Here is a 60,948-nt window from a genome sequence, read left to right on the forward strand (position 1 = left end):
TATAAACTTCTAGTAAGAGTGGAGCCAGTTCTGTAGCATAAAATCTAAAAAAAACTCAGTGGCAAAGCCATCTGGCATCCTCCAATTTCTCCCAGACGTGCTCCAAATCCACCTTGGTCACTAGCGGAGTAGCAGCTAGTTCCCTCTCTGATGACTCCAGATAATCAATCCGTTTCTCGACATCCCCCACTCTTGTGACCACCTCAGTGAATTTCGTCTCCATGGCAGTGATTGATCGACGTATTACAGCAAGATCCTCCAAGTCAGCAACGACCTTCATCTGCATTGCCGACATGTTCAACAATTCTCACCGAATTTTCCTCACTTCTCTGGCCAAAACGCTCGGGGCCTCAGGGCACGTAAGTGTCTTTTAATGTCTCCAGAGCCCGAGGATTTTGAATTCTTTGACATATTGTCTTCCTAGAACAGTTATGAAATGGTGTATCGAATCTCATCGGTTTATGACATAAAAAGTATTAAAACTAGCAAAGTGCGCAGAGCTCGCCGTTCACACGTCCAAACCTCGCATGGCGACTCGTGACTCCCCGGGCGATACTCTTTGGATAATTTGTTAGTTTTATGTTATTTTTGTTAAGGGAGTTGTAAAATTAGTGCAATCCTCCGAGTAGCAAGCTAGCAGCTAAAATATTGTTTACAAATGGCGGCAGCTGACTCTTTGCATTTCTCAATGCTTTGTGCGTCATAAGTTTTTGACCAATCACAGGTTGCAGAACCTCCCATAGTCCCTCAACACCTCAAAAAGTGCCTACCCTGGAGTAGGAGCTAAAAATGTCCCTGGGGGCCTGGGTAGCTCAGTGGTAAAATACACTGGCTACCACCCCTGGAGTTCGCTAGTTCGCTAGTTCGAATCCCAGGGCATGCTGAGTGATTCCAGCCAGGTCTCCTAAGCAACCAAATTGGCCCGGTTGCTAGGGAGGGTAGAGTCACATGGGGTAACCTCCTTGTGTTTGCTATAACGTGGTTCTTCTCGGTGGGGTGCGTGGTGAGTTGAGCGTGGTTGCTGCGGTGGATGGCGTGAAGCCTCCACATGTGCTTTGTCTCTGTGGTAACCCAGACTGAGGCGAATCACTATACGACCACGAGGACTTAGAGCACACTGGGAATTGGGCATCCAAATTGGGAGAAAATAAAATGTCCCTTAAAATGGCTCAGAGGAACTATAGTTTCTCAGGTGTGAAAACAATGAAAAGTACTAGTCCTGGGGAAAAGTACCTAAAACGGGCTTTATTCCCTGCAGTGGGACAGGGCCTTTTGTTTGTAGATGCCAATTAGTTTGATATTTTATGTAATGCAATGAAGTTCATATATTTGTAATTGTTGTTTAAATGTTTAAATACTTTTTGATTATTTAAGTTTTGATTGTTTAGTTTCTTGGCAAGTTTTTCGGTTGTTTTTGAGATTCTTATCTCCGTTATAATGGAAGTGCACTTTTTATTCATAAATTGGACAGTTTTTTATGTGTGTTGTTTCTCTGGTGTGGTCTCTGCATGAGAACAGCAGTCACGGGATACAATGCTCATTTATAAAGTCTGTCGTTCTCATGACGGGCTGTCATGGCGATGCCAGCGGCTCTTGTTATGTCAGACAAACTGGGTACAAATGGGGTATTATTTGCCACACAGAGGTCCGTTCGGGTTTCATCTGGATCCGGGTCTATGCATGGCACCCCTGGCCCGCTCCAGTCCACTGAAAGCTGGTTTCCAGGGTGATAGGGAGGAGGAAGGGGTCATCAGCGGCCCCTCCCCAGGACTGCGTCCCGCCGCGTGTCGACCCCTGCTTCTGCCCACTGACCCGTTCAAAATGCAGCCACACAAAAACACACCCAACAAATTTTATACCCCAAGCACAGGCCTTCTCTGAAGCACTCCCTGATCTCATAACTCAAACACACACATACACAAAAAAGAGCCAATGCAGAGTGAGAGAGAGTGAGTGTTTGTGTCGCTCTCTCTCTCTCTCTCTCTGTGTGTGTGTGTGTGTGTGTGTGACAGAGAGAGTGAATTAGAAAGAGAGCGGTTGCCCTGGTCATTAGTAAAGGGGGAAAGTCAGATGCAGGAATGAAAGAAACCAGAGAGAAAAAAATCAAAGGAGAAATTAAACAAAAGGTTGCTCTAAAACACAAAACACTCCATGGAGATTTGGGAAGAAAAGGGGATATTGGGTTATGAAAATGAATCAGGGGGCTTTTTTGCACATGCAAATGGGGCTTTTTAGATTTCTCATTTATTACCCTGAGAGTGATGCTTTCAGCCTTTTGTCTGCAACACTATATAGTCTCTAATATATACAATGCCTGTATAGCATCACTAAATGCTCAGTTCCCATGTTTTAGTATTTATTAATTAGTCTTTAATTTACAAAAAAAAATTTTTTTTGTCTTGACTTCATGACTAATTATAACTTAGAATTGATTTAACATTTTGTCAAACAAATTCAAAGATACAAATATATTTCTCTGTTATAGGTAGCTCCTGTGTATAAATGCCATATGACTTTGATATGTAAAGAAGCCTTTGTATTATTCCTGCTTTAAATATAATGTAATAATTTTCAAACATTAGTATGCAAAAATGTGTCTAAAATTCTGAATAACATAAAAATAAAAAAGATCTGGCATAAAAGGGAGTTTGCTTTGAGAGCTTAAAAGGTGAAGTGTGTCATTTTTGCGACACCAAACACAACTACAAAAATAATAACAAACAGGTTTTCCCAAACACTCCCCCATCTGCTATTGGTCAGCCAAACAGATAATCCCACCCCAAACTCAAGCCATTGGTTGAGCCAGCATTGCTGTTTTGGGCTGATTGGGATGCTCAAACAGAGCAACATATACTTTTCGGGGGAATCAATCTACAAATGGTTTATTACAGTTTTCTTTGCATATTAATCGAATAGTTCACCTAAAAATTTTAAATTCTGTCAATTCTTTACTCACTCTCATTCCACATCTTTAAGACTTTCTTTCTTTTGAGGAACACAGAAAAAGATGTTTTAATGGTCAGTCTTTTCAATAAATGGCAGCTGATAGGGACTTTAAAGCTTAAAGGATAGTTCATTTACTTACCCTCATGAAATCTAAGATGTGCATGACTTTCTTTCTTCTGCTGAACACAAACAAAGATTTTTGAAGAATATCTCATCTCTGTAGGTCCATTCAATGCAAGTGAATGGTAATCAGGCCTTTGAAGCTCCGAAAAGCAGATATAATCAGCATAAACATAATCCATCAGACTCCAGTTGTTTAATCAATGTCTTCTGAAGCGATCCAGTTGTTTATGGGTGAGAACAGACCAAAATATTACTCCTTTTTCACTGTACATATTGACAGCAGTCTCCTTAGCGATCATGATTATATGCTCGATTAGACTTCCTTTAACACCATCTAATGTTCTGCGCATGCGTCAAGCATTAGGAAGTGTAATTGAGCTTGAAATCATGATCGTGCCTAGAGACTGCAATGGCAAGATGTACATTGAAAAAGGAGTTATATTTTGGTCTGTGGATCACTTTTAGAAGACTGGAGTGGTATGGATTACTTTTATGCTGACTTTGGGCTCTATTTTCGTGAGTGCGAAAAGCACAGCGCTATGACCATGAGCAACATCTTATCCAATTTTCATGAGAGCGCTAATTCTAAGTGCAATTTTCATGCCAGTGCAAAATGCAAGTTGCCATGGGAGGGAGTGTTTGCACTACTGTGGAATATTGTATGTTAATGAAGTGCCGTAAAACGCAATTTGCTATTTTCCTGAGAAATATGTCATTGCGGTAAGATGTTTCAATACCATCTCTTAACTCAGTCCAAATTCAGTTCCTGCATTTGATGGGAGGGGATAGAGTCTGCTATATATCTTAACAAATGCTGAGTCCAGCCCACAAATTAGCAACTCAAAGAGCAAGTCAAAAAGTGTCAAATGCCTGAAACTTCAGCAGGATTGCCCTAAAATACTTACTAATAGTCAAAGATTTACAGTACCTTAATTGTCACTGAATAGCAGTGCAATCTCCTGGCTAACAACAGTTACAAAGTCCAGTATCACAGTAAAAGCCCAGCAAACAAACTAAATAGTAGCTGTTTTCCTCTGACAGACCAAGTGCTTGTCCTAATTCATTGCATTCAGTCCATTTACACTACCAACTTCTTATGAATGTGCTGTCTTTGTTTATATCATTGGTGCTTGAGGGAATGGACTATATAATGGGACGTAGATGGTGGAATAACTGGGGGAGAACCTCAGAAAGAATTCAATTGCACTTGACCCAGTCCATTTGCACACTGCACGGGCGATTTCCCACTTGCGCCTAGACTTAGCCCATGCTTGCACAAAAATACCAAAACTTCATGGCCATGCCCATTGACTTTGTGCTTATGACTCAATTCATTGCGCTGCGCTTAATGCCAGCACTCCTAAAATAGGGCCCTTTATCTCCTTTTTGGAGCTTCAAAGGCCTGATCACCATTCACTTGCATTGTATGGACCTACACAACTAAAAATATTTATTTGTGTTTAGAAGAAGAATGTCAAACACATCTGGGATAGGCATGAGGGTAAGTTAATGAGAGAATTTTTATTTTTGGGTAAACTATCGCTTTAAAAAAATTACCTAAAAGTATCATTAAAGTTGTCCATGCGACTCGTACATCATATCCTTCTTCTAAAGACATATAGTATTGGTAAGAAACAACCTGAAATTTAAAGGAACAGCATTGCTCCAAACCTGTATGACTTTATTTTTTTCTGTAAAATATAAAAGGAAACATTTTTATAATCTTCATACGTCTTTTTACCATATGATGAAAGTGAATGGTGACTCCAGGCTGTCAAGCTCCATAAAGGGCAAAAACTCATCAAACCACAGTAAAAGTGGTAAATGCAACTCGATGCACTAGTTATCAAGTCTAAAGCCTTACGATCACTTTGTGTGATGATCAGACTGAAATTGAAGTTGTTACACTGTAAAATCTAATTAAATCTTTCATCAACTTCCATAAACAGTGCCCAAATCAAATATGACACATTTACATTTATATAAGTAATGCATTTACAAAACACAAGTTGAGCCACTTTGAACAATCTTCTCTCATAGCACTCACAAATGCATAACGCACGTCAAGATTTTCACACAAAAAATTTGTTTTTGCGTTTTTTTGTCTCACCAAAACCTATCAAGTGAGTCCCATTAACTACTTTCATGATACTTTTGGGCCTTTTTTAATCTTTACAGTGAGGATCTATCAGCTAATTGTATTGAAAAGATGGATCAAAATATTCATTAAAAAATCTGCCGAAGAAAATGTCATGCAGGTTTGAAACAGCATAAGGGTAAATGAGTAAATGAAGACAAAATTTTCAGTTTTGGGTGAACAATACCTTTTATGCTGGAATTTAAAAAGTAATTTAACTAGGGCTGTTGATATAACAGGTTAATTTAATGTGATTAATTATATAAAAAAAATAATGAATTAAAAAATTAAAGCAAGTAATCATGCTCCCTGACCCTTACATAAAATTCTGTAATTAAAGTATGTATTTTCCTACTATCGGAGCAATACAAGCTTGAAGTACATGTAACCTCATGTTTTTACTAGACGCATCAGCATGGGACAGTTGGCGCGCCGCAACAAACCTCACAAGCAGCGCTGCCACAGAATGAGAACCAGTCAAAAAGAATGCGTTCTTGATAGCTGGATGAAGAACAACAGTATGAATCTCGAGTTTTAACTACTCTTAACTTGAGAAATTGTCCTAAAAATTAGCCATTTATGATGCTGAAAACCAGTGAGATGCTCCAAAAACATCTGTGTGACACACATAGACCAACAATTAAAAAATAGCGCAGACTATCTGTGAAAACAGGACGGAATGATGAACTCAATTGCAAAATGGATTGCTGTTGACTGCTGGGTTGCTCAAGGATATGTGAGTAAAAAACAAAACAAAAACAATACTGACTTCTAAAGCCACTTTTTATATCGTCAAATTAATGCTTTCCCAGAATAATGCAGCATATTTCAATCTGAATATCTGCATTATTATTTATAATAGGCCCTACATATTATATTTTTACTTAATAGAATTTTTATGTCTTGTTTATTTTAAATAACATTTATTTGGGGGCCTTTCTCAGCAATTATTGATATATGCGATTAGTTTAAGTGGTGTCATTTAATACTGTCCCCAACGAACACCCCTGTGGTCCCACATAATAACACACACACACAACCAAAAAATAAATATATATATATATATATATATATATATATAATAAACATAAATAATTAAACTAAACTTCATTCTCCACATCCCCTTCCTGAGAGTCCCCCCCAAAAAACTAAATAATTGCCCCATTTTTTAACAAATATGTCCCAAAATCCCAGCCTTCAATTTACCACTTCCTCGAAAGCAGCCACCCTCCCCATTTCCACACACCACTCCGAAAAATAGGGCACTCCATCAGATTTCCATCCCCTTAGAATTATTTGCCTGCCAAACATGAGACTGGTGAGAACCCAATTTTTTATGTGATTATCCCCCAAATTTATGACCGACCATCACCCAAAATACAGAGTTTGGGATAAAGTAAAATTTGAGTGCTCAAAACATCACACATACAACTCTGAACTTTCAACCAAAATTCTTGAATCTTAGCACACCCCCAAAAAACATGGATTGTGTCTCCATCTTCTGGTTGGCATCACCAGCTGGTGGGTGTGTCTTTAAAACCAAGCCTATATAATCTAGAGGGGGTCCAATAGAATTGCACAAGGTGAACCCTTGCATCTCTAGATGCAGACTTGACATTTTTTAGTATCCTAGCCCACACTTCCTCCTCCAATACCAAGTTTAAATCTTTCTCCCATAATCTCTTGATAGAAGTTAAAACTCTGTCCCCCAGACTCTGAATAAACAGGGAGTAATACACTGATGCCTCATGACCTTTTCCAAATGCAGTAATCACCTCTCCCAGATTATCTGCTGTTTAAGGGGGGTATGAGCTACTCCCAAAAATATAACAGAGCAGGTGGTGCAGCTGTAAATACCTATAGAACTGTATAGGGCTCTCTCAGGTGGAAGCAACCAATGAGCCAAATGTCTGAGACTGAATACATAATAATAATACAAAATCTTGGGTAGGCCTAGCCCACCTTTGTCAATCGGCCTGTGTAACTTATTAAAATGTAATTTGGGACGTTTACCATTCCAAATGAAAGACTTCGCTATACTATCAAATTGCTTGAAATAAGAGAGGGGAACATCTACAGGGAGAGACTGTAACAAGTAGTTCAATTTTGGAATGCAATTTATTTTAAAAACATTAACCTTCCCAATCATAGATAAATGTAATGCCCACCTGCCCACATCGCTTGAAAACCTTTTAAATAAGAGGTCAAAATTAACTCTAACTAAATCAGACAAATTTGCTGGGAATAAAATGCCCAAATACTTAATGCCCTGTTTGGGCCACTGGAAGCGCCTGGCTGGAAAGCCGTTACTGGGTAGTACGGTGTCAGAGACAAAGCTTCGGATTTTGACCAATTGACTCTGTATCCTGAGAATTTAGAAAAGGAATTAATAATTCTGTGTAGGCAAGGCATAGATCTAGTAGGGTCGGAGACAAATAACAAAATGTCATCTGCGTAAAGCAAAAGCTTATGCGCCATACCTCCCGCCACCACCCCTGGAAAATCATCTTCCCTTCTTATCGCATCTGTTAATTGCAAGACAGAACAATAATGGGGAAAGGGGGCAACCCTGCCGGGGTAAAATAATCTGAAATTAATCCATTCGCTTATACCGCTGCTACCGGGTGTCTATAAAGTAACTTAATCCAACCAATAAAAATTTTCCCGAACCCATATATTCCCAAACTCTTAAAAAGATAATCCCATTCTACCATATGAAATGCCTTTTCGGCATCAACTGAGATGGCAGCAACCAGAGACTGATCATTCGCCACTGACCACATGATATTGATGAAACGCCTAATATTATCAGAAGAGCTACGACCCCGAATAAACCCCACCTGATCTATATGTATAAGAGATGTCATAACTTTACTTATTCGGTTAGCCAGAACTTTTGACAATATTTTGCCTGGATCAGGGAAATTGGACGGTAACTCTTACACTCGCTTGGATCTTGTCATTTAATTAATTGTTACAGTTACAATCGAAATTATTCAACCCCCCCCAAGACAGTAAGGATTTACAAAGGTAAGCTTTTCTGATGACCCAGAATGTTTAAACTTTACATCTATATCAGTTGAGTGACACATTCAAAGTCATAGTGTGAATGATTCAGACGTTTTGCTAGACATTTTAGTTGGAGGCACAGCTCTGCTGTTCAAGAGACGAAGGCAAGGGAGACGAGCCAGTACGCTGGTCAAACTCCATCGGCACGGATTTCGAACAGCACTGCTGTGTATTCACTTAGCGAATCTCCGCTCTCTTCCTAACAAAACGGATGAACTACATCTCCTCACCCACAAAACAAGGACTTTTCAACCTCTGCTGCCTTGTGCTTCACAGAAACCTGGCTGAGTGAAGCCATTCCGGACAGCGTGTTACATCTCCTGGGCTTCCAATTGTCCAGAGCGGATCGCATTGTGGAGCTAATGGGGAAAACGAGAGGCGGTGGAACATGCTTTTATATCAATGAAAGTTGATGTACAGATGTAACAACGTTAAAGAGGATGTGCTTTCCTAATTTGGAAGCACTCTTTATTAACTGTAAATTTTCCTTGTTTATTCTGGTGAGTGTGTATATCACACCAAACGTGTGTTTGAACACAGCGCTGCAACAGCTGGCTGATCAAATCACAGACATGGAACAACAATACCCGGACTCAGTTATTATTATTCTTGGGGATTTTAACAAAGCAAATCTCACACGTGAACTGCCCAAATACAAACAGCACATCACATGCCCCACCAGAGACAGGAACATACTGGATCATTGTTACACAACAATAAAAGATGCATATCGCTCGGTCCCTAGAGCAGCTTTGGGACTCTCTGATCACTGTCTGGTTCATCTTCTTCCAACCTACAGGCAGAAATTAAAATCAACCAAGCCAGTAGTAAGGACTGTAAAGAGATGGACCAATGAAGCAGAGCGGGAACTACAAGCCTGCTTCGATTGCACGGATTGGAGTGTTTTTGAGGCTGCAGCCACAGACCTGGACGAGCTCACAGATACTGTTACATCATATATCAGTTTCCGTGAGGATATGTGCATTCCTACTAGGACTTATTTAAAGTTCAACAATGACAAACCGTGGTTTACAGCAGAGCTCAGGCAGCTTCGTCAGACCAAAGAGGATGCTTACAGGGGTGGGTATAATGTCTTGTACAATCAGGCCAGGAACACACTGAACAAGGAAATCAGAGTGGCTAAAAGAAGATACTCTGAGAAGCTGAAAAACAGGTTTTCAGCTAATGACCCTGCATCAGTGTGGATTGGCATGAAACAGCTCACAAATTACAGGACTCCTACCCCCAACCCTGTAGGGAACCAACAACTGGCTGACAACCTGAATGTGTTCTACTGCAGATTTGAAAGGCCCAATCTCACACCCCACACCCACTCTGACCTTCACTTCACACAAACACCAACACCTCCTGCAACCTCCCTCCTCCCCCCTCCTGCTACTCAACCTGCACTTAAGATCTGTGAAGATGACGTGAGCCGCGTCTTTAGGAAACAAAAGACGAGGAAGGCTTCAGGCCCAGATGGCGTCTCACCAGCGTGTCTTCGATCCTGTGCTAACCAGCTGGCCCCCATCTTCACATAGATCTACAATAGATCACTGGAGCAGTGTGAAGTCCCATGCTGCTTCAAACGCTCAATCATTATTCCTGTCCCAAAGAAACCAAAAATCACAGGACTTAATGACTACAGACCCGTCGCCCTGAGGTCTGTGGTCATGAAATCATTTGAGAGACTGGTGTTGACCCACCTGAAGAACATCACTGGACCCTTTCTAGATCCCCTTCAATTTGCTTGTCGAGCAAACAGGTCTATGGATGATGCAGTCAACATAGGATTGCATCATATCCTGCAACATCTGGACAGACCAGGGACATATGCAAGGATCCTTTTTGTGGACTTCAGTTCAGCTTTCAACACCATCATCCCAGCTATACTCCAGAATAAATTACACCAACTCTCTGTTCCCATGTCTATCTGTCAGTAGATTACCAGCTTTCTGAAGGACAGGCAGCAGCTTGTGAGACAGGGAAAACTCACTTCTAGCACCTGTACAATCAGCACTGGTGCCCCCCAGGGATGTGTGCTCTCCCCACTACTCTTCTCCCTGTACACCAATGACTGCATCGCCAAGGTCCCCTCTGTCAAGCTTCTGAAGGACACCACTGTCATTGGCCTCATCTGAGATGACGATGAGTCTGCATACAGAAGGGAGGTTGAACAGCTGGCTGTCTGGTGCAGCCAGAACAACCTTGAGCTGAACATGCTCAAAACAGTAGAGATCATTGTGGACTTTAGGAGAAACACCCCAACACTGACCCCCCTCACCATTCTAAACAGCACTGTGGCAGCAGTGGAGTCATTCAGGTTCCTGGGCACTACCATCTCACTGGACCTGAAGTGGGAGACCCACATTGACTCCACTGTGAAAAAGGCCCAGCAGAGGTTGTACTTCCTTCGCCAGCTGAGGAAATTCAACCTGCCACAGGCGCTGCTGATACAATTTTACTCAGCAGTCATTGAGTCTGTCTTCTGCACTTCAGTAACTGTCTGCTTTGGTTCAGCTATGAAATCAGACATCAGAAGACTACAACAGACAGTTCTGCTGAGAGGATTATTGGTTGCCCCCAGCCCACCCTTCAAGAACTATACATTTCCAGAGTGAGGAAAAGGGCTTGAAAAATCACTATGGACCCCACTCACCCTGCCCACTACCTTTTTGAACTGTTGCCTTCTGGCCGACGCTTCAGAGCTCTGAGCACCAGAACCGTCAGGCACAGGAACAGTTTTTTCCCTCAGACTATCCATCTCATGAACAGTAAAATTGCCCCATTGAGCAATAACTATGTGTAATACACAGTTTAGTCTTTCTTATATTTATCCAACACATCCAACCTCTTCTGCCATTTCATTCCTCTAAAAAAAAAAACAACAAAAAAAACATTTGCACTGTACATAACAGATTTGTATTTGCACTGTACATAACAGATTGTATTATATTTGCACTACCCATGTGTATGTGTGTATGTATGTGTGTGTGTGTCTGTACGTATGTGTATAATTAGTTTTATTTTTTATTATTATCTATGTCTTGCTACTGTTTTTGTATTGTTTTTGTATTGTTGTACACTGGAAGCTCCTGTCACCAAGACAAATTCCTTGTATGTGTAAGCATACTTGGCAATAAAGCTGATTCTGATTCTGATTCTGAATATATAACCTAATATTTCTAAATAGCAGGATTTTTTAAAAATACAGCCATGTCATAATTATTCAACCCCTATTGCATGTAGCTGTTTCTTAAATATGTAAGGCTACACAAGTAATTGTTTTAAAACAAAATTAAGTCATCAATCTGCAATGGCACTTATTTAATTTTTAAAATTTAAGTTTAGCATTGTAAGCAAAAATATATTTCTATGCAAAAAATGCAATTAAAAATAAGCTGTCTCCAAAGCTAATAGAGGAGATTTTTCATTACACAAGAAAGATCATGGCTAAAAGTACATTTCCAAGGCACTTAAATTTCCAGTAGACAAAGTTGGCAGCACCATTTATACATTTTTTAAATATGGTACAACAGCAACCTTCTTGGAGTGTGGAAGAAAGCAAAACTTCACCAAGGGAAATGTTGACTCCAGTTGACTGAATATTCAAGAAGTAATTAGGAAAGACCTGTGGAGTCCTGGAAGAAGGTTTTATAGACATATGACACTAAACTGAAAATGAGTTTTAGACCCATGGGTCAGCAGTATGTCTGGAGTAAGATGACAAGGTGATGACAAGAACGACACCATCCCCACAGTCAAGCATGGAGGTGGGTCAGTCCTGTTATGGGGGTGTTTTGCGGCTGCAGGAAACTGCTATCCTGACTATGTGACTGACACCATAGATTCTTTCAGGTATCAGGCCATTTTGGCATGAATAATGTGATGCCTTCAGTGTGTAAATTGAAGCTCGGTGATCACTGGAATTTCCAGCAAGACAATAAAACCAAGGATATATCCAAGTTGTCCAAAATCTGGTTCAGGGATAGGTCATGGAATGTCCTTAAATGGCCCTTTCAGTCCATCATTAAAATCCCATTGCAAACCTTTGTTGGGATTTCAAGGAAGCAGTGGCAGCACAGAAACCAAAGAATGTCAATGAGCTGGAAGCTTTTGCTCATGAGAAATGTGTAAAAATTCTAATAGAGAGGTATCTGAAGCCTGAGAACACTTACCTGAAACATTTATTTGCTGTTATTAAGGATAAAGGATGCTCCACAAATGATTGACTTTGGGGGTTGAATATTTTTGGCATGACATTTGTGGAGACATTTTTTTATTTTAAAATTTGGGTAAACTGAACTCTTTGTTCTCAAAATCACTCAATTGTGTATTAAAACTTACTTTTGACTGTTTACTGAGGTTTTAGTTGATGTGTTTTAATTCACATCATCAGAATGTATTGCTGGTCAGGGGGGTTTAATAATTTCGATTGCAACTGTATGTCAATTAATTAATTCGATTTACATTATTAATCAAATTTTAATCAAATTTTGAAAAATATTTCAGCTTTAAGTGAGCCTTGTAAGAAAAAGTTTAACATTGTTTTGAATCAAATATTACTCTGAACATTCAGTCTCAGTGTTGGTACAAAAGTAAAATTGAATAGTAATATGCTCTACAATTTTCCTTGCAAATGAGGTGAAATTTAAATGACTTAAGTGCTAGTCTTTAAGATTTTAAGAAAAATTCAATGAATGCCAAAACCCATAAAGTGTCCTAAATTTTCTCTAAAGTGTGAAATCGATTGATTTAAGCATGGACATCAGACAGCAGGTGATTCGCATCAAACTCCCTCTCATCCGTCATCCTTTCTTATCTTCTTTTCTACCTCTTTTTTGATCCGTCTCTCTACTCCTCCTTCTATCTCATCCCAAAAGAGTGTAGAATAAATGTGAGGAAGATGCTCATTACAGTGAAGGGACGATTAAGGGGAAGAATAAAGAGGAGGGGGGATAAAAAGATGGCCAACACAGCTTTCTGTATGCTACAACCATCCGAAGATCTTCTCAAACTGGTTTTGTTTGGCCAGTTGCTCTGAGAGGTGGAAAATGTGGTTTGCATTCCTTGACTTTTGTTGTGTGGGAGTGTTTTGGGCAGTGAAAAAGGAACTGACTCAAATTGGGAGAACAATGATGAAAACTCGGATGACAGGACCATCACTGTCGTTCTCAACACGTTGAACAATCTTGTCAATGGGGACACTCAAGAGGTCTGCATTCTAAACATTGTCACATTTGTGTACAAAACTCTTGAAAGAACTTTGCTGACCTGCCTATCCGCCTTTATGGGAGTTCAAATGGCAAAACACTTTCTTTGTGTCAGAGAGTTCATTAAATTCATTGGTTTGACCCACCATTTTTTAAAGACCAAATGTCCACTGAATTGGAAACTAACTTCCATGGATAAAGACAAACCCCTTTTGAAGCTATGTCAGAGCTTTTAACGCAAAACGGGGGGAAAAAAGATGACTTCTCAATCATTGCTGTACCATAACCAATGGATTCACATCAAAAGGCAATTCAGATTCACAATGAGATATTAAAAATCCTGAACTTTTTCAGTCAGTCAGTTGTATACAAAGTAACGAGATCTCTCTGGTTAATTTAAAGTTGTTTATACGCCAACATTGGTTTGGTTTCCACCACAAGCTTAGGGTCCCATTTGCAAATTTCCTTTCATCTTCATGTGTGACTTGATTCATTTATTGTGAAAGCATTTAAGTGAAAACATTAAGCTTTTACCTGCCTTTAAGAGCCATTTCTACCTGACATCACCATTAAACATGACCTTTGCTGATGTAACCTAACATCATATATACAGTGTGAGATTCCATCATTTTAAATAATATATATGACTTGAACAAACAATTTAATTTAGATGCTACTAGACATAACATTACTTGTATTTTAACTCTCATTTGCATTACAACAATATGTTCATGCTGCTTTTGCCAAATTCACACAAATAACCTCCCCTGTAAACAACCTAATATGCAGTATGTGTATTTGGGAAAATATAAGTTACATATATGCCATATAGCCATTTTTATAATATTTTTAAATATATTTTACATATATGTACAAGTAAGGGAATTTTTATATCAGTAAACAAACATATATGAATAAATATTTAATATATATGTGTTTTACATATATTACCATATATTAGATTTCAGTGTGGGACTTTTGTCTGACCTGAATACTGTAAATTTGGAATATAAATATTCCAAAAGTGTTTTCAGAAATCACAAGCTGAACTGAAGCAAGGATTGTGTGACTGGTATTTTCATGGATTGTGGGATGTTGTTAAGGGAAATTCTCTTCTGTGTAATAAGTGTTGATATACTGTATATAAATAATATGTAAATAAGCTATTTTACCTTGTGATACATTACTAATGTGTAGTATGAGTTATCACACCTCTCACAAATAAGAATGAATGGATTTGAATGGATGGTCCACAAGATCTACTGGTTGATCTAGCCTATTATCTCAGCAATATAAAATGCAATTTGGTGTTACATAAAAAGGGTTTGAAAATATTGTATTTCTCTGTCTTCTTACTCACAATATTAATAGATACATTCATCAAGCTCAATCATAGTTAATTGTAACCTTTTGTCTTACTGGCAGCATTTGTTGTCATGGCATTATCAAGATGACACTGTATATATATATATATATATATATATATATATATATATATATATATATATATATATATATACATTTTTAGTGCAAACCATCGTCATCAATTTACCTTATATGATGTAATAAGATAAAAATTCAAGTTACATATTTGATCACCAATAGCTGAAATCATCAGTTATGACACTTGAAGTATACCAGAAAAAACAAAACATGAGAAATATTTGTAAATATTTATTTTAAAAAATTTGATTCACAAAATTTTGATTCCCTGTACAATTCTTCCAAACTGTTGTATTATGATTTTACATGTCTGCCTGCTTTCTTAATGTCGGGTGCCAGGTTGTGATGTCTCCTTAGCGCCCGCACACACACACACACACTGAACTATTAATGTAACACTAGTCTCTCAGTCGGGTATAAACAACTGCAACAAGGGCTGGTGGCTGAGCAGAATATGAAAGATACTACGACCTTTTCAGCATCCAAAAGCAGGGAAACCTGCAGTTTGTGTCATATAGCCTAGGGGTAGATCTAGGAGGGGGGACCCACAGACAGCCACAGCGCCTTCCAGCTCAGGCAAATCCCAGAGGGACCCTAAATCCTGTTTCACTGTTAGCTCACAACAGATCCCTCCATACAGACAAGTGGGGGCAACAGCACCAGCACGCACTTCAACCTGTCTCTAGCCAATACAGTCTCTGACCATGAATAATTCACACCATACGGAAGCCATTGACCCCCAAACCCAATGAACTTAATGCTCACTTAATTTTATTTTATTACTCACAATTGAGAAGAGAGAAAACAAATGGTGTGGAAAAAGGAGCCGGGTGAATCTGGCAGCTGCAGGCCTGCAGAACAAAACAACATCCCAAAATAGCCTCAGGCATGACTTGAGTAGCAAAATGGGTTTGATTATTGATATTTTGAACTTTTGTAATGGAGAAGGTATAAATTCATGAGTACAGAGATTATTAATGCTCTGTTTTTATTTTGTTTGATAATATTTTAAGCTTGTAGCATGAATGATTTAACAAAGAGCTATAGGCCTATTTATCTTTGGGATGGGGGGGGGGGGGGGGCGGTGGTTGTAGTCTGAATGTTGATATGTTGAGCTCAAATAAGTTTTTTTGCTGGCCTACCATATTATGAACTATGTTACTCTTTGTGTAGATGTTTTATTTGTGTGGCATTGTGCAAATTATATTAAATTATATTTAAAATATTTATAAATTATATATAACAACAAAATATAAATTAGATATGATACAATTAAACATAATTATGAAAATCTATAGAAATACCAAATATATATATATATATATATATATATTTTTTTTTTACAAATGTTGGTTAGCTTGCATTTTAATAATAAACTATAATTTTTATTTGTTCACTTGGTCAGTTGACAAACTAGATCAACCAATTCCATGTAAAAAAAAATCAAATTTTGATAAATATAATGTATTATGTTCATTCTGTATCCATATTTAATAAATGGTTAATTGACAAATAAGGTTGTTTCGAGGTGATACAAATGAGAAATGTTAAAAATCTAGTTTAAAACATGCGTCAAGTTCAAAGAAATTAAATTTTTGTGTCCATGCTAGTTTCACAAAGTTTTGAAAAGCCTTTATAGCATTTTTACCAAAAATTACAATTAAATAAATATATAATTACTTAAAAATATCTTATGGCGTAACCATCAAGTAAAAGGTATTAAAGTACTTTCCTTGTACCTTGAATTCATAAGATTATACACAACTTAATCATTAATTTCAAACAGTTTTCAAATATATTTTTCAAGTTAAAAATAATTTTTCACAGATATCATGAATTTTTGAGTCAAGATTATCAAGTATTTTTAAGGTTACCCATTAATGACTTAATGTACCTTTAAAAATGTCAGATTGTTGAAATGTAATTAATATATATATATATATATATATATATATATATATATATATATATATATATATATATATATATATTTATATATTTATATATACCGAACAGCCATAACATTAACAGCTCTGAGCCGTCGAAGCATCATACTGCCTCCACCGGCCTGCCTTCTTCCCATAGTGCATCCTGCTGCCATCTCTTCTTCAGGTAAACGATGCACACGCACCCGGCCGTCCACATGATCTAAAAGAAAACGTGATTCATCAGACCAGGCCACCTACTTCCATTGCTCCATGGTCCAGTTCTGATGCTCACGTGCCCATTGTAGGTGCTTTTGGTGGTGGACAGGAGTCAGCATGGCACTCTGACTGGTCTGCGGCTATGCAGCCCCATACACAGCAAGCTACAATACACTGTGTGTTCTGACACCTTTCTATCATGGCCAGCATTAAGTTTTTCAGCAATCTGTGCTACAGTAGCTCTTCTGTGGGATCAGACTAGACGGGCTAGCCTTCACTCCCCACACGCATCAATGAGCCTTGGGCGCCCATGACCCTGTCTCTAGTTCACCGGTTGTCTGTCCTTGGACCACTTTTGGTAGGTATTAACCACAGCATACCAGGAACACACCACAAGACCTGCCATTTTGGAGATGCTCTGGCTCAGTCGTCTAACCATCACAATTTGGCCCTTGTCAAAGTCGCTCAGATCCTTACGCTTGCCCATTTTTCCTGCTTCCAACACATGAAATTCAAGAACTGACTGTTCACTTGCTGCCTAATATAGCCCACCCCTTGACAGGTGCCATTGTAACAAGATAATCAATGTTATTCACTTCATCTGTCAGTGGTTTTAACATTGTGGCTGATCGGTGTATATACAGTGTACAGTTGGTGCCAGATAGGCTGGTTTGAGTATTTCTGTAACTGCTGATCTCCTTGGATCTTCCCACACAACAGTCTATAGAGTTTACTCAGAATGGTGCCAAAAACTAAAAACATCCGGTGAACGGCAGTACTGTGGACAGAAATGCCTTGTTGATGAGAGAGGTCAACAGAGACTGGCCAGACTGGTTCGAACTAACAAAGTCTACGGTAACTCAGATAACTGCACTGTACATTTGTGGTGAGAAGGGTTGGTGCTGTTTTGGCGGCACGAGGGGGACCTACACAATATTAGGCAGGTTGTTTTAATGTTGTGGCTGATCGATGTGTATATATATATATATATATATATATATATATATATATATATATATATATATATATATATATATATATATATATATATATATATATACACACACACTACCGGTCAAAAGTTTTGAAACACTTGACTGAAATGTTTCTCATGATCTTAAAAATCTTTTGATCTGAAGGCGTATGCTTAAATGTTTTAAATTAGTTTTGTAGACAAAAATATAATTGTGCCACAATATTAATTTATTTCATTATAAAACTAAAATTTAATAAAAAAAAGTAATACAGTTTTTGAAATTGATGACTTGGACCAAATAATAAAGAAAAGCAGCCAATAAGTGCCCAACATAGATGGGAACTCCTCCAATACTGTTTAAAAAGCATCCCAGGTTGATACCTCAAGAAGTTGGTTGAGAAAATGTCAAGAGTACATGTCTGCAAATTCTAGGCAAAGGGTGACTACTTTGAAGATGCTAAAATATAACACAGTTTTGATTTATTTTGGATTTTGTTTAGTCACAACATAATTCCCATAGTTCCATTTATGTTATTCCATAGTTTTGATGACTTTACTATTATTCTAAAATGGGGAAAAAAATTACAATAAAGAATGAGTAAGTGTTTCAAAGTGTGTGTGTGTGTGTATATATATATATATATATATATATATATATATATATATATATATATATATATATATATATATGAGCAATGCAGTCTCATCTTTTATCATACTGTATATATATACAGTATGATAAAAGATGAGACTCATGCCAATACTCATGTCTTTTAATTATTATTATTATTCCTGTTTCCAGAAGGTTACACCACATTACATTTTTTACTTTACATTTTTTTTTTAAGTGACAGACCTCAGTGACTGAAAACATGTTCATCATAGATGTTTATTCCAGTACTTGTGTGTGTGTGTGTGTGTGTGTGTGTGTGTGTGTGTGTGTCTGTGTGTGTGAATTGCATTTGTAATATATTTTTGAATAATTCAATTGATCTGGACAAAAACAAAAAAAGACAAAAAAAATTGCGTCATGCCATTGACCCATATTCTGCTTTACAGATAAGCCAAATTTTGCCAGGAATTGTAGTGTGGTGACAACATCTTAACACGCAACAATTTGCCTGCGCTTAAGACTAATACCTCTGGAGGGCAGTCTCCATCTCCTCAGCGGAGGTCAAAGTTATTTGTCGGTCTCCAGTTGAGAGTACAAATGAGGATGAGCTTCCCTGAGCAGAAGCGCTCACTCTCTGGTTAAGAAATCACAGGTGCTTCACTATGGCAACCACAATTACTTATTCTGATTTATTCAATTCCCTTAGATGTTAATAAACATTTTAAGATAGTGTTGTAAAATTGTTACAATGTAGACTCATTTCTCTCGATTAAAACCCAAACCCATACGCGGCAAGCCCGCAGAAAAGACAAATCACGAAAGAGATCTGTCTATGTTAATTGTTTCAGCAATGAGAATAAATTTGCTGAAGTTCTAGTAATCTCACATATGTCTCGTCTAGTGCTCAAACTTGCTAAATATCAATGTAATAAAAAGTCAGAGATTTCAATAACTCAAATGTTTCTCGTGTAATTCTTCCAAAACCAAATGATCTGATCTGTTATCCGTATTCATTTGTAGAACTCTACTCTCTTAATGCACGTCAATAATTGTCTCATTTATTTCCTCAGGAATTTTAAAAGAAACTGAGAAAGAAAGAAAAAAGAGCTGAGGCTGAATTAAAGCTGAAACATAACTGAGACAGTCCGAGAGCCACATTAATCCTCTCGAGCTAAAAAACAGAAGAGAAAGCCTCTGAGCAATAAAATTATCTTCTGGGTGGGATTATATAACTAATCCCCAAGGAGACTATAATGGCTGTAATTAATGTTGCCAAAATAAGGCAAAATGTCTTGATATTAATTCCGCGTTACATTATAATATAATCATCAGCCATTTGGTAATTATGGTCTTGGAATAAAACAAGGTCTGGTGGGGCACGGGTAGCACTCTCCTATTAGTTAATGGCGAGCGCCTGGCATGCGGTGTCGAGGAGAATGAAAAGCTTAATTCTTCTCTCACTGCCTATCACATAACAGGCTCTTGTCCGTGTGACTCCGTACCTGCCGCTTGTTTAAGGGTTTAATTGCTCCTAATTTGTCCGGCAAAGACCTGCTATTACGACGCTGCAAAGTTGTGACCAAATTATCCCCTTTATGCGAGTCGAGTGGTGATTCCAGTGGAGTGAGCTGTGGTGGGAGGGAGGAAGGGATGGACGAGGGTTCCCTGTCATTTTCCAGAAAATAAAACAAATGGCTAAAGCCTGCAGTCCATTACCAGCTCAAGGCTCGGTTCTGAACTCAAGAGCTATTAGGCGAGTCGGCTCGGTTCCGTGCCTGTACAGTAAAAGGGCAGGAATAATTGTTGTAGTTGTCAAGGACCATCAGCGGTAGCCTACCGGGATTGATTTTAACGGTGTTAGCCGTATGTTCAGGTCATATGTAGACCTGCGCAGTCGCACGTAGGTCGCGTGTTTTGGTTGTATCCATCATCCATCATCCACCGTCTGCATTTGGCGATTACTAAAGCTTTCAATGCAGGCACTGAGAGTATGATTTGTAGCTAAATCTTTCCTCCAAACATTTAGCATTTAATGTTTTCAAAAATATAACACGCAACAAGCATACTAAAATAGTGGCCACTGCTAGAACACACACACATAACAAGTTACCTAACGACGTTTAACATTGTACACACATCCTAATTTAATGTGAAGTTTCTTTATTGTCATGTAGGAATGTCGTTTCACTGAACTGCATTTAAGTCAAGCTCCTCTTTCTGTTTTTATTTATATGTATGTTAATGTCCATTCAGTGTGTTGAAACCAAGTTACATGGCTCGCGAGCGTTGAACATCCACAGACCAGAGATGTTGAACTTTAAAATGTTTTCCAAAATAAAACGTTAACCCCACATTTCGCTGTTTACTCACACATTAGTGGTCTATTTCCCTTTGAACGTCTTGTTTAGCAAACCTAAAGTGGAAGAAAATGTTTTCCTATTACTTAATTCAATCAGGGCGCGGCGAGCAGGGGCTTTCACTCACCGTGGATTCGGCCCCTCGCTGACAGAGTCGGCTTTGTGCCACTTTGTCCGCTGCTGTCACACACTTTAATTCGAGCCTTTCTCTCTCGCATTGAAAACTCTCCACAATGACATTCAATAAGGGCTCGGAGAGTGAAAACCTGGTTATTTTTATATATTCCTTCCCGGACCCCTGCGGGGCCCCGCGCGCAGGAATTAATCACTGTTTTTTAACCTCATCGCTTTGAGGTTTTGACGTGTCTCTTTTTCAGAGACTGGAAATGATGCGTTTGCCTCACAATGGATACGGACCCTTAGAACCCACATTTTAAAAATTCTCAGAGGAAAACTACGGTTTAGAATAGGCTACTCGGATAATTGTAGATCTTTTCTCAAGCCGGTGGTTCAGCCTCTATCTTATCGTCGTCATGTCAGGGTAGATTGAGTGCTATAAAAGTCAGAATTTTATAAACATTCTATTTCTATCTTTTATTAGTTGTTAGCTTATTTAGATGAACGGCCACAGGCGGTCATAGACTCTTCTAGACTGATTCATCCCATTAAAGACCTTCTAAAATATGTTTAAGGGTAGTTGGAGTGCGCTCAACACGCGCGTCTCGTCCTAGTAAGCTTGCAATTACGCCTTGTGGTTTGTTTCCCTTGATGACTTTTAGAGCTAGACTACGTTACATCTAAATAAATTCATTTGAATGTATAAAAAGGTTTTTAAAAGGTTTTTATTGGGCACATGTTATGAATACATTTTCCTCAAACGGATAATTGTATGTAAATAATGTAACCTTATCGCTCACATATTCGTGATGCCATGTTTAAGAATAGGGCGACATGTGTATATTTTTCATATAGGCCTACATTTTTGGAAATCCCTGATTACACATTGCCTACAGAGGAAAAAGCGCAACTTTTGCATCTGTTCCAATGTTAAAATGTCCTGGCGCTATTTAGAAACACATGCTTTTCCAAGTGTCAGGTGTTTAGATGTTTAGATAAATACTGTATGAAGGTGAAGAATTGTAATTGCTGTTTATTCCTCTTAACTTGGTAGGCACAACTTTACAAAAAGCTGCTTCGATTCAGAATCGTTTGCGCATGAGAACATTGAGGCTATCCAACCGTAGGGCTCGGTCATGAAAGAAAGAAAGAAAGAAAGAAAGCGTTCGGATACTTTATTTAACATTCGAAACTCAAAAAGACAGCTTCACTTAACTTGATAAGATGAGTTGTATTGGTTGATACTTCTTGTTAAATCAACTGACATGAGACAACATTTTGTCACTAAGAAATATTCTTTATTTTCAGCATTAATATTTTTAAATAAATAAATATTCTCATTACAATAAAAGTACAATAACAAATTCTGTCACTGAAGTGACGTTTAGTTAGTGTTCGCCGTCCCGGTTACATCCATTTCCATTCCGTTCCAAAATTGTGCTTAAGCTACCCTGTACTAGCCATCCATGCAAAAAAAAAAAAAAAAAAAAAAAAAAAAAAAACACAACAGTTTTGTTTATCCAAAACAGTTGGTTCACTAATTTTTAGTAAAATTCATTGTGTACTATTTAATTACAGATATCAAAAACATTTGGTGACAGGAAAGGTATTTGGATGCGGAACTATGGGCTTAACAAGTCGTTTTCAGAAGAAAAAAGAAAGAAAAAACTACAAACATAATACATGTAGACAAATATACAACATTAAAGGGATACGCAGATCCCAAACGTATATAAAGGTTTTCTTGTTTCTCGCTATTTACAGGTGACGGCACACGCAGGTGCCGTCGCTTTTTGGCTGCATTCAAGATTCCACAGGTGTGGCGTACAGAGTCTGTTGATGTGATAATGAATACGAGTTCATGGGCTAATGGACAGATCTGCGTCCTCTTTTTCTGATGTCGGGGGTGACATGGGCAGATCATCCTCTTCCTCAGAGCACCGGGCGGAGGATAAGGACGACGAGCACTTGCAGTTGTGCAAGCCCGTCCTATGGGAGCCGCTTTTGCCTTCTTTTTTGTGCTTTACGCGGCGGTTCTGGAACCAAATCTTGACTTGCTTCTCGGACAGGTTGAGGTAAGTTGCAATCTCTATGCGCCGAAGTCTTGACAAGTACATGTTGGAGGTGAACTCCCTCTCCAACTCCAGGAGTTGCGTACTGGTGAACGCGGTGCGCATGCGCTTGCTGCTCTGCAGTTGGCTGCTGTTATTCTCTGTTGAAAAGAAACATGAGAAACTTTATTAACGTGGGTGATATTAAAATAAAGTAGACAAGAAAGGACATAGAGTCTAGTTAGAAGTAGACTTTACTGTCTTTTATGATTATTGATCAATGCAAGGCGTTTGACAAGAGTTACTCACCTATGGATATGCAGTGGAACTGTCTCGGATCTGGAACTGGATATGTTGCTTGGTATAACCCCGAGCCGCTGCTGAGGTTTACACCGCCAGAAGTTGAGTGCTGCCTGGACAGCGCGGAGTGACAGTACTGGGAGCCGAAGGCAGGAAAGGAAGCCTTGATAAGCGGTAGTGTTGGAGGCGACGGATGCAGCTGCGACGCCGTGACGCACAGCGGGCAAAAGCACAACAAACCCGCTTTGCGAGAGTGGCAGGAGCCTGTGGAAAGGCTGTGGAGAGGATGAGACGGATGCACGGCGTACGGAAATAACGGCGGGCTGTTCTCTCTTCCTTTCTCGCTGTTCTCCCTCAAAATCAAGGAATCCACAAGAAAAGATCTTGGCATCTTGAAAGCACTGTGTTTCTTCACTTAGTTTTTGAAAGCTTTTAAAAGTTTATCTGAGTCGGTCTCGTTCCAGTATCTGTAGCCAAGGCTCGACGGCAGAATGATGCTGAGGAGAACGTGGTCCTGCTTAAATAGTTGGAGAGCCAGTTCGTCCATGTGACGGTTACGTTACTAGCGGCTGAGAGCACTCAATAGGGTTTTGTGCCTTTTCTCTCGGCATTCACTCTGCACGCTTCCCTATTATTTCACTTGTTAACTAAATGAACTGCATAATGTAGTCTATTATTGTCAGCCCCACCCACACTGCAAGAGGCGGTACTGCCCCTTCTCCCTTTTGAAATGTCCCATCTTTTTATACTATTACTATTTAGTGTCGTTTTAAACATTATTTTCTTTCTCACTCGGTCATACGGGCACTATTGCTCTTTTAATTCATTTCATTCAAAGAGGGTTCCTCATTTGTTCTGCGTGAACGTAATTACGGAGACATAGAGACTCATTCGTGCATATGACTGATGTCACACGGCTCCTCGCGGGGGTTCATTCCACCTGCAACTCTGCCCCAATTATAAGACTTAGTTTCTGAGAGAGTGATTCAGGGGTTTCTTAAAAATGGGAATGCAATATATATATATATATATATATATATATATATATATATATATATATATATATATATATATATATTGCATTATCGGACGTAGAAAATTGATCTTAAAATATTGGTTTGACTCGGGACTCTTTTCCTTCACAAGATTTCAAATATATATCTTTTGGAATTATCGTTAGGACAAAATGTTCTCTTTGTTTTCCTGTAAGTCCGCCAATACAACTCACCCTATCAAGCTAGGTGAAGCTGTCTTATTGAGTTTAGAATGTTAGATAATTCAACAAAAAAGTATCCTAACGCTTTCTTTCTTTCTTCTGTAGGCAATGTGTGATCAGGGATTTAAAAAAATGTAGGCCTATATGAAAAATATACACATGTCGCCCTATTCTTAAACATGGCATCACGAATATGTGAGTGATAAGGTTACATTATTTACATACAATTATCCGTTTGAGGAAAATGTATTCATAACATGTGCCCAATAAAAACCTTTTAAAAACCTTTTTATACATTCAAATGTATTTATTTAGATGTAACGTAGTCTAGCTCTAAAAGTCATCAAGGGAAACAAACCACAAGGCGTAATTGCAAGCTTACTAGGACGAGACGCGCGTGTTGAGCGCACTCCAACTACCCTTAAACATATTTTAGAAGGTCTTTAATGGAATGAATCAGTCTAGAAGAGTCTATGACCGCCTGTGGCCGTTCATCTAAATAAGCTAACAACTAATAAAAGACAGAAATAGAATGTTTATAAAATTCTGACTTTTATAGCACTCAGTCTACCCTGACCTATAGTTATCGTAAGAGATTTTGGGTATTTACGCTAATCTAAATCACAGCATCTCTATGCTCCTCTATTTACAACTCAAGTGCATCGGGATCGATCTCCGTCAAGAAGTCCAAAGAGACGCGTATTCATCGGGTTCCTCATGGCATTCCCAGGGGACGCAGCTGAAAGCGCCTGGTGTCCCTCAGGCGCGGGGCCTCCCCGTTAAACACTGAGCCCTTTAGGGCACGGTTCTTAACAGTCTCGTGAGAGCGGGTTAATAAAACCCAAAGTAGTGTATTAATGCACAGACAATAATACGCAAATGAATAAAATATGTGAGTCAACGAGACAGATTAATCGATGTTTGTATTTAAATTTATTTAAAAGGGGTCGAGGCGCACACATGATGATGATGGTGATTATAGTTTTTTGCCTGTTGCGTTTGAGATCGCTGATATAGCGACAATAATTATGTGCTGCATACTTTACTGCATAAATGAAAGGCATGAGTACAATACATGTGTGAATGTATTAATCATAATTTAACACATTACTCACTTAAAAAAAATAATTATAATACAGTACATGTTGCTCCAGGTCCCCAAATTTAATGAGCATTAGAGTGGACATTAAATGGGAAACGGATATCTTTAAAAAAAATAAAGAAAAACAAATGAGACGTGTGAAAAATGACACGTTAAACTTGAAAAGGGCACTTCAGCCTTTCCATTTTTCTTTTCTCGTATTCTTCTTTTTTAATGCGCAACAGAACTGGAACTCAGTTTAACGTGTTTATTAAGACCGTTCCCATAACTTGGGAACTCGTTTCCACGCGCTCTACACCACCATCATAGCGCTTTCAATCTTAATTTAAATAACTAAAATAAGGTTTTAATGTTATTTCCATTTCTTGCCATTTATCATCAGCTATCGGTGTCAACAAAGGCTCTGGTGAGATCGGCACATTTACTAAATTATTCCAGTTAATGTGGGATACTGGGCTTCTCTCCCAAACTCTCATTTAATTGTTCACTTAAACATTTTAACAAAACTCTAATATTTGCATTTGTTAAGATATAGGATTAGACCATTTTGTTAATTACACCATAGAGTCTCATTTTGCACCGTACGTCCTCTGCAAAGCGCCCTTTATCCATTCAATAGCCCGGGGGTATGCGCCCTGGGGGAGTTTTAAGCCTAGTGCTCCTCAAAATTCTCAATTTATTTATTCTTAATTTTGCGCCGATCAATTCATTGAAGCAAAAAGGGCTACAGTGTCTTTTTAGAGAAAGAAAAGCGAATTGTTGACGTGACCCTGACAGGGGCTGCTGAGAGGGCTTGCCTAACGCTCGAGGGCCGCTTGAGTCAACAGACCCCCATCTAGCAGACTCGCCCTTGTCTTTCTTCCAACTAATTTTTCATTTACGGCTTTTCTTAGACTTGTCTCTTATCTATCAGATTAAAAGAGCAGCTTGTAACAAATCAGTCTGCCCGATTTACAAGAGCATTAAAAGCGGACAAAAGAGGCAGGCCGTCAGTACCTGAGTCTGGTAGACGGTGAGGCGCTGCAGCTGATTCGATGAGTTGAAAATGCGCACGAAACAAAATACTTGAATCCTGAAAAAGAGCCTTTGTACGTTTCTTTAGAAATAAAGCAATTCTGCATGACAAAGGACAATTAATAAGCCGTCTTTTCACGACCAGCAGCTGGTTTCCCTGTCAAGGAAAGTTGGAAAAAATTCGGACTGAATGCGCGCAAAAGCCCTTTGCGCGCAGACAGCTACCCAAGGTGACCCATTTGGCACAGTGAAAATAAGCAGGCCGAGGCAAAAGCGAGGGAACTGTCAAAAACATTTAAGCTGGAATATCTTGAAATTGCAAATCCCTTTATGTGGAGGGACGCTGCCGATCTGGGTTAGACGTACAATGGAGGTGGTTAAGTTGGAGAGGCTTTGGAAACGGACACGTGGCCTCTCAATGAGAGCTTCTTGGGAATCGCGGGGCTCGCAGCCAGTCTACAAACTTTAAACGCTGTTAAAACCTGATATTTTCTCTGTTAAAAAAATCCCAGAAGTACAATTTAGCTACAGTTGGAGTTAAAGATTGTACGATATTACTAAAAAAAAAAAAAAAAAATTAGAATAGTACACTACACTAAAGTGAATAGATTTAATTTGACCGATGAATCCCCGTGTGGCAGCGGCTCACTGCAGCATCTCCTTAAATCACTTTCTACGTAAAAATATGTTTTTGTACATATTCAAATCTCTCAATATCCCATAAAGGGTTCATGTCATAAAATCTCACATTTTTATTTAGTCATTAAACAGTTATTAAGCTACCATAGGTGTAAAAATGTGTTAATCTGTGTTAATGTGAGACCTTATATATATATATATATATATATATATATATATATATATATATAGTTTCAGCATATGTTCTGTTTACAAATAAAAACCTGTTCGATTTCAGAACAAGACATTTTAAAGGTCGTTTAGCATATTCAGTCGCACCTTTCTAAGACATATGGCAATGGCGTTTAATAACAGCTTAACAGCGCAAACATCCGCAAAAGACCAATGCTTTTTGTTGTTGTTGTTGTTTACTATTATTATTATTATTATTATTAAAACGTCAAGTGCAGAATTTAGTAAATTGGATTTCTGACCATTTCTAAAAATCCGCTTTTGCACTGTTTATAGCCTAGTTTGGAATACGCCAAGTATAGGCATAACCTCTCAGTGCTTGTGTTGAAGTCAGATGAATCTACCTTGATGGTGGCGTTGTATCCAGCCAGTAAATTTATACGACAGGCTAGTCATCGATCATGACCTTGCAAGAGCAGCCTTATCCACTGGCAGTCTATCACATTTGGTCACGCTTTTACTCAAGTTTACGCATACAGAAACAGGAAGCCTATTTAATAATAATAAAAACGCTAATAATCAAAAGTGTTTCAGCGGGCGTTCAAATCTCAGATATTCCCACCACAATACAAGACTGTCTCACATAAACAATCAAAGATAGAAGAGTGTGACTGGCTTCATAAAGCCCGGAGCATTTTAAAATTAATTCAAGGGTTTCCAGTGAGCTTTTACTCAGTATCACATGTTGTTCATGCAGAATTTAATCACAGAGACAATGCGAGGGAGAGAGGCTACTATTCGATTCTGCACCTGCAATGTCAAGAGGTCGAGAAATAATGAACAGGGCTGACTCAGAACTGCGCTTTCAAGTGTTAACTCTTGTAAACTGATATAAAGAGACAAGACATTCAATAATGCACAAAAAAGCACTCGCGTACCCGCCTGTATGTTTTCAGCGGCGCTTTCCAAACTTTCACAGCCTTCTAAATTCTCTTTTTGATTGAATTTTGCACAGTTAAACAGTTCCTGCCACCTCCTACCCTCCATGCCATTGATGTCTTTCTGACCTGATAAAATGCGCTTGGCTGCCGTCAAATGGGCCAGCTTTGCCTGTTCACATTTAAATATGGGAATTAGTCATGAGCCCTGTCACAAGCAGCAGAAATTGCTAAATTGTTGGCCTCTTTTCAGCGACGAGAGCGCCGGGGTCTGCATTCTTTACATTGAATTTAGCGTCGAGGTGAGAGACCTCTGTGGCTCTCTTTTACCGGGATGTCATAACAAGGAATCGTTCTGGAAATGAGGGGGCGTGCGCAAAAAGAAAGAGGAGGGGTGACGCCGTCCTCGGTTTGACGCAGCGTCATTTCGGTTTCAAGCGGATTCTGTCATTTAGCTAAACAAATGAACTCACAAACACTTCTGAGGGTGGGCGCATATTGAAGCTGCAAACATAATGAATAAAGTTCATGTCACCTTCAAGAGCTTTTGATAACAGACCAGTAGTTTGATATCATTCAAAATCCTAGAAGCCATATGATGAAATGCATCCTCAGAATTTTATTTCGGTCATGGTAGCCACTTCAAAAAGTAGCTATAGGTAAAGTTGCCTGAGACAGTCGATCCGCGCACCTTATCACGTGGCTCACTGTGCATGACACCGGGGAGACTCACAGCATGTGGAGGTTCATGCTACTCTCCGCAATCCACACACAACTTACCACACACCCCATTGAGAGCAAGAACCATTAATCGCGACCACGAGGAGGTTACCCCACGTGACTCTAACCTCCCTAGCAACCGGGCCATTTTGGTTGCTTAGGAGACCTGGCTTGAGTCACTCAGCACCCCTGGATTCGAACTCGCGACTCCAGGGGTGGTAGTCAGCATCAATACTTGCTGAGCTACCCAGGCCCCTGATATCATTTTTAATAATGTATTGTTGTCATTTAATGTAAAGTCAAATATTCTATGTCATTATGTATTTTCACAAAGTATTTGTCTGTCATTATTCAGTCATTCAATTTTTATTATAAGTTTACCTTAAGGTAAACTTATTCTATGAATTATTTACAGGCCTATGAATATATACATTTTCAAATGCCCATTTTGTAATAGAAGGGATGCCATAATATCAATATTATGAATTCAGATTGAATGATTCCACTCAATTAGCCTATAGGCATTTCCCCCCAAATTCTGAGTGGGGCATTTTACCCCAAGGGCCTAACATTACCTTTTCAACAAATAAAAAAAACAACAACAACTTTTTACTCCACAAATCTAAATACATTACTGTGTCCACAAATCTCCCATTAATAAATAGGCATAAACACTTTTAATGTCCAACATAATAGAATGTCACAGATCACAATTTTCCAATGATACAAAATTAGATCAATCAGCCTCAAAGCTGTTCCGGTGGAATAAATCTCACAAATGCTGATATTCAGATTAAATGACCAGATGAAGAGGAGCACACCCATTCAATAAATGTACTGAGATTAAATTTAATGCCATCTATGGTCAAGAGAAAAAAACGAAGGTTGGTATTTTTTATTTATTTATTTTTTTGTGGAAAAAATGACCATGGTATAGTTACCGCCAAAATACCATGGTTACTACACTTAGGCCTATTGTAAACTTTCAGGATTATTCTGTCATTTCAATTGGGAGCGTTGGCAAAAACTGTAGCAACATTATAGTCTATGATATTTTGGCCGCAACTATGTTTATCATAGTAAATATTTGAAAAGGTCTCTTTCTCTCCTATAAACTCATATACCACTGATACAATCACTAAGCAAATGGCTATTCAAAGATAAATATAAACAATATAAAGCCAACATCACTTGTAGGCCTGTATTTATATTGATAAATATAGTAAGATTATTCAGGTTTTTATTTATACATGATGGCAATTAAAACACTTCTAACAAAATTTTTTTGTTCTGCACTTCAAAGCTTAAATTCATAACTATAGGCTAACATGCATCTGCTGAAACTATCTCTAACAGGTAAATGAAGGTGAAATAATTACCTGAAATCAGTCCTGAACTCAGAATAATGAATAGGATGCTGCCATTGTCTCTGCATACAATCTTTCAGTTACAACAGCCTTCAGGCGCTATGCCAGCTCACACTTTAGAAGGGAACGTCGTTGCAGTGGAGTTGCTGCGCCATCTCATGGCACATACAAACACATACACACACACACACACACACACACACACACAAGGTTAGATGGACCAGATGTCGTTTCTTATAACGATTTTTTTTTTTAACCCTTGTGCGTCAATAAAAAAAAAGTTACTCAGAGGTCCTTAGAGGACAAAAATGTCCACGTCAAAAAACTGCCATAATAATATTATATATTAATATTATTTTCCACTTTCATTGACTTTTTTAACCAACATCAGGCCTGATCATAACTACCAAATATTCATTCAATTTCAGGTTTTTAACCCTTTAAATGCCAGTTTGTTTACATAATGCCACTATTGTTCTTTACACACACACACACACACACATTTCTCAATACGCACATACAAAACACACTCTGACATCCATACCAACACACCCACACAGTTTTAGCTGCATCATTTATTTAATTGGCCTTCAGTGCTCTATAATACAGCAAACAGAAAATAGGAAAAAGCATGTATTTGCTCCATAGGCTAAACATGAGAAACATGGCGCCATCTGGTGGAAAATATAAAAAATTGAATTTTTGAAGCCAGAGCTCTGGAACGAAAGCATAATAACATATAATTCATGATTTTATGCTTTAATGGCACTAGGATCAAATATTGCAGTTTTAATGGGTTTCAATGAGGACATTTTTGTCCTTAAGGTCCTGAGTGTAACTATTTTGTGTACACAGTTTATTATAGATGTATTACAGGAACTGAGGTTGAAATATCAAAATTCCCCCCAAAATACACATCTTTGGCAAAATGTATGCCGTTTTCATTAACACAGCCAAAATGATCAAAAAACTAAAATGAAAAAGACAAAAATGTCCCGAAAGTCGCACAAGGGTTAAAGGTAGATCTATAAATCCATGTCTGTTACAGGAATAACCAGGACTTGGGATTAATTTGAAATTGTGAGGTAGACATGTTTTTTAAAGGTAGGCTACTGAAGAACCTCCCACCCGATCCACAGCTGTTCTTAGGCACAGCATGCAGTCTACATTTAAGTTTGTGTACAATTTAATTACAGTTGGCTCTGGCTTTTACAAATGTTCTGGTTGAAATGTTGTGCATACTACATTGTATAATAGATAGGCTAGCTTTTGCGAACACTGTGCATATTGTGTAAACTGTCTGATAATATGTACTACCTAGTATCTCTCTCTCTTTGTCTCTCTTTCCTCAAAAGTGCACTGGCGCTCCACACCAGCAGGCGGCAGTGATTTGCAGTCAGTTCTCGGTCTACCGTTAGGAGACTATTGCGAGTGGAGTCTTCTGTCAACCTTCGTGTCTCCGCAGAAGGGGGGCAGTACGGCGACAAAAAATGATCAGAAATTACTGCAAGGTTCTCCAAAAACATGTCCGGAAATTCACCATGCTCCCGCACGTTGCTACGGGTAAGCCGAGCCCTTTACAGAAAGTATTTTATAAGCATTTCGACGTGTTGCGGCCAGGGGGCGTACATGTGGAGGTGTGGCCAGTATGGCAAGCGTAAACTAGTTTTTTGTATTGCAACGTTAAGAAACCTAGGGGTTTTAGCTAGAACACTGTGATGTATCGATATAATTCAACGTTTTTGATTTAGCTATTTGAACGTGCAACTCTGCTATCTCGAGATAACAAGGCGGAAAGTTGCTGCGCAGATGGTTGATGAACCTGGGGAGAGATCACATGTACTTGGTCTTCTAGCTAAGCGCCACCAACTGCAATTAAAAATTTTTGTTTCCCCTAAATATAGTGAAAAAGGGTTGAATGAAAGAAATCAGTGAAAGACAATCTTCAAAACAAGCGAAAGAGCGTTGTGATTAAACCATGGCTGTCACGATTTGATGACATTTTTAAAACTAATTACGTGATGTGCCAATTAATTAAACAAATTTATCGCAATTAATATTGCTAATAAGAAAGGCCCCAAAATAAAGATAATTTAGTTTATAATATGCCTAATTAAAATATTACAGTTCAGATAATTAAAATACATATCATATAGCCTAGGCTAATGGCTTAAAAGTAAAAACATTGTTTTATTTCCATATCATTGAACATAATCGTACTATTGGCATGCACTTTTGGTGGGTCTCACTTTAGTTGCGTCGTGTTTCATTTATTTTCTAGTCATAAGCCCTGTGTTGTTAGAGCACTGATATATATATATATATATATATATATATATATATATATATATATATATATATAATAATTAATCACAGTAAATTAACAAGTTAAAGATGCTGTAAGCTATTTTTTTCATGGAAAGTATGCAAAAAAAAAAAAAAAAAAAAAAAAAAATGTCCTACTCACTGAAAGATATCACTGAAATAAGTGTCATGAGATATCTCACCAGTCTCTGTGACAGCTGTAGACTTTGTAAACAGCCAACGTAAATGTGTCCGCCGGCCGTGGTCATTGACGCTTTCTGCCTGTCAATCATTTTGCGCGTTCTCATAGTGTTGTCATTGCAGCTAATGGACTCTATGCACGAAACGTAGCCTAGGTATTTCCGGTCAAATCTCAGGGGGCTAACTATCTTCCGGTATGGTATCCAGCTAACGCGAAAGTGTCAAAGAGTTATAGCAAACTACAATTTTTTCTATAATAAAGCGATTTATCACAACAAATGTAATTTTATTTAGTAAACGTTTAAAAGTGATCTCTTTAATGAGCTTCAAAAGTGCAAATACATACATTTTGAAGTTTGCAGAAGGGCCGAACACTGCTATAACGTCTGTACAGAGTATTTACATCCAGCGATTGTACAGTGATTTACATGTGAGAAATACAGCAACAAGCAATTCCAGAGCACAAACTATTACCAGAAGAGGATGTGGGACAGTTGCTCCATTACTCAGCTGAGGTTTCAGCGCCATCCACAGGGTGATGAAACATCACTGAGAAACACACACAATCCTTTTTTTTTCTTTTTTGGGATTTTTCTCGCCTTTTCTCCCAAATTTGGAATGTCCAACTCCCAATGTGCTCTAAGTCCTGGTGGTGGCGGCGTGTTGACTCGCCTCAGTCCAGGTGTCGGAGGACAAATCTTAGTTGCCTCCACGTCTGAGACCATCAATCCGCGCATTTTATCACGTGGCTTGTTGAGCGTGTTACTGCGGAGACCTAGTGCGTGTGGAGGCTTCACGCTATTCTCCGCGGCATCCACACACAACTCACCACGCGCCCCACTGAGAGCGAGAACCACATTTTAGTGACCACAAGGAGGATAACCCAATGTGACTCTACCCACCCTAGCAACCGGGCCAACTGGTTGCTTAGGAAGCCTGACTGGAGTCACTCAGCACGCTCTGGATTCGAACTTGTGACTTCAGGTGCGGTAGTCAGCGTCTTTACATGCTGAGCTACCCAGGCCCCCGAAAACACACAATACTAATTTTTTTGTAAATTATTATACTAACCCCTAGTCAAAGCATGAGATTACACATGAGTAAAGCACTATTGACAAAATTTGTTGAACAGTTGAGGATTAATTAGTTTTTATTCATATAATCTGTAAAATCACAGCACAATGTTCATAAATAAAAGTAATGATACAATAACAATTGGTAACACTTTACAATAAGGTTATTTGTTAACATTAGTTAACATGAATGAACAATGAACAATACTTCTACAACATTTACTAATCTTAGTTAATGTTAATTTCAACATACTAATAGATTTTAAAAATCAAATATTGTACATGTTAACAGTTAATGCACTATGAACTAACAATGAACAATTCTATTTTTATTAACTAATATTGACAAATATGAATAAATATTGTTAAAAATGTATATTGTTAATTGTTTGATCATGATACCTAATAATATATTAATGCACATTAATGAATGGAACCTTATTGTAAAGTGTTAACACACATTGCAATCTATATTTTTTTTTTTTTTTTTTTGCAAATAAAAGAAAAAAGGAGAATAAAATGTTCACTTCTAATAAGCATTCGTCCATCATCAGTGTTCTCTTCAGTTCGGCAGATCCCTGCACAGGCACATGACAAATCTCTCAGAAATGGGACACGATTCTTATTAAAGGTGCAGTATGTAAGACTCAGAAACCCTTGTTATTAATGACACCTGTGGCCATTAAGTGAACTGCAGCCAGCTGTCACCTGTTGCTCATGATCGCGCACACACTCCGTAGGGATGAGCGCATCGACCAAAACAATGACGTAACATACAAAGAGGCTGAAATTGATCCACAACATCATGCTGACAGATGAGGTAGCATAATTAAAATTACACAGTTATGATTGTTTTACTACAAACTTTGAGACTGTATATTATATTTGACTCTCCAGTGCTGGAACAGGGCTAAAACAAAGTGTGGATAAAGGTCTGATTATGCAAGACTGTAGTTTGAAGTAATCACTTATCTTTGCATGATACATTGACTTCATTTATAGATAGCCTATGTCGGCGTTAGCTAGCTAGTATGCTTTATCAATAGCTGTTAGCTAAATTTGGTGGATGATGACAGTAGCTGTTTATAAAATAGATTGTACATTATAAATATGTTGACACAATTCAGTATTGATTTGATTCCATCACAACTGTCATTTTGATAAAATAATGCGCTATTGTTTTATAATAATAGAATGTATATATTTTCTGTATAACCTAGTTATGTTACACTAATGAATGGAGCTTTTTGCATTATCTTGAACATTGTCTAGCATTCATTTCATGTGTTATTGTTGTTTACCTTGCTGAATAATTACAGATTAACATTGTTTATGACAGTTACTGTGCAGGCAAGATCAAGTTAGCTAAAATGACACGGATCAATCCTTATGGCACTATATTTCACATGCTTTGCAGTTATGTAAGCTTACCTGTCCAATAAGAAGAACGCCAATTCAGGGTCGGTTTTAATTTCCAAAACCGAACGAAGGTCCCTCCAGGAATCAAATGCCCTGCCGATGTTCACTAGTTTTCATTCGACTGCGATCACGTTCCAGCTTATCCAGATGGGATTCAGCAGATAAATGTTGTTTTGGCTTACTCTGAGTTTGTGTAGGAGTCGGTGTTGTGTTGGGAGCCGGCTGTTTGCTGGATTCCATCTCTAAGATAACGTTACCTAGTGTTGCAGTTTGTTGTCGCTGTTGGATTGCGGAAGAGAAGCACTGAGTCAAGGCTCTCGGGAGCGCGCATAAATGTCACATCCTTTGGATTTTCCCGGCAAAACCGGCCCGCTCCCTTCCCATGAAATTCAGTCTACAGGCTTTAATAGGCAACCTAGGAAGTCCAGGAAGGGCTAATTTTTTAAGTTGCGTTACAAGCCATTCACAGATTGGCAAATTGTTACATATTGCACCTTTAACGTAAATTTGACTGAAAGTGAAAATTATATTATACTGCATAAGTACAATACAATAATCTAATATTGACCACTATTAGACCAGTTGTATGGTTAGAGTCACTATGTTAAGAAATATATTACCATTCACTCCAGCATTTGCTGTGAAGCTGGAGTAGCATCAATTATCATATTATATTAACTTATAATATCACAGAGGGCTATACTTTATCTAGAAAAATAAATCAAAACAATTACATGTGTAATACAGCCGGAAACAGGGACCTTGCTAAGCCTGTGCTGGTCTATGGCTTGTGAATATTCACCCTCATTGTGATCGAAATATCTTAAAATACACGTTGTTAAACCACTTCTTTTTACTGGATGGAGCAACAGCTCCGTGGCTCAATGTGCAATGGATATTGTCCAATGTCATCCGTAGAAACTTGTGTAAATAACGCGTTTGAAAAGTAATTTTCCCCCGAGTCGTCTCGACAGCATTTATCAGCATAGGAAGAAATCGTTTCCAGCGCTGCGCCGGAAGTTAGTGTGCCCCCTAAGGCAAAATGTGGAAGTGACCGTGCATAGAGTCCATTGTTGAGGCCATATTCTGATTTATAATTTGTCAGTTGAGGGTGCTATTTCTCTACTGTTGTATTTGGCAACCGTGAGAACATGATTTCTGTTGGTTTCATCGGTATCGTTGCAGTGTTTTAGAAAGAGGGGGCATGGCTAAATCAGCGGCTCAGTCTGGTGAAAGTTAGAATGGCTAAAATCACTTACAGCACCTTTAAATCAACAGCCCTAGTTTAACAACGTCCACACTAACCTGATTTTGTTTGGAAAGTTGTTTTTACCAAGTTGCATTATCGTTTTCCAAAGCATGCTGTAATCAACCTTTTTCTTGAATGTGGAAGTGTTCTACGATTCATAACGGACGCCTGTTTTCGTTTTCCTGTCTCCAGTGTTTTCTCGTGCATCAGCAGGCCCGCCCAAACTCCTGACTTGGCCCCTTAATAATTATACCTTGTAGGCCCCCCTCAGACCGGCCGTGCCGGTATATGTTGGTGTTCTGGTATCTGTCATAGGCAATGCGCTCTCGATGTCCTGATGTCATGGTAGGGGTACTGTACTATCTGGGGTGTTGATCTATCTATCTACTTACATTGATATCATTAACTACCAGGGTTGGGAGGGTTACTTTTAAAATGTATTCCACTACAGATTACAGAATACATGCTGTTAAATGTAATTTGTAATTTATTCTGTTAGATTACACGAGGTCAGTAACATAATCTAAATACTTTGGATTACTTCTTCAGCACTGGCAGATTTTCCAGATTTTTCCAGAACCAAAAAATGCCAGTAGAGTAAGACAAAATACATTTATAATAAAAGTAAATTCTCAAAAAAACTAAAAAAACTAAACATCTTATAAAGTTGCTTATAAAACACAGTAAAGTAAATTTATATTGTTTTAAAGGGAGCATGACATGAGGAATCAAGTTTTCCTTGATCTTTTGACATATAAGAGGTCATTGTACTATAAAAACATACTGTAAGTTTCAGAACTCAAAACTTCCTCCTTACTGAAAAAAGAGCATTTGTTGAAACCAAGCTGCCAAAATGACTCGTTCTCTAGTGATGTCACACTGTGGGAGACATTTTCATCTGACCGCCTCCACAACAACACATCAACACCTACTCTACCATATCACTTTGGTAGCCCGCCCAGTAGCCTTGAGCAGTGAGATGGCAAGGAGAAAGCAGGTCAGTCAAGAGAAGAGAGCCAAACATAAAAGTGGGCGTTTACTGTCAGGACTTAAAGGAGAAGCAGCACCAAAACCGAGCGTTTCTGACAGAGGGTCAAAATGAGGGTGGAAAATGATAATGTTTTACAAATATACAGCTGTTTTATGTGCAGAAAACTTTACAAATATTATAAGTAAATAAGGAACATAATTTTTTTTTTTTTAAAAGACATGCATGACCCCTTGAAGGATTTTTAGATAGATTTAGAGAGAAACAATACAAAAATTCTCATTAAGAATAAGATTTTTGCAGTACATCTTTGCCTTAATTTTAAAGATCTTACTAGAGAATTTTATTTATTTAATGTGGATTTTATTGATAGAAAAATATAATCGTGCCTCATAACAGGTGCATGTAAAAGGGCAAAAATAGCATTTTAGCTTAGCATAAAGCTTACTATTCACATCAATTTACACAAGGTTAACAATTTCTGCTGCTCCAAAAATATACACAACGACATCATTTTCTAGGTGGATTCAAATCAACACCACTTCTGTCACTTTTGTAGTATTAAAGGGATAGTTCATCCCAAAATAAAAATTCTCTCATCATTTACTCACCCTCTTGTTATCCCAGATGTGTGTGACTTACTTCTGCTGAACACAAACTGACATTTTTAGAAGAATATTTCAGCTCTATATGTCCATACAATGCAAGTGAGCACATAAAGGCAATCCTTATGACTCCAGTGGTGTAATCCATGTCTTTTGAAGAGATTTGATAGCTGTGGGTGAGAAACAGATCAATATTTAAGTAATGTAACTTTTATGCTGCTTTTATGTGCTTTTTTGACCTTCAAAGTTCTGGGCACCATTTACTTGCATTGTATGGACCTACAGAGCTGAAATATTCTTCTGAAAATCTTTATTTGTGTTCAGCAAAAGAAAGAAAGTCATACACATCTGGGATGGCATGAGGTTGAGTAAATGATGAGAGAATTTTAGTTATTGGGTGATCTACCCCTTTAAGGAAACTAAATTACCGTGCAAGTCAAAAGCAGTAACTACAATGCCTCAAAACTGACTTATGAAAAAAAAAAAAAACGGTGTAGTTACTGCATTTTTGGCTTTGTATGGTAGCATTAATGACTAAATAGATGTAATAAAGGGAAAGTCGATCACAATTCAATATGCAAATATTACAGTTACCTAAATTGGCCTGAATTTTGAATGGCGAACATTATAACAGTGAAAGTCAATGATAAAGTCAGATTTTAATCTTACATTGCTTAGAAAGTATATATATAAAGTTTATTAAAAAAGCTCATTTAGATAGCATAGATATTGATGATATTATCTACAAAAGAAAGTTTGAATGGAGTCATTCAGCAGTTCGAGGTGAATTAATAGCGGCCACTTTTTCAGCTGCCTTGGTTCCAGAAGTTTTTTCCATTCTTTTCTTCCATAGGGATTTAATAAAATCCTTTATAAAAGAGTTCTAAGCCGTGAACCACACCAGTCAGCTCTGAGGTAAATAACAACATTATAAACTTTGATTTGAAGCTAAAAGATATTTGAAAATTGGACAAAAAGACAAAGGTACAAGACTAGGGATGCACCGATACCACTTTTTCTCTTCTGATCCGGTATCGGAAATCTCAGTATCGGCCGATACCGATCCCAATCCGATACCAGTGTTGTTTTTTTGCATAATCAGTTTAGAATATCTTTACATTATTGTGTGGAACTAATTGGGTGTACTCTTTATTGTGTAAAGAAACACAAACCTCTAACTACACATTATTTCAATATAAATGTATAGCTTATTAAGAAAAACTTTATTGTTAACTAGTATACTGGATAATGTAGCAGCAAAATTAACAGTAATTCCAGTATAAGTCATCTGTAGAAAGGAAGCTGTTTTTTTTATTTATTTTATTGCAAAAAATGTTCAACTTCTATTCTGGACTTTTGTTCAATTTAGTTGTAAGATATCAGCTCACTTTTCATTCACACAGTTATTTTTTGGAACCCATTCAACTTAAATATTATTATAATTTGTAAACAAATGATAATAATAATAATATATTATAATAGTAATATATCTCAATAGTGCACCTTTTGTCACGGATCCACCGGTCTCTCTCTCTCTTCCTCACTGCCCTCAGTGCTCACTCTTCACTGAGTTCTGATTACATGCACCTGCATATCATTAGTGGCTAATCAAGGACTGCATATATACCCTGCTTTCACACACACTCTTTGTCTGTTCTCATCGATAGTATCTCTGAGACTCAACACCTTTCTACTATGTCAAACATACCTGTGTCTTCATTATTGCCTGCAAGTATCATAAGACTGTTGTGAGTTATCTGTTCATCATGTCTACAGGTGCATCTCAATAAATTAGAATGTCGTGGAAAAGTTCATTTATTTCAGTAATTCAACTCAAATTGTGAAACTCATGTATTAAATAAATTCAGTGCACACGGACTGAAGTAGTTTAAGTCTTTGGTTCTTTTAATTGTGATGATTTTGGCTCACATTTAACAAAAACCCACCAATTCACTATCTCAACAAATTAGAATATGGTGACATGCCAATCAGCTAATCAACTCAAAACACCTGCAAAGTTTTCCTGAGCCTTCAAAATGGTCTCTCAGTTTGGTTCACTAGGCTACACCATCATGGGGAAGACTGCTGATCTGACAGTTGTCCAGAAGACAATCATTGACACCCTTCACAAGGAGGGTAAGCCACAAACATTCATTGCCAAAGAAGCTGGCTGTTCACAGAGTGCTGTATCCAAGCATGTTAACAGAAAGTTGAGTGGAAGGAAAAAGTGTTGAAGAAAAAGATGCACAACCAACCGAGAGAACCGCAGCCTTATGATTGTCCAGCAAAATCGATTCAAGAATTTGGGTGAACTTCACAAGGAATGGACTGAGGCTGGGGTCAAGGCATCAAGAGCCACCACACACAGACATGTCAAGGAATTTGGCTACAGTTGTCGTATTCCTCTTGTTAAGCCACTCCTGAACCACAGACAACGTCAGAGGCGTCTTACCTGGGCTAAGGAGAAGAAGAACAGGACTGTTGCCCAGTGTTCCAAAGTCCTCTTTTCAGATGAGAGCAAGTTTTTGTATTTCATTTGGAAACCAAGGTCCTAGAGTCTGGAGGAAGGGTGGAGAAGCTCATAGCCCAAGTTGCTTGAAGTCCAGTGTTAAGTTTCCACAGTCTCTGATGATTTGGGGTGCAATGACATCTGCTGGTGTTGGTCCATTGTGTTTTTTGAAAACCAAAGTCACTGCACCCATTTACCAAGAAATTTTGGAGCACTTCATGCTTCCTTCTGCTGACCAGCTTTTTAAAGATGCTGATTTCATTTTCCAGCAGGATTTGGCACCTGCCCACACTGCCAAAAGCACCAAAGGTTGGTTAAATGACCATGGTGTTGGTGTGCTTGACTGGCCAACAAACTCACCAGACCTGAACCCCATAGAGAATCTATGGGGTATTGTCAAGAGGAAAATGAGAAACAAGAGACCAAAAAATGCAGATGAGCTGAAGGCCACTGTCAAAGAAACCTGGGCTTCCATACCACCTCAGCAGTGCCACAAGCTGATCACCTCCATGCCACGCTGAATTGAGGCAGTATTTAAAGCAAAAGGAGCCCCTACCAAGTATTGAGTACATATACAGTAAATGAACATACTTTCCAGAAGGCCAACAATTCACTAAAAATGTTTTTTTTATTGGTCTTATGATGTATTCTAATTTGTTGAGATAGTGAATTGGTGGGTTTTTGTTAAATGTGAGCCAAAATCATCACAATTAAAAGAACCAAAGACTTAAACTACTTCAGTCTGTGTGCACTGAATTTATTTAATACACAAGTTTCACAATTTGAGTTGAATTACTGAAATAAATGAACTTTTCCACGACATTCTAATTTATTGAGATGCACCTGTATACCCTGTCTGGATATTACTCACCTGCTGTTTGCTACTCTGCTCAACTGGATTTACTCGCAATGTTTACATCACTGTTTCAATCATCTGTTCAATAAACCCTGCTACTGAGTTCATATCTCTGCCTCCGTGAGTCTGTCCTTGACAACTTTACCTTTTAAAACCCTCACGCTTTTATTTTGACATTGTAAACTCTAGTAAGTCCTGTATGTGTCTGTTTGTAGGAAAGTTCACAGTAGTTTAATTCGCTTCTTTTTCAAATTCTGGTCAAATGCACTTCCGGTGCCATTCTAAATGCATATAAGTGAACCAAACTATTGAGCATCTACATCTGAGATGATGTTTGTGAGTAGCGCTCAAATATTGCGCACTGCATGAAGGCTAAAAATAGCCGTGGGTGTGTGTAAACGGAGCAGTGCCATTCAATAACGTGCTGGAGCTGCATGTGCATTTTATATATTTACTTATAAAACACAGCCTTTTATGATTCACAGAGCTATCACACGTCTTCAAGTGGCTTTGAATAAAATGCATGAGTCATATGAACTGCTTTAATTTTGTTTTAATTGCCATTTTTTGAGCTTGACAGTAACGAACATGACTAACACACAGTATCGGATTTGGATCGGGCTCGTAGGACCGATAACCGATCCATTTAAAAACATCAGTATCGGAGCAGATACCGATCCAGGTATCGGATCGGTGCATCACTATACAAGACTGTGTACTTACATGTGAGGGAATAAACTACAACCCCATGAAGCATTGCGAATGATATAATCAAATTAAAAACAATGGAAAAACATAAAACTAGTTGTTGATTATAAGTGTAGAAATGATGTATTTAAATTTCATTGCAATAAATTAGTTAGTGTAGGAAGACCAACTAGATTAAGTCATTCATGGTATGTCGTGAGTGGGCAGTCACTGCAGAGCTTGTTTGGCGTGCATTGTTTGCCACGATTCTCTGATTGGCTGAGCCTGTCAGTATAATGGGTACTGTAGTTCTTCATCAGGAATTCTGCTATTAAACAATTTCAAAAATTGAAATAACGAGGAATGATGGCTTTAACAGATGCTTACCATCAATTAACGTCCTTGGAGCTCATGGTAGTAGATCTGTTTTTAAAGATTTATAAGTTATTGTTAAAAATCAATTCGCTAGGAAAAAAAAACAGATTTTTACACCCGGAACCCGACTGTTGCACTCTGTTGAATGGAACGTTTGAAGAATATCAATAAAGTGCTGCCTTGTAAGCACTGTCAAAATGACTACTGTGAAATCTGTTACCCTTCAATAAAAAGGTATTTACTAAGCCAGTGATTGTTTATGTTTTGTTTTAGGTGTTCGGCAAAAGACAACAATCCAGTATGCCACACGGCCAGACCTGCCAAAGCTGGCCTACAGGAAGCTGACAGGGAAGAGTCCTGGAGTGGTTTTCCTGCCTGGTTTTGCCTCCAACATGGGCGGTCAGAAAGCAGAAGCCTTGGAGGAGTTCTGCAAGTCTTTGGGCCACTCATACCTCCGGTAATAACGCTGTATAGGTGGTTTGCTCTACGATCATAAAGAGTCATGCCTTTTTTCAGTAAGACAGAGCAATGGCCTGCCTTTAATTTGTGCACTATTTGTGCATGCTTGTATGGAGGAGGAAATGGAAAATGTAGTGCTTTCTGGTGCATTTACAGTGGCAAGAATAAATATGTGAACCCTTTGGAAATAGGTGGTTTTCTGCATTAATTGGTCATAAAATGTGATCTCATCTTCATCAAAGTCACAAGCATAGACAAACACAATGTGCTTAAGCTAACAACAGACAAACAGTTATAATATTTAATGTCTTTATTGAACACATTCCATTAAACATTCACAGTGCTGTGGAAAAAGTAAGTGAAACCTTGGATTTATTAACTGGTTGATCCTCCTCTGGCAGCAATAACCTTAACCGAGTGTTTCCGGTAGCTGCGGATTAGACCTGGACAATGTTCAGAAGGAATTTTGGACCATTCTTCCTTACAGAACTGCTTCAGCTCAGCCATATTCTTAGGATGTCTGGTGTGAATGGCTCTCTTGAAGTCCACAGTATCTATATTGGGTTAAGGTCTGTTCTCCACTGGGCAACTCCAAAAGGTGTTTTTTTTTTTCTTAAGCCATTCTGTAGTTGATTTACATCAGTGTTTAGGGTTATTGTCCTGCTGCACTACCAAACTTATACTGAGCTTCAGCTGGCAAACAGCCACCCTGATATTATCCTGTAGGATATCTTTATAAACTCTGTAATTTGTTTTTCCCTCGATGATGGCAAACGATACAGGCCATGAAGCAGCAAAGCAGTCCCAAATCATGATGCTCCCTCCACCGTACTTCACCCGTGGGATGATGTTTTCATGTTGGCATGCGGTGCCCTTTTTTATGCCATATGTAGTGCTACATGTTCTTCCCAAACAATTCAACCTTAGTTTCATCAGTCCACAAATTTTTTTCCATAGTCCTTTTCCACCGACATGATTCGGGGGCGGGTTCCTGGGCATTCTCGAACTGTTACGTGCATTTCCACTGCACAAAAGGCAGTTTCAGGGCTTGCTAGTCTTTGTGTAAGAACCGATTATGTCAGGCAGCAGAGGGCAGGACAATGTGTCGTCACCAGGTAAAGTTTTCCCAAACAAAAACAGATTGGACAGCTGCCGTCTGCAGCAAGGAGTACTTCTTTACTCTATATCAACAATGAAAAAAACACAAAATGTCAGACATTACAGACATAAAAGCGTTCAGGAATAACGGATGAAATGCGATATGGTATTCTGCGGAGATCCATAAATTGCAAAGGGAGAAAAAGTCGGTTTTAATCGGACGACTGACCAAATCATTAACAAATTGAAAGAGAGAACAGTGACCAAAAGGAGGACATAAGCAAAAGCGGCAGTGGACGGAGCAGTTTGATTTTCAGTGGGATACGAATCCAACGTTAATACTTGTAAACAGTACAGATGATGCATGTAAACAATAATCATCCATTCACTAAGAACTTTATTAGGAACACTATGGTCCTAATAAAGTGTCCGACGTGGTCTTCTGCTGTTGTAGCCCATCTGCCTCAAGGTTCGACGTGTTGTGCATTCTGTTCACTACAATTGTACAGAGTGGTTATCTGTAGGTCTTCATTGACCTCTCTCATCAACAAGGCGTTTCAGTCTGCAGTACTGCCACTCACTGGATGTTTTAGCTTAGAGAATTTCTTTCATATTTAAGGCAAAGCAAAATTGACACTAAAATACACCCAAATTAATCGGAATCAAATCTAATCGAGAGCTGGTGAATCAGAATAGAATCTGGAAATCTGTATCCATAACCAGCCCAAGTAATCAGCACTTTACAATAGATCTGTGCCTACCCACACTTCAGATGATTCCAACACCCCTGTTTTTTTTTTTATATGCTTTGGCATTGGTTCATATGGATTGTCATTTTAAGTGTGGTGGTGGTGTAGTGGACTAAAGCACTGAACTGGTAAGCAGAAGGTTGTTGGTTCAATCCCCACAGCCACCACCATTGTGTCCTTGAGCAAGGCACTTAACTCCAGGTTGCTCCAGGTGGATTGTCCCTGTGTAAAGGGCATTGTAAGTCGCTTTGGATAAAAGTGTCTGCCAAATGCATAAATGTAATGTAAATGTAATCAATTGCCAAAATGTGTTCTATGTCTGCTTTTACATCTGTATTATGATGGTGATAAATTTACTTCTTTTTTTTTTTTTAGGTTTGATTATTCTGGCTGTGGGTCATCTGAAGGGGAAATGGCAAACTACAACATTGGTGCTTGGAAGAAGGATGTGCTCTTTGTACTGGATGAACTAGTAGAGGGGCCACAGGTGAATGGATTAGCACTATTAAAACAATGACTATATTGGATTGAATTTCACTTTAACAACTAAATAGGTTTGACTAATTAATTGCCAAATATGACTTCAATGATTTGAATACAAATTCATCATTTAATGAATTGTATTTACATACAGTCCATTCAGAAAGGATTCAGACCCCTTAGTTTTTTTCACATTTTGTTATGTTGCAGCCTTATGCTAAAATGCTTTAAATTATTATTTTTTTCACATCAATCTACAGTCCATACCGCATAATGACAAAGCAAAAAAACAGATTTTTTATAACTTTGCAAATTTTATTATTAAATTATTAAAAAGAAAAAAACTGAAATATCACATTGACATAAGTATTCAGACCCTTTGCTTGACACTTGAAATTTAGCTCAGGTGCATCCCATTTCTCTGGATCATCTTTGAGATGTTTCTACACTTTGATTGGAGTCCACCTGTGACAAATTAAATTTACTGGACATGATTTGGAAAGGCACACACCTGTCTATATAAGGTCTCACAGCTGAAAATGCATATCAGAGCAAAAACCAAGCCATGAGGTCAAAGGAACTGCCTGCAGAACTCAAAGACAGGATTGTGTTGAGGCACAGATCTGGGAAAGGCTACAAAAAAAATTTGCATCATGCTGAGGTGGTGTTTTCAGTGGCAGGGACTGGGGGACTGGTCAGAGTTGAAGGAAAGCTGAATGCAGCAAAATAGAGAGATATCCTTAAACCTGGTCCACAGCGCTCAGGACCTCAGACTGGGACAACAGGACAATGACCCTAAGCACACAGCCAAGACAACACAAGAGTGCTTGGGGTCAACTCTGTGAATGTCCTTGAGTGGCCCAGCCAGAGCCCGGACTTGAACCCAATTGAACATCTCTGGCGAGACCTGAAAATGGTCCCCATCAAACCTGACAGAGCTTGAGATTATCTGCAGAGAAGAATGGCAGAAAATTCCCAAATCCAGGTGTGCAAAGTTTGTCGCATCATACCCAAAAAGACTTAAGGCTTTAATCGCAGCCAAAAGTGCTTCAACTAAGTACTGAGTTAAGGGTCTGAATATTTATGTCAATGTGATATTTCAGTTTTTTCTTTTTAATAAATTTGCAAAGTAAGGTTTTTGCTTTGTCATTATGGGGTATGGAGTGTAGATTGATGTGTGAGAAAAAAATTAATAATTTAAAGCATTTTAGCATAAGGCTGCAACATAACAAAATGTGAAAAAATTAAGGGATCTGAATACTTTCTGAATTAAAATCTTCTGACAAAGTAGACCTATCTCTCTTATGTTGTTGTGTTCAAGATTTTGGTGGGCTCCAGCATGGGTGGTTGGCTGATGCTGCTAGCAGCTCTTGCGCGACCAGAGAAGACCGCTGCCTTGGTGGGCATCTCGACAGCTGCAGATCATTTTGTCACATCATTCAAGATGCTACCAATAGAGGTGAGAAAAGTCATCTTTTAAACTTCTGGGGCCTCATGTATAAAACTTGGCACACATTTCATCTTAAAAGTGTGCATACTCACAAAAGACGGATTTTGCCTACCCAGAAAAGTTTAATACAGATTTAGACCTGCACAAAGTTCACTTTATAAATCCCAGTTAGCAGAAGATTGTGTGTACACACACAAACTTTATTCTCCACCCTGTCTTCTCCACGAAATAACCATTAAGGTTCATAGAGTCTTGAAAGTTTGGAAAATGCTTTATTTTTACAGTTCCGCCTCAGAAGGAATGGCTTGACACTAGGGCTGGGCAATTAATTGAATTATATTTTAAATTACGATTTTGGCTTCCAGCGATTATGAAAACAATATAATTGAGATAAAACGATTATTGTGCTGCATTCCGTTTTGCAATGAAACACCCCGGTGTTATATCTTTAAAGCATCCTTTAATAAAGTTAAAATAATAAGGAAGCGGGTTATGAAAAAAACTCAGAAACTGGCATTTCTCTGTGCGGTCAGCGCCATGTCTATGAGTTGTATGAAGTGACCAGGAAAGAGATTGAATCTTCTCCCGGCTGATGCACACTCTGGCACGGGGACGCTCGTCACTCGCACGTGTTTGCTGCAGCTAGATTATAACGTGATGGCTCGCAACGTAGTGAATCATAATATATGTGTCACATTCACTGTGTGTATCTTATCATGAAGAAAATCAGCGATACGCAGCTCTATTAAGAAGAGAACGTTTGTTTTTTGTGGGTTAAAGATGGATCGAAGTGAACATACATTTGAGAGAGTGTAGTCTTAGCCCATTATACACTCGGTCAAAATAATATCAAAAACTCCTTTAAAACAACGTACATTTACTTTAGGAGCTATGCTGCAGAAGAAAAAATTGTTATCGGAGAATGTTGAATACAATATTTAATCAGGGCTCGACATTAACGTCACAAGTGGATTTTTGAAGGGGCAAGTGAAAGAGAATTTTACTTAAGCAGACTGATAAAAACATCAATAACGAAAAAATAACCGGCTATATTTGTGATAGCCTAGGCCTGTGTCACTTATTAGAAAGTTAATATTCTTATTCTGCTGTTGGAAGTAATCCAGAGTGCGTAATTTTATAATTTGCTAGCAATCTAGTAACAGCTGCGCCCTGTTTGATTGACAGGCGGCGTGTGTGTGTGCTGAACGTGCACGTGTTCCGAAAATGATCGCACTAATGTGCACCTGAACAGTCAAATACATTTCAAAATTCCGCCAAAATGCTCATCTTGGTGGGGTGTTCATGTAAGCACAGAGAGTGATGTCTAAAGTGAACGTAAACAGTGGAGAAAAAAGCGGATTTGTATTAAAATGTCGGACTTGTAAGTATAAATGTAAGCTAATGGACCTGCTGCTGTCTAGTGCGTCATTACAATAATCAAACAACCATAACAATAGACTGGGTAACTTTAATAGCTTTAAAAAGTATTAATGTATTATAATCATACAGTGAAGACCAGTAGTAGTTTTGTGTTGCATTTCATTCTGAATGTTTACATGAATACTTGATAGCCTACTGCTGTTAAAAACTTTTAAAACTGTTAAAAAAGCCCTGAATTTTCTTCATTTGTATTTTTTGTTCTATTATTTCTAATCTATTTCTATTAATTGCTGTTTTTTTATTGTAATTTTATTACTGACTGTTTACTAGTCTTGTATAATTACTTAAGAACTTGAAACCATTCTTCCATAGTTAACATATTAGTTAGTGTTATTATTTGTGGTGGTTTTGAAGCTGGTATTGAAAATCGTCAAATTTCACTACCGGCTACTGAAATTTTGGTATAGTGATAATGTATAGCCTTTATTGTACATGGTAGATCTTGCTGCAATAACATAATGAAAAAATAGATCTCATTCCATAGAAGTGTGAACACCCCTGTTGTGAATGATGGCGATGGAGACTTACCTTTATTTGACTACCATACATAACATAAAATAATTATCATATGACAATAGCCTCCTCCCCTACCCAGTGCAGTTTACATTTCAAGTTCAAGGAAATCCACTGTTAAAAAGACAAGTTTTAAAAAAAAAAGTTCAATAAATGCATGATGTTCCCAAAGTCAATGAGTAATCGTGTTAAATAATCATGATCTCAATATTGACCAAAATAATCGTGATTATGATTTTTGCCATAATCGCGCAGTCCTACTTAGCACTTATCAGCCATTCTGAAGGTATAATCTGAGACAAAGTTTTCGTTAAAACTTTAATTTACTTTGGAATAATTTACAATTAATATGTAGTATCACATGAATACTTAAAGTAAATCAAAAAGTCAACGTATGTGATAAATTAAGGGCTGAGTTAATCAAAATAAAATCGAAATCTTGATATGGCCCAGTGTGATTTATTAAACCCACCAAAAGACCGCAATTTAATTAAATAAATGCACTTACAGTGCATCCGGAAAGTATTCACAGCGCTTCACTTTTTCCACATTTTGTTATGTTACAGCCTTATTCCAAAATGGATTAAATTCATTATTTTCCTCAAAATTCTACAAACAATACCTCATAATGACAACATGAAAGAAGTTTGTTTGAAATCTTTGCAAATGTATTAAAAATAAAAAACGAAAAAAAAATCACATGTACATAAGTATTCACAGCCTTTGCCATGACACTCAAAATTGAGCTCAGGTGCATCCTGTTTCCACTGATCATCCTTGAGATATTTCTACATCTTGATTGGAGTCCACCTGTGGTAAATTCAGTTGATTGGACATGATTTGGAAAGGCACACACCTGTCTATATAAGGTCCCACAGTTAACAGTGCATGTCAGAGCACAAACCAAGCCATGAAGTCCAAGGAATTGTCTGTAGACCTCCGAGACAGGATTGTATCGAGGCACAGATCTGGGGAAGGGTACAGAAAAATGCCTGCAGCATTGAAGGTCCCAATGAGCACAGTGGCCTCCATCATCAGTAAATGGAAGAAGTTTGGAACCACCAGGACTCTTCCTAGAGCTGGCCGCCCGGCCAAACTGAGCGATCGGGGGAGAAGGGCCTTAGTCAGGGAGGTGACCAAGAACCCGATGGTCACTCTGACAGAGCTCCAGCGTTTCTCTGTGGAGAGAGGAGAACCTTCCAGAAGAACAACCATCTCTGCAGCACTCCACAAATCAGACCTGTATGGTAGAGTGGCCAGACGGAAGCCACTCCTTAGTAAAAGGCACATGACAGCCCACCTGGAGTTTTCCAAAAGGCATCTGAAGGACTCTCAGACCATGAGAAACAAAGATTGAACTCTTTGGCCTGAATGGCAAGCGTCATGGCTGGAGGAAACCAGGCACCGCTCATCACCTGGCCAATACCATCCCTACAGTGAAGCATGGTAGTGGCAGCATCATGCTGTGGGGATGTTTTTCAGCAGTAGGAACTGGGAGACTAGTCAGGATCGAGGGAAAGATGAATGCAGCAACGTACAGAGACATCCTTGATGAAAACCTGCTCCAGAGCGCTCTGGACCTCAGACTGGGATGAAGGTTCATCTTCCAACAGGACAACGACGCTAAGCACACAGCCAACATAACAAAGGAGTGGCTCCGGGACAACTCTGTGAATGTCCTTGAGTGGCCCAGCCAGAGCCCAGACTTGAACCCGATTGAACATCTCTGGAGAGATCTGAAAATGGCTGTGCATCGACGCTCCCCATCCAACCTGATGGAGCTTGAGAGGTCCTGCAAAGAAGAATGGGAGAAACTGCCCAAAAATAGGTGTGCCAAGCTTGTAGCATCATACTCAAAAAGACTTGAGCCTGTAATTGGTGCCAAAGGTGCTTCAACAAAGTATTGAGCAAAGGCTGTGAATACTTGTGTACATGTGATTTTTCTTTCTTCGTTTTTTATTTTTAATAAATTTGCAAAGATTTCAAACAAACATCTTTCACATTGTCATTATGGGGTGTTGTTTGTAGAATTTTGAGGAAAATAATGAATTTAATCCATTTTGGAATAAGGCTGTAACATAACAAAATGTGGAAAAAGTGAAGCGCTATGAATACTTTCCGGATGCACTGTATAGTCTGGGTTAACATGGTCCAAGAACGGACACTGTTTTCCACTGTCTCAGCAGCTCGGAAACGGTGAGTGTTCTGATTCTGAGATTGGTTTGCTATTAGTGCGTGGTGTGTTTTTCTTATAATGTGCATTGAGAACGCAAAGTGCTACGAAATCACTTTATTTTCAATTAATACAAAACATTCTCGTAATAACGTGACACTGGAGCACAGAAGATTAGGATGTGGCATTTCACCATAGTGATGAGCATGTTTAAAAAAATAACTGCAAGAAATACAAATATCTTCAGTTTACCATAAAAAAGGCTTAAAGGTTTAATAGGACCAATGCTGTGTGAATGTAATGAAATAACAACATACATTTTACTGTTGTACTACAATATAATTCAAATATTCAATAATAATCATTCAATATTATATTACAGTAATATAATTCAGTTTGCTAAGGAAATCTCTTAAGAGTTATCAAGGACACCCCGACATGACGTTTGACATTTAATCATTTAGAAGAATTTGTTGGTAAATATTGCTATGTATTGATATGTTGGTACATTTGCCAATTTTAATCAGATTTGTAACACAAATGTACAGGTGCATCTCAATAAATTAGAATGTCGTGGAAAATTTCATTTATTTCAGTAATTCAACTCAAATTGTGAAACTCGTGTATTAAATAAATTCATTGCACACAGACTGAAGTAGTTTAAGTCTTTGGTTCTTTTAATTGTGATGATTTTGCTCACATTTAACAAAAACCCACCAATTCACTATCTCAAAAAATTAGAATACATCATAAGACCAATAAAAAAAACATTTTTAGTGAATTGTTGGCCTTCTGGAAAGTATGTTCATTTACTATATATGTACTCAATACTTGGTAGGGGCTCATTTTGCTTTAATTACTGCCTCAATTCGGCATGGCATGGAGGTGATCAGTTTGTGGCACTGCTGAGGTGGTATGGAAGCCCAGGTTTCTTTGACAGTGGCCTTCAGCTCATCTGAATTTTTTGGTCTCTTGTTTCTCATTTTCCTCTTGACAATACCCCATAGATTCTCTATGGGGTTCAGGTCTGGTGAGTTTGCTGGCCAGTCAAGCACACCAACACCATGGTCATTTAACCAACTTTTGGTGCTTTTGGCAGTGTGGGCAGGTGCCAAATCCTGCTGGAAAATGAAATCAGCACCTTTAAAAAGCTGGTCAGCAGAAGGAAGCATGAAGTGCTCCAAAATTTCTTGGTAAACGGGTGCAGTGACTTTGGTTTTCAAAAGACACAATGGACCAACACCAGCAGATGACATTGCACCCCAAATCATCACAGGCTGTGGAAACTTAACACTGGACTTCAAGCAACTTGGGCTATGAGCTTCTCCACCCTTCCTCCAGACTCTAGGACCTTGGTTTCCAAATGAAATACAAAACTTGTTCTCATCTGAAAAGAGGACTTTGGACCACTGGGCAACAGTCCAGTTCTTCTTCTCCTTAGCCCAGGTAAGATGCCTCTGATGTTGTCTGTGGTTCAGGAGTGGCTTAACAAGAGGAATACGACAACTGTAGCCAAATTCCTTGACACGTCTGTGTGTGGTTGATGCCTTAACCCCAGCCTCAGTCCATTCCTTGTGAAGTTCACCCAAATTCTTGAATCGATTTTGCTTGACAATCCTCATAAGGCTGCGGTTCTCTCGGTTGGTTGTGCATCTTTTTCTTCCACACTTTTCCCTTCCACTCAACTTTCTGTTAACATGCTTGGATACAGCACTCTGTGAACAGCCAGCTTCTTTGGCAATGAATGTTTGTGGCTTACCCTCCTTGTGAAGGGTGTCAATGATTGTCTTCTGGACAACTGTCAGATCAGCAGTCTTCCCCATGATTGTGTAGCCTAGTGAACCAAACTGAGAGACCATTTTGAAGGCTCAGGAAACCTTTGTAGGTGTTTTGAGTTGATTAGCTGATTGGCATGTCAAAATATTCTAATTTTTTGAGATAGTGAATTGGTGGGTTTTTGTTAAATGTGAGCCAAAATCATCACAATTAAAAGAACCAAAGACTTAAACTACTTCAGTCTGTGTGCATTGAATTTATTTAATACACGAGTTTCACAATTTGAGTTGAATTACTGAAATAAATGAACTTTTCCACGACATTCTAATTTATTGAGATGCACCTGTATATTTATGATGAATATTATTCTTTTATGAACTCATTAAGTGGAAAACATGACTTGATTATTTTAAATTGACAGAAACCCTGTTTTGCTGATAAACAATGTTACATGTTCTAAGGCCTTGTTGAATGTGTGCCCCAGCCTGGCTGTACAATAATCCCTTACATATTTTAACTGTCAGAACAGCTGAAATCACTCATAATTTTCATAATAACATAATTTTCTTCAAATCAGTCTGATAATTGCAGTCACCAGGTGCCGTATGCATAAAGCCGCTTAGAGTAAAATTTTAGTCTTAAGTGTGTCAATGTTCTAAAAATGACGTAATTTTACTTTTATTCCTAGACTTAAGAATAAGTGTGATTCATAAAGGTTCATAAGTGTCAAGACTTGGTCTCAGCTCCTAAATTGTTTAAGAGTGCTGGAGAGGTTTCATAACCTAGTTAGGAGTAGCATGATGACTGTGTCCCATGGAGACAACAAACTCTACAACAAAGAAAGAATGTGTTGGAATTATGATAGTGGAATTTGGGCAAATGTGTTTTGTAGTTGAGCAAAATTAAATCCATAAATACTGTATATTTTTTTAATTGCAGCACATTTTTTCATTTAATGAATACATTGAAACTCGTTGTGAATTAAGCATTTGGAAAATTTGATGGGCCTAAACTTTCAGAGGGATCCAACAACTAATCAATACAATCTCAATGATGAAAATAAATGTAGTCCTTGTTTCACAACACTTAAGTGTAACCTCAGTCAGCACTTAAGAATCAGGTTTAGACTTTACAGAAAGTTCCTTTTAGTATCTTTATAAAAAGCTCCTATTCTTACACAAGTCCTACTTTTTGCTGAGAATTTTTTTAACACTCAAGTCAAAGCTTAAGACTATTCTTAAGAGCATTTCTGAGAAGTTTGATGCATACGGCCCCAGGATTATGTGCGGCAGGCAGCACATTTTGCGCTCATGTTGGGTAGTGTTGCCGTATGCAGCTGTACAGTACCTTGTTTCTGATATGACATATGCAAACAGTCGACTACCAGTCTTTCCAATGGAAATTGTCGCACAGTGTCTGTCATTATTCTGTCTATTTTACCAGGCTATTCCACGTCAAAGTCAAGTGTGTATCATGAGCCAAGAAATCTTCACTGTCATTAAAAGCAAGCTCCCTCCGTATAATGCAACGGGTAACATGTCTTCCAAAAGCAATGCATCAATTACCAATATTTCCTTGTTACAGCTTATGTACTAATGCCTTTACAATTGGTTTGCCTAATATTAATCTAAAATGTCACCTAGATAGCGATTACTTCTCCTTTGAGTGCTTAACTCCATACGTTTTTATTCTAAATGTGCTATTAAATGAAAAGCGAGTTTAATCAGTCTTTTCAGTTAAATATTTGGCCATTTGCTGTTGCAAATTCACACACACCAGTAAAAGAGTGCATTCGCATGGTCAAGAGTGTGTGGACAGTGCGCACATTTACGGCAAATTAATTTTTCATAAATCCAGATGTGTTCATGGAAAGTTGGGTAAGCATATTTCAAAGCCCATTTTGTGTATACATCAGGCCCCTGGTTTAAAAAAGTTGAAGTATTTTGTTGCTGATTAGTTTGGCTAGTTTATTGTGAGCTTAATGATGTCTGCATTACTAAATAATATTATTAGTAATGCTTGCTAAGGGTGGTTTTTGGAACAATATGAGGAAGAGTAACCATCCAAAAATGAATAGTCTGTCATTATTTACTCATTCTCATGTTGTTCCAAACCTGCATGACTTCCTTTCTTACATGGAATACAAAATTCGTATGAATTGATGTAATGGTACATAAACCAATTTTAATGTGATATATATATGTGGAAAACATGGCTTCGTTATTTTAAACATGCAGATACCATTTTTTGTTGATAAGCAGTTTTAAAGGGATAGTTCACCCAAAATTGAAAATTGTCTTATCATTTACTCACCCTCATGCCATCCCAGATGTGTATGACTTACTTTCTTCAGCAGAACATAAAGATTTTTATAAGAATATTTCAGCTCTGTAGGTCCCCACATTGCAAGTAAATGTTGACCAGAACTACAAAAGCTCTAAAAAGGGGATAAAGTCAGCATAAAAGTAATCCATAAGACTCCAGTGGTTAAATCAATGTCTTCTGAAGCAATCCAGTTGGTTTTGGGTGAGAACAGACCAAAATGTAACTCCTTTATAACTTTACATCTTGTAATTGCAGTCTCTAGGCACAATCATGATTTCAAGCTTGATTACAGTTCCTAGTGTTTGACGCATGCACAGATCGCTAGATGGCGCTATAGGATGAGTAATCGAGCTTGAAATCATGATTGCCAAGGAGACTGCTTTCAAGATGTACAAAGAAAAAGTTATATTTTGGTCTGTTCTAACACAAAAAAACTGGATCACTTCAGAAGACATTGATTAAACAACTGGAGTTTGATGGATTAATTTTATGCTGACTTTATCTCATTTTTGGAGTTCTGATCACCATTCACTTGCATTGTATGGACCTACAGATCTGAGATATTCTTTAAAAATCTTTATTTGTGTTCTGCAGAAAAAAGAAAGTCATCCACATCAGGGATGGCATGAATGTGAATAAATCATGAGAGAATTTAGATTTTTGGGTGAACTAACCCTTTAAGGCCTTGCTGAATGTGTGCCCCAGCCTGTTTAAATTAAAAGAGCCTGTGATACATAATAATTATTATCATTATTTTTTTTTTTTAGATTGTGTGGGTTTGTTCTGGTATGGAAATTTGGTATTTATTTTATTTGTTCAGGTCTTTAAAAAATGTCTTTAAACATCTTAAATTTTATTTTAAAAACTCTGCAGCAACCCTGGATTAGGACACCCAAATGTAATCGCAAAAATAACAGGTTTTCTTAAACACTCCCTTGTCTGCCAAACATTGGTCTGTCAAACTGTCCTACCTCAAACTCACAGCACTGGTTGAACTAATGTTACAGCTTTGGTTGTTGCTGTGCAATACCGGTCAGGATGCTCAAACAAATAGAGGAATGTTTTTATAGTGTCTCAGGGTCACAGTGTTTATACTTTTCAGGGGAAATCAACCTATGAATGGCTTACTTATAGTTTTCTCTCCATATTAAGCTGAGATAAGAGAAAGTATTGGAAACATGGAAAAATGACCCACTACACCTTTAATAGCTCTTCCTCTTCTTTATCAGACAAAGAAGGAGATAGAGGAGCTGGGCTCTTGGAAATTCCCAACCAAGCACAATGAAGAGGGTTTCTACACTCTGAGCATAAACTTTCTGAAAGAGGCAGAGAACCACTGTGTACTCCAGAGCCCACTCCCTGTTACCTGTCCAGTACGTCTGATCCATGGGGTTAAAGACTCTGACGTACCCTGGCATGTCTCCATTCAGGTCGCAGAGCGGGTACTCAGCAACGATGTGGACGTTATTCTTCGCAAACATGGGCACCATCGCATGTCAGAGAAAGATGATATTAAGCTCATGGTGTACACCATTGATGACCTTATTGATAAACTGACCACATTGGGGTGAGGAGGGATGGACCAGTTGTGATGGGAGGGGTGTCTGGAAAACCTTGTTTGGAAGTAAGGTTTTAAATGAAGGAAGCCAAATTAACTGAAAGGGTTAGTTGACCAAAAAATAAAAATTATGTCATCATGTGCTCACCCATCCTCATGTTGTTCCAAACATGTGTGTTTTTCTATCTTCCATGTAACACACAGGGATCTGTTCTTTTGCATACAGTGAAAGCATATGGGTGATTCTTAAGAAACCTGTCTAGAAAATGTCCTGTTCATATTTAACCCCAAATAAAATATATATACTGAGTGTGTATATATATATATATATATATATATATATATATATATATACACACACACACACACACACACACACACACACACACACAGATATATATATACACACCGATCAGCCATTCTCTGTTGACCTCTCTCATCAACAAGGCATTTCCAACCACAGAACTGCCACTCAATGTATGTTTTTTGTTTTTGATCAGCAGTTACAGAAATACTCAAACCAGCCCGTCTGGCACCAACAATCATCCATGCGATTTATCTAATCAGCCAATTGTGTGGCAGCAGTACAGTGCATAAAATTATGCAGACACGGGTCAGGATCTTCAGTTGATGTTCACATCAACCATCAGAATGGGGAAAAAAATTTGATCTCAGTGATTTGGACCGTGGCATGATTGTTGGTGCCAGACAGGCTGGTTTGAGTATTTCTGTAACTGCTGATCTCCTGGGATTTTTTGCTTTGGAAATTGCTCCCAAGGATGAAGCAATTGGTGCCAAAAACAAAAAACATCCAGTGAGCGGCAGTTCTGTGGATGGAAATGCGACCTACATACTATTAGGCAGGTGGTTTTAATGTTGTGGCTGATTGGTGTGTGTGTGTGTGTGTGTGTGTGTGTGTAGATATATACAGTTGATGCCAGAAGTTTACATACGCTTAGGTTGAATTCATTAAAACTTATTTTTTAACCACTCCACAGATTTCATATTAGCAAACTACTTTTTGCATGACACAAGTAATTTTTCCAACAATTGTTTACAGACAGATTGTTTCACTTTTAATTGACTATATCACAATTCCAGTGGGTCAGAAGTTTACATATACTAAGTTAACTGTGTCTTTAAGCAGCATGGAAAATTCCAGAAAATGATGTCAAGCCTTTAGGCAATTAGCCAATTAGCTTCTGATAGGCTAATTGGAGTCAATTGGAGGTGTACCTGTGGATGTATTTTAAGGCCTACATTCAGAATCAGTGCCTCTTTGCTTGACATCATGGGAAAATCAAAAGAAATCAGCCAAGACCTCAGAAAAAAAATGTGGATCTCCACAAGTCTGGTTCATCCTTGGGAGCAATTTCCAAACGCCTGAAGGTACCACGTTAATCTGTACAAACAATAGTACGCAAGTATAAACACCATGAGACCACGCAGCCTTCATACCACTCAGGAAGGAGACGCATTCTGTGTCCTAGAGATGAACGTAGTTTGGTGCAAAAAGTGCAAATCAATCCCAGAACAACAACAAAGGACCTTGTGAAGATGCTGGAGGAAACAGGTAGACAAGTATCTATATCCACAGTTAAATGAGTCCTATATCGACATAACCTGAAAGGCTGCTCAGCAAGGAAGAAGCCACTGCTCCAAAACTGCCATAAAAAGCCAGACTACAGTTTGCAAGTGCACATGGGGACAAAGATCTTACTTTTTGGAGAAATGTCCTCTAGTCTGATGAAACAAAAATGTTACTGTCTGGCCATAATGACCATCATTATGTTTGGAGGAAAAAGGGTGAGGCTTGCAAGCTGAAGATCACCATCCCAACCATGAAGCATGGGGTGGCAGAATCATGTTGTGGGGGGCTTTGCTGCAGGAGGGACTGGTGCACTCCACAAAATAGATGGCATCACGAGGAAGGAAAATTATGTGGATATATTGAAGCAACATCTCAAGACATCAGCCATTAAGTTAAAGCTTGGTCGCAAATGGGTCTTCCAAATGGACAATGACCCCAAGCATACCTCCAAAGTTGTGGCAAAATGGCTTAAGAACAACAAAGTCAAGGTATTGCCCTGACCTCAGTCCAATGGAAAATTTATGGGCAGAACAGAAAAAGCATGTACGAGCAAGGAGGCCTACAAACCGGACTCAGTTACACCAGTTTTGTCTAGAGGAATGGGCTAAAATTCCAGCAACTTATTGTGAGAAGCTTGTGGAAGACTACCAAAAATGTTTGACCCAAGTTAAACAGTTTAAAGGCAATGCTACCAAATACTAACAAAGTGTAAGTAAACTTCTGACCCACTGGGAATGTGATGAAAGAAATAAAAATAAATAATTCTCTCTACTATTATTCTGACAATAAAGTAGTGATCCAAACTGACTTGTTTTCTACGATTAAATGTCAGGAATTGTGAAAAACTGAGTTTAAATGTATTTGGTGTGTGTATACTTCTGACTTCAACTGTATATACAGTATATATACACACTTAAATATATATATATATATATATATATATATATATATATATATATATATATATATATATATATACATATATACATACACACTACCAGTCAAAAGTTTTGAAACACTTACTCATTCTTTATTATAATTTTTTTTTTCACATTTTAGAATAATAGTAAAGTCATTAAAACTATGGAATAACATAAATGGAACTATGGGAATTATGTTGTGAATAAACAAAATCTAAAATAAATCAAAACTGTGTTATATTTTAGCATCTTCAGAGTAGTCACCCTTTGCCTAGAATTTTCAGAAATGTACTCCTGACATTTTCTCAACCAACTTCTTGAGGTATCACCCTGGGATGCTTTTTAAACAGTATTGGAGGAGTTTCCATCTATGTTGGGCACTTATTGGCTGCTTTTCTTTATTATTTGGTCCAAGTCATCAATTTCAAAAACTTTTTTTTTATTATTTATTACATTTTAGATTTATGATTAAATTAATATGGCGGCACAATTATATTTTTGTCTACAAAACTAATTTCAAACATTTAAGCATATGCCTTCAGATCAAAAGATTTTTAAGATCATGAGAAATATTTCGGTCAAGTGTTTCAAAACTTTTGACCGGTAGTGTATATTTATTTATATATATATATATACAGGTGCATCTCAATAAATTAGAATGTCGTGGAAAAGTTCATTTAATTCAGTAATTCAACTCAAATTGTGAAACTCGTGTATTAAATAAATTCAATGCACACAGACTGAAGTAGTTTAAGTCTTTGGTTCTTTTAATTGTGATGATTTTGGCTCACATTTAACAAAAACCCACCAATTCACTATCTCAAAAAATTAGAATACATCATAAGACCAATAAAAAAAAACATTTTTAGTGAATTGTTGGCCTTCTGGAAAGTATGTTCATTTACTGTATATGTACTCAATACTTGGTAGGGGCTCCTTTTGCTTTAATTACTGCCTCAATTCGGCGTGGCATGGAGGTGATCAGTTTGTGGCACTGCTGAGGTGGTATGGAAGCCCAGGTTTCTTTGACAGTGGCCTTCAGCTCATCTGCATTTTTTGGTCTCTTGTTTCTCATTTTCCTCTTGACAATACCCCATAGATTCTCTATGGGGTTCAGGTCTGGTGAGTTTGCTGGCCAGTCAAGCACACCAACACCATGGTCATTTAACCAACTTTTGGTGCTTTTGGCAGTGTGGGCAGGTGCCAAATCCTGCTGGAAAATGAAATCAGCATCTTTCAGCAGAAGGAAGCATGAAGTGCTCCAAAATTTCTTGGTAAATGGGTGCAGTGACTTTGGTTTTCAAAAAACACAATGGACCAACACCAGCAGATGACATTGCACCCCAAATCATCACAGACTGTGGAAACTTAACATTGGACTTCAAACAACTTGGGCTATGAGCTTCTCCACCCTTCCTCCAGACTCTAGGACCTTGGTTTCCAAATGAAATACAAAACTTGCTCTCATCTGAAAAGAGGACTTTGGACCACTGG

General features: G+C 38.1%; 2 protein-coding genes across 2 annotated transcripts; one reads left to right on the forward strand and one right to left on the reverse strand.

The window, feature by feature from the left end:
- Positions 1-22,701: 22,701 nt before the first annotated feature.
- Positions 22,702-23,934, reverse strand: LOC127426353 (GS homeobox 1-like). Its single transcript, XM_051673113.1, has 2 exons — positions 23,499-23,934; positions 22,702-23,350 (listed from the first exon to the last, which is right to left on the reverse strand). Exons 1-2 carry the CDS (start codon positions 23,878-23,880, stop codon positions 22,998-23,000), a joined length of 735 nt encoding a protein of 244 aa, XP_051529073.1. The 5' UTR covers positions 23,881-23,934; the 3' UTR covers positions 22,702-22,997.
- Positions 23,935-32,079: 8,145 nt separating this feature from the next.
- Positions 32,080-60,092, forward strand: LOC127426322 (palmitoyl-protein thioesterase ABHD10, mitochondrial-like). The gene is made up of 5 exons (XM_051673073.1): positions 32,080-32,219; positions 43,196-43,379; positions 45,604-45,715; positions 47,030-47,167; positions 56,615-60,092. Exons 1-5 carry the CDS (start codon positions 32,147-32,149, stop codon positions 56,954-56,956), a joined length of 849 nt encoding a protein of 282 aa, XP_051529033.1. The 5' UTR covers positions 32,080-32,146; the 3' UTR covers positions 56,957-60,092.
- Positions 60,093-60,948: the final 856 nt, after the last annotated feature.

This window comes from Myxocyprinus asiaticus, chromosome 3 (genome assembly GCF_019703515.2).
Source record: "Myxocyprinus asiaticus isolate MX2 ecotype Aquarium Trade chromosome 3, UBuf_Myxa_2, whole genome shotgun sequence".
Lineage (NCBI taxonomy): Eukaryota > Metazoa > Chordata > Actinopteri > Cypriniformes > Catostomidae > Myxocyprinus > Myxocyprinus asiaticus.

Excerpts from the sequence above, each read along its gene's own strand:
- LOC127426353 (XM_051673113.1), bottom strand. The coding sequence starts at position 23,880 with ATGCCAAGATCTTTTCTTGTGGATTCCTTGATTTTGAGGGAGAACAGC. Across the intron at positions 23,351-23,498 it reads GTTCCACTGCATATCCATAG|AGAATAACAGCAGCCAACTG; the intron begins GTGAGTAACTCT and ends TCTTTTCAACAG.
- LOC127426322 (XM_051673073.1), top strand. The coding sequence starts at position 32,147 with ATGATCAGAAATTACTGCAAGGTTCTCCAAAAACATGTCCGGAAATTC. Across the intron at positions 32,220-43,195 it reads GCTCCCGCACGTTGCTACGG|GTGTTCGGCAAAAGACAACA; the intron begins GTAAGCCGAGCC and ends GTTTTGTTTTAG. Across the intron at positions 45,716-47,029 it reads AACTAGTAGAGGGGCCACAG|ATTTTGGTGGGCTCCAGCAT; the intron begins GTGAATGGATTA and ends GTTGTGTTCAAG.